The sequence below is a fragment of the Cibotium barometz genome, chromosome 48 (genome assembly GCF_041138505.1).
Source record: "Cibotium barometz isolate CiBa-2024 chromosome 48, ASM4113850v1, whole genome shotgun sequence".
Classification (NCBI taxonomy): domain Eukaryota; kingdom Viridiplantae; phylum Streptophyta; class Polypodiopsida; order Cyatheales; family Cibotiaceae; genus Cibotium; species Cibotium barometz.
The window spans coordinates 24821529-24893617 of NC_141093.1; the positions used below are offsets into that span (position 1 = coordinate 24821529).

A 72089-nucleotide genomic window follows, 5' to 3' on the forward strand; every position below is an offset into this window, starting at 1 on the left:
TAAAGTTAATTTCTTCTTTGTTTACAGCTTGAGATAGCAGATGAAGATGGATTCCTCAGTCGAGGTGGAGGTAAATGAATTTTTGTTGGCAAATACTCAGCCCTCAACCACTATATTTCAAGGATACCTCAAGGCGTGCTGATCATTTACCATGCAAAATGTTTAGATGATCCACGCATTCTATTGATGGCCTTAAAGGTTTTGTCAGCATACTTAGGATATGGCAGGATACAGCACAATGCAAAAAATATAATGCTGATAGAGAAGGAGGAAGCTATACATATTTTTGGATATGCACAAGGACTAGGGGCATCGCGAGGGCAGGGTATTTTTTGTGTTATGCAGCGTGTGTGAAGGCAGTTCTTGATTTGAATACCCATGCTCTTGGAGGCTATCAACACCAAAAGCTATTAAGGTATAGAGGCAAACTACTTGAAGAAGACGAGGCTAAGCAGTTATCCGAAGATGAGGGCAAACAGCTACCCAAAGAAAGCCTTGAAAAGGAGGGAAGTCTCTTTGAGAAAGACAAACAGTTGAAGCGAAAAAAAAAGACTTTTTTAAGAGTCTTTTTCCACTTGAATTGAGAATAATTTTTATTACAATTTGTGTCACTTTGACTTTTTCCCCTTCTCAATCACCATCCTGCATAAAGATACACTTTATTTAGCATGATGAGTATTTATAATATATTGATGTTAATAACAGTGATTTTTTTTTGTTGTATAAACTAACTTGATTTTTAAGAATTTCATTGTATCGTTGCACTTGCCTTCGGTAGAATGTGTTGAAAAGTTCTCGTAGTGCATTTGTTTTTGTTTTTCCACCATCATGTCGAGTTGTACGAAAATAGTTGATACATGCGACATAGTGTGATTTTTCCATGCCTTAGGTATTCCATGTAGCAAGAGGCCCTTGGTTCCTCACAAATATGGACCATTTGCAAAACAAAAATATGCTTCACATATTAAAAAACATATTAATAATAAATTTATATCATATTAATTAGTCAATGTACAAATTACATGAAGCAAAAACTCTTACTAGGTAGAAGGTTATGTCCTTGTTTCCCCAGGTAGCTACAATTGTTCCCACAAGTATCTTGATTGCTGTTTCAAACTGACTTGCGTAATTGTCTTCAGTTGTTTGCGTATGTAAGAGTTTTATTAAATTATCAAGCTCTATCCAGAACCTCATACAATCCTTTGTCATCTTTGGATCATTGGCTTGGTTAGTTGTGTGCTCGCATAGAGATTTCCAACATTCCCATACTATTGTAACTTGTTTGTTTTCATAGTTTGACAAGAACCTCCTAGCTTTGGCTCCTCCCATTGACACATCTGCCAGAACATCACCAGTGGTACTTGATTTCTTGTCATCCTTTTTAAGTTGCACATGTCCACCATGAAAGCCCATGTTAGAGAGTAAATCCCACATTTCTCTAAACATGCATCCAATAGCTTTGATGGCAAAATGGAATGAGCATAGTCAAGATGAATCTTTAATAGCTTATCTAGTATTCTAATTTATGCATGTAAACTACAAATGTGAACTCTCTCTAATTGTATAGGAAGTATGGGATCCCAGTTGGGATCCTCAGGTACAATACATGGTTCATCCTTGAATTCAACTATTTTTGTCGACTTTCCCTTACTCCTAGTCTTTGATTTCCCTTTAGCCTTGGTTTGGTCTTTATCACCAGTTACTTGCTTTGTCTTGTCTCTAGATGGAGGCTTTGTACAATCCATTGTAGGGTTGTACCAATCCGGACTGTTCATTCCTGCCATGTAATAGAGGCATGGGTTTGCACATCTAGGACCACCACACACCCCATACATGCACTTCAATGCTTTCAAGTTGGCACTCATGTGCCACTCAACTGTAAAGTTTCCTACCCCATCAACCACAAGCATCTCTCCTTTATTCTGAGCATCAATGACGCTTGGAATTTTTGTGTGCCAAAACAACCATTTGAGAGTATCATGACTCTCATCCGGGTACTGCACCAGCTGCCCCTAGGTACCATAGTTCCATCTCTGTGAGACTGTGCGCTATGTAATGGCTAGTCTTCCTTACATTGGGCATAATTTAAAGCTTTGTTCTCATCAGCCCTATAGTGATTCTTTCCATTTTTTGATATTTGAGAATTTGTGTCTCATCAAGCTTGATAACAAAAATAAGATTACCCTCACAGTCCTCTATTGTGTACTAATAGAACTTCACCATGGCTGATTGGACCCTTCTAACATCTGTAAATATGTTATTATATATGTCATAGTTGAATATTGAATTCTTCTTTTTTTTGCTTCTCTACAGTCATTAAACCGTTAATGTATTTGTATTCACCTATGAACCCTGGAATAGCCAAATTTTGTTGGTGTCGTGCCATTGCTATGGTATGTGGTCGGGGTAAGCCGAACACACAAAGACGATGAGGCTTCATACCTTGGATGAGTAGCTTTGATATGGCTCTGTATCCCTTTCTTCTTATTGAAACCATGTCACATGCCTCCACCACCTCATCAGGCTTGACCAAGTCACGAAAGTCATTGCAAACTTCCTTGACTACCTTCCTTCGAAACCCTACACATTGTGAGAGCTTGAACATTTCGATCATGTCATTGTTCTAGAGGATTATCCAAGTAGAAACCTCCCACACTTTTCATGTAGCTTCAAGCAAGCCTCCTCCATTTCTTCTTAGCACCCCCATGTGTAGTAGGCATGTAACACTTTTAAACTGTCTAGATCTCACTCTTAACCCAAAAGGAGTGCTTTTTAGTTGGGTTTTTTGGAGTGTATGTTCCTCCAATTTTTGGTTAGTTTGTGTAAGCTTTGTTACCTCTTCATGAGATGACTGAAGTAGCCTTTCCAATTCATTTACACGTTGAGCTTGTGAGATCATGATATCTTCTAGTCCTTTAACAGATTGCTTATACATGCCAAGCATAGTTTGCTTGAAAATAGTAGCTTCATTATTCAATCTTGAGCAATATCCAAATAAACCTTCACTAACATCCCCAATGAATCGAACAAGATCATGCTGCTGCAAGGTGCTAAATGATGGAGGCTTACCAGTTAATGGGTCAAGCAGGTATAGACCTCCTTGAACCCACAAATCTACATGCTTCTTTCCTTCTGCACGTAGCCTTTAAGCTTCAGCCTCATCATGTAGAGCTTTGTGATGAATACTTCTCCAGGTGCAATATTCTTTGTCGAATACGAAGTTGATATGGTGTCTTTTCTTGAAGTGTGGATCAACTCCTCTTGGAGTCACCATAGCAATAAAAATGATCCAAAGAGAAAGCAAGAGATGGCAGGGAGAGAAAAAAGATAGTAGAAAGAAAAGAGGGAAAAACTCCCGTCATGCCCTATAGAAGACAGAATGTTATATATTCAAATATTTGAAATTAGCTTATTTTAGAAAACGTGTACTAAAGTAGGTAAGGGGCCGCCAAAAAGATAGGTGAATTAAATACTATAGATACGTGATGGATGGCATATTAAAGACACTCTCCTCTAGATATAGGTAAAAGAGATACATTTAATATAGCTATTTGTCTCTACTATTTTAGTTAAATCACTTTGATTAAGAAAGTTAATCCAATCCTTACATGGCCCTTTTTTTAGCGTTTTTAGCCCTAATGATCCTCAAAGAGACTTTGCATCCCTTGCTCACCTTTGCTTGAGGGTTGTTAGCTTGCTTTGCTTGCAAGCTATGACCCTTTTTACCTGCATAAGCTTTAGTAGTAGCCAACCTTAACCTCTGACTCCGTTGTTTTAGAAATCGAGAACTAGCACTCGACAATTGCCATTAAGTGTTGAGTTAGTCTCTGACAATGTGTTGTCGTAGCCTTCCTTCACTAGCACATTCAAACCCGCCACTAAAAATACTATTAAGCCTGTCACAGCCTCACTACTTGAAAAGCTTCAATGCTACTGCTCTCAATGTAAGTTTCAATGCCATTGCTTCAATGCCCTTTGATGCTGCTTTGCAAGCTATTAAAGCAATATTACCAAGCTTTAAAGCAACTATACCAACCTCCTAAGCCTTCTGAAGTACTTTGTAATCTATTCCTTGATAAAGTAGCTCAAGGCAACATTTTCATGATAAATATTGTATTTGGATAAGTTGATGTACAAGGTTCCAATGCAATGAAGCTAAGATATGTTGTGATGATACCAATGCAATGAATGTGAGATAGCTCTGACACCAAAGCAATAAAGCTGAGATATGGCTCTGATACCAATGCAATGAAGGGATTTAGGGATAGAATAAGGAAAGTAGCACCTAGATATGGAAAGATTGACATGAATCAGCCCTAGAAGCATGACCTCCAAGAAAGGACATAACAGTCATAAAAGGTACCATAAGGTACAATAGTCCTAGGGCTGGTGCCTTTTATAGTCCCAAGGCCCACATGCCCTAACACCACATGTGAAGTAGAAGTGCATCTTTGTTGGGGCTCCAAAGGTGTAATCCATGTGCAATGGGTGTAGAGGTTGAGAAGATCTAACTGGCTAACCTGGGGTATTCTCATGAGAGAAGATCTAACCGAATAACCCAATTGGTATCCTTTACGAGAGAGTTAGAGGAGAGGAGTCCAAACTATTTTGAAGGGATGGGAACCGGCGGTCCTTTCGGAACCCATATACTGAGAACCAAGTGGAAACTAAGGCATGCCATACTCCAAGGTGGCCCTCAAGTGCTAGCTATCTCAAAGACTCTAGGGAAAGCCTTGGGTACCTATGGGGATCCATGCGACTGATGCGATGGAGGTATGTGACTGTCTGGAAGAGTGCATCCGCTACCATCAAGGCTGTAGCAAACTCTGCCTCGATAATCTAGTGTGGGACTAATGGTTTGCTGTGGATCACACGGGAGAACATCATGACTTGGGGTCGCAACTCGTTTGCGAATCCTCATCAATTAAATATGGCCTCCATAAGGCTACTCCCCATACATCAAGGTTGGTGTGACGAGGGTGTCAAAAAGCCAACCCTTCATCCTAGGCTCCTGGAAATGTGCCTGGAAGCACTCTCGCTCAAGTAAGCTCCAGGCTACTTATCCCTGTGTCACTTTGGCATGTGTTGCGGGAAGCATGGTGAAGCGTGGGAGACTGAAAGTGACACCAGGGTAGACACAGGATGAGACAATCTCTACAGGATCCCCTTTGTATGTGAAGCTTAATCTGGCTGTGAAGGGACATGAGGTATTGAAGATCATTACCTTGGTTTGACCAAGGTTAACAAAGAGGTCCCACTGAGTGCAGAAGTCCTATAAGGCATCCAACTGTCTCTAAAGCCCCTCGGCTAAATCCAAAAGGAGGACGATGTCATCTGCATAAAGTAGTAGGGGAATCAATATGCCTGTCAGTGTCGGACCATCCCTACCTAATCCATCAATGAAGCTCAAAATCTCATCAATGTAGAGGCTAAAAAGAGTGGGTGATAGAGGGTAGCCCTGTTTCACCCCAATAGTGCTGGAAATCTCTTGTACCTCATGTTTCTCTCACTCATCCAGTGTGACGGACTCATAGAGGGCGATGATGCTCCAAACCATGTCAGATGGGACTCCTATCTCTTGTAGACGATGTAGGAGGCGGGTTCAAGTTATAGTATCAAAAGCTTTGCAAAAATCCACAAAGCAACAGTAAATTCTCTAATGTCATGCTCTACCCTAAGGTTAATTAAAGGTAGAGTAGCTTCTCTAAAAGCCTTCCTATCCTCAACGCTCTTCATCCATGTCTCTCTGCTGCAAATGAATTGAGCTCTACCTCTGTAATGAAGTAGATTTGGTGCACATGCACATGGGGAATGGGGTTAGGCACATGGATCTTAGGGACATTCACATGTGTCTACTTTTTGGGCCTTGGGCTATGTTAGACATACAGCTCATGGTCATTGTATCACTTTACCATTTTATCATATGATACACCTTTCTTGGCCGAAACTTCCATGGCCTTCTTGGCAACCTGCACCCATGCCTACTCCATGCTCTAAGTAGCCCCTTTCTTACACTGGTATTAGAGCCTAGCTCTTGATCCATCTTCATCTTCATCTCAATTCACTTTTTGCGCACACAAAAAAAAGTGTGATTCTTAAGTTTCTTGACTTTCTTGAGTTTCTTGATTTTTGCCAATATTTTCTTAAGGAAATTGGTGCAAACATGGGAAATACAAAATAGTGATCTTGAGTGATGTCCATGGCATTGTGAGATGATTTGGTCTCAATGTTGAGCCATTTGGACCAAATTTTTACATGGGAACATGGCGTGGCCAAGTTTTCGTGCTGGGTAAGGTTTTCATGGTGTGGGTGTACAACTTTGTCTCCTTAATCCCTCTTCATGTTTTTAAAAGCTATGGTGATTTGGAGCAAGATTGATCACCAATGAGGCATGGGAAGGATCCATTTTGAAGCTTCTATGGGACGAAAACGGCATTGTTTCTTGCTACTTCTTCCACGGCATGCTTGTGAAGTGCATCACCTTCTTGCTAGTTCTTTTCTCAAGCCCTAATCACAACAGTCCTAAAGCTTGCTTTCTTATATTTTTCTTCGTGTTATAAGGCATGCAAGGGCTATTAGGGTTGCGATTAGCACGATGCCTTGCTCAAAATGGGGAAAACGGGATGTGCCTACTTCTTTAAGGTTTCATGGGAGATTGAATCCATAATGAAGTTTTTGCCTTGCATGGTAAAAAGCTCCTTGCCATATCATCCATCATGCTTTCACTTAATAATTTCATCAAGTTTGGCAGCATGAATCACCCTTTCTTGCATCAAGAATAGGGATTTCATGAAGATAGATCTTCTTCATTATCATCATCTTGGAATGGTGATGCTAATGATGTGCCTACTTCTTTAAGGTTTCATGGGAGATTGAATCCATAATGAAGTTTTGCCTTGCATGGTAAAGCTCTTCTTGCCATATCATCCATCATGCTTTCACTTAATAATTTCATCAAGTTTAGCAGCATGAATCACCCTTTCTTGCATCAAGAATAGGGATTTCATGAAGATAGATCTTCTTCATTATCATCATCTTGGAATGGTGATGCTAATGATTCATTAAACCAAGAGTTATGTGCATTATGATCATAGCCATTCCCTCTTACAAGTTTTGGAAATTTTCATGAAAATCAGGGTCTCTTGGCTTCTTCCATGCTTGAATGGAGTTCTTCCACATTTCTTTTTTTCAAATGCAAGCTTATTGAGCTTTACAGACCTCCATTCAACTTTATTACATGCATAAAGATCATTCTCACATCTTCAGCAGCATAAGATTGGGGCATTTTTCATGGAATTTGAGCTTCTTGGTTTTTCCTTTCTCGCATCTGCATGCCTTGTGGGTTCATTGCATAAGAGTTTGAACATTGGACACTAATACATGCTTATGGAATGAAGATTAATGTCATTAATCATGCTTAGAGATTGATTCAAATAACATAAGGCATGACATATGCTTATGTGAAGAGGCACATGCATTGAGAAATGTGCAAGGCAAGTGATTGAAGTTGTATTTTGGCATACAATTATAAGTGCCTATGTCATAAGTGAACTCTCATTGTAAGCTCATAGTTGTATACAAATTTCTATTCCAAAAAGGCTTGTAGAATCTAGTATGTTGAGTGGGTACCTTTGGCATATGTGAAGAGGCCAAAGGAGAGCATGGCTTGAATCCATGTATTCACATAAGTGCCTTGGAAAAGCGGATAGATGGAGGATTAGGTACACATCATGAAGACTTTGCCCTTACTCTTGCCTTGAGAACCGGACTTAATAAGAGGGTTGGAAGGCTTGGCCGGGAGATCGGTAAGCACAAAGTGCTTCATCAACAATAATCAGATTGAAGATACAAAGGCAAAGGGATTCAACTGTTGTGCAAAAGCAAGGATTGTTATGAATAGTGGTCACTTGTAGCATTGATTTGGATTGATATTTATCAATAAATGCATCAATTTGGTCAAAAATACTATGGGAAAGTGTATTCTTGATGCATCAAGAAGCTACGGGTTAGCCGGAATGTGCCTATGCAATGGGATACAAGTTTGATGCTTATCGGTAACACTTTGGTATAATCTGCAACTTTCAAAAAAGTGCAATTCAGTCTGGGGACTTTTTAGCATAACCTAATTGGGATATTGGGTCTTATTCTACATCATTTGGGCTTTCCATAGAACCCTTAACCACCCCATTTGGATATCTCATTAGGGAGCTACGCCAATTTCTTTATCGATGGGTCGTACGGATAGTTTGTGAATGGAGTACCAAATTGCAAATCCAACTTCATCATTGTGTTTCCGACTACCCACATATGATACTAACCAAACCTCTAAGTCATTTGGATCATTAGGGTGTGAGAGGTGGCTCAATCTAGCTCACCAACACAAAAGCCGAAACCCTAATTCAGTCAAAATGGGTTGGGGATATTTTATGAGTGTTTGCATATCCTTCTAGTGCTCCCTTAGAGCTTCGAGAAGAGCCATTGAACTTCCCGATCCATTACTATTTGGGTGGTCAAACAACCAGCATAGTTGACTTTTCTTAAAAAGTCAAAATAGAGAGTACTTTTTCTTTGACTAAAGTCAGACATCTCATAGGTTGTTTGTACTCCTCAAGAGCTTCCCATTGAGCTATAGATCATTCCATTTGGATCCCTTGTTGGGGATTTATGGTCACTTCTTTATTTTCAGTTGTAAATATTTGGCCTTTGACTGAAGCAAAATTGATCTTATGGTTGTGTAGTACACTCTTAGAGCATTCCATAGATCCGAAGATCATTTAATTCCAACATCGTTGAAGTGGTCAAATGGCTAAACTACATTTAGTTGAGTTCTTACAAAAAAGTCAAAACAGAGAGCATTTCAACTTTGACCGGGCACAAAGCAAGTTGACATTTGGCAACTGCATCTCAAGTGCTTTCCAACAAGCCTTAGTTCACTTGATTCTATTATGTCTATCATACGATGTCCCATTTGAGGAGTCGTGGGATTATGATGATGATTATGATTCTCATGATGATGAGAGCTATGACTATGAGGGTGCACCAACAATGGTAGTTGCACCAATGAGGAAGAAGATTGCATGGGTTCCAACACTACATATTACACTCCCAATGGGGATTGTGGCAATCTTGAAGACTCCACATGCATGGATAGTGACAATGAAGATGTAGGCTTTGATACTTATGCCTATGATGACCAAGGTGATATAGATTATGTTTATGACCCTCAAGGGTATATGGGAGGTATGGATTTTGATGACTATGCCTATGAGCATGCTAGTTATGATTCTTCTCACAGGTCACTTATGGCAATGAAAGTGAAGACAAATCCCAACTTAACACCTAGGAGGGTAACAATGGTAGTGATGTTGCGGACACATGTGATGAGGGTGACGATGAAGAGGACAATGAGGGTTTTGATGCAAAGCAAGCAAGAGCCACTGGTTTTAATGATTTGCAAGCAAGAGGCATTAGTAAGCAAGAGGCATTGGTTTGGATGCAATGCAAGTAAGTAGCAATAATGCCTTTGTTGAGAATCAAAACACTCAAGTTGAGCCTTCTAAAGTTGTCATTTATGCAAAGATTGGACTCAACCTTGGATAACATAATGAAGTTCCTTGAAAACATTAGACATAGTCAAGGTGACTTTTTCAAACAATGGGCGAATCAACTATATTCTTTACATTGGCCTATCAATGAGTCATATGGTCAAATGCCCTCTTCTTCACAAGATGTGGATGGAGGAAAGGAATGTGCAAAATTCTATGGTGGAGCCACTACTAGTGAAGGCAAGATAAGGATGATCAATGTATGTGAATTGTTGGTACCATCTCTTGGTTTACCTCTTGCTTTGAGCGGGGATGGAAGAGCTATTATGCACTCTGGTTGGCTCTACAAAGGACAAACGAGGATCTCCATTCACTCTTGCATTTGGTCAATGCATGGATTATGACTATGTGGGTCTCATTATGGGAGTTGAAGTGGACAAGACACCTACTGTAATTTTTGGATAGCAAGATAAGCCATATACACATCAATGCAAAGTTTTGGATTTCATCTTGAGTCTCAATGACATCTTTACAATGGTGGATTATTCATGTGTTGATGTCTTGGATTTTGATAATAGTATTAGCAATGAAAATGCATGAAAATGCATGCATTGATGTGGATGGTGGTAGCGCTTTGGATGCATATTTTAAGCACTTGTATGCTATGGATCAGGCCTATGTGTTTCTAGCTGATAGATACTATCCTTTGGGTGATTTGCAAGATGCCCATGATGTTGATGGTTTGGCCTTGCTTCTACCTTGGCATGATTCAGATTTGGAGGCATTCAATTTCGATGTCAATAGATGCTCTTATGAGGCATTTGTGTTTTTTCTTCACACTAGATGTTGTCTTGACACTATAGACTCAGTCTATGAGACATTCACACATGGATATACTTGGGATGCTACAAATGTCATGGTTATGCATACTCATGATGATGGTTATACATATGTGGATCTTGTCCAAAGAGACATTGATATAGTGGACCATCATAATGGTTATACACATGTTAATCTTGTCCAGGGAGACATTGATATACTAGACCATGCCTTGGATCATTCAGGGGATTATATATGTGATGAATGTGTCAATTCGCTTATGATTGTGTATGATTCCACCTATGATACGTGCTCATTTGGCCTTTGTGGATGCCATCATGATCCTATGGTCTATGGAGGTGAGGCATTCACTTTTGAATGCGTCACATGTCATTTGGGATGTGCATGGTTTTTGATCATGGGACAGACCACGTTTGCATTTATGGTTACTTGGTGGCCGTATAAGCTTTCCCTTGGATCCTAGCACAATTGGTGGCCACTTTATTGTTGATCATTGCAAATGCTATTGTGATTCCCATGACTATGAGATATCAACATTGGATGGTGACTTTCATGGAGTTCCTTCGATCGTTTGGATCATCATCTTGGTGGATCATGGGATGGAGCTTCCTTCAATACATGTGGTTATACACGTGCGCATATCGATCACTAGTTCTTGGAACTTCCATTTGACCAAGGAGATTGTGTAATGATTGAGGATGAGTGGCTACATCATCTTTTTGACCCAAGTGGCGTTATGTTTTATAGCTTGGGAGTTGGTCCATGAAGTTTTCCATTTGATTGAGGAGGGTACAAGGACCTTTTGATGTTGATGTTATTCGTGCATCGACATTTGTGGTTTTATCCTGGCAACGACTCCGTTTAATATATGGGATCATGGATTGTTGGACACTTACTATGGTCTATGAGTCCACAACTTGTGGGTCAATTTTGGTTTGCTTTAGGATGGCGGCCTACACCCATCCCTACTCCATGCCTTGAGTAGATCCGTTAGGATGGCGACCTACACCCATGCCTACTCCATGGCCTGAGTAGCCCCTTTCTTGCAGCCTGTAGCACCCATCCATAGAGTTTGGCCAATGTGTGGCCAATCATGATCGTCCTATATTTATTAGGATCAAGTGGGTATCATCGGCATGTGAGATGTACTCAGCATTGATCCTGATGGGCTCGCCCATTACATAGTCTACGAATGGCCTTGAGGACCATGCCCTTCGTGAAGGTGGAAATGGTGGGGTGAGGATATGGTGGTGGAGGTAGAGGTGGCTGATGGGGGATATGATAGAGGGAGCCGTGCATAGGAGTGCCATGTGTCTGGGCAGGTGGTAGGTGTGTGTTCTTGGAGTTTCCTCCATGCCTCTTTGTTCGACCCTAAGAAGAGTTGGTATAACTCATCCTCTTTCCGAGCATGGAACTCATGTTTCTTGCATTGGGTGAGGCATTGAGAAATCCCTTGCGCTTGGCGCTTCTTTATTTGCCCAATCCGTATCTCATGCTTAAGACAGGAGCGTGTGGCTTGGCATTTGTCATTATACCAACAATTTTGAGGCATGGAACCGCAAGGTGATTTGACGATAGACCGCCGTATCCAGACAAAAGAAGTGATGGCATATGTGTGGAGTATGGTGGTGAGTTGTGATGTGACGGCGGGTAGGGCGGAACTAGGTTCCACATCTTGGAGTTGGCGGTAGATGTGGTCGTAGTAAACAGGGTCAAGCTCTTGATCAAAATGGACCTAGGTGTAATGTGAGATGGGCGGTGGTGGCAAAGGGACCGGTGGTGTGCAGATAAGAGTGAGAGGTAGGCATGGTTAGCCGAGATGGAGAAGTGTCCATGGGGTTGCTACCTCCCGAGTAAGGGGAGGAGGTAAGGGCTTCATCCCGTTATCATCCTGGCTATTTCCCCCTAGTTGCTGCCTTGGGGGCCTGAACAGGGTGGGGAGATAAGAGAGGCGGAGGAAGTGTGCAGCACACAGCAACGGGCAGCGTAGCAACCAGCAAATGGTGCACAGTAGAGCAGTGCAGGGTGCCACCAGAGGAGAGGGGCGGCAACAAACAGTGCACAGTAGAGCAGCGCAGGTCACGTAGCACTCAGCAGACCCAAGTGCCACCAGAGGGGAGGGGCGCGAACAGAGTACGTGCAGCATGAGCAGAAGCGGCCACCAGCACGAAGAGAGAGAGAGAGAGAGAGAGAGAGAGAGAGAGAGAGAGAGAAGCAAAAAAATAGTACAAATGTCCAACAAGTCCTTCAGTGTGGGAAAAAACTCACTTTTATAAAAGGCAAGTTAAGAAACTAATGAAGTCTGAAAAACCAATCCAAATACAAGCGCACCCCTTGGAGGCTCGTTGCATTTCATACGGAAAGTTGATCCTAATAAAAATAGCCCCTTGACACCAAATCCTAATTCTCTGAATAATTAGCCCCTCAACTCCTAATCCTAATCCTGGCACATGGCTGTCATAGGAGCGTTGACAAAGTTTCTCGAAGATGTTCTTCACACAATTTGGGACCCAAATTCCCTATACCAACATTCTCACTCACAAATATAGTTAATATGGAAAAACCACCTACTGACATGTGGCAGCAATTACAAAGTTTCTCAAAGTTCTTCCCACAATTTTGAAATTTCAGAAAAATATGGGCCCGAATTCCCTACACGAACAATTTCTCTCACAAATATAGTAAATATGGAAAAACAACCTACTGACGTGTTAGCAATTACCCACCAAAGAAATGTTGGCATATGATATGATATGATAATCTGTCATCTCCAGCCCCTTCATTTGAGATTATGCAATGTAACAACATTATGTTTAAAATTCCATATGGATTCGTTGTGTTTTGATAGAGACAAGATAAGCATTCATGCACTTTTCATTCACAGGTATAGTCGCTGAAGAAGGCTTTCACAGGTCACTTCAAGGGACTAGAATTGTTGCCACTGTCAGAATCAAAGGCAAGAAACGAAGTACACAAATCATCAATTGGAAGCAGTGGCATTACAAAGATCCAAATAATCATAGCGACACATTCGAAACCCATGATAACATTAACACTCTTCTATTTGTGAGACACCTCGAGGTTTTCTGGATCTTTAAATGGGTAGAAACGGTACCTTTATGGAGGAGGATGCCAGATACAAACTGCCTCTCCATATTCACAATCTTCAAAGCCATTTTTGTGGGACAAACCAACAAGGCTATCAAGGTTTTCAACTCAAGCACTAGCACATAAATGCATCTAAAAACAGTTTGAACGCATGAAAACACCCAGACTACTTGCAAAAAAGAACTGCAAGCATTTGTTAGTCCTGGACCTGGATGGATGAAAACCGTGGAGCTAGGAGCCAAAGAACAAACAAGGTGACATAAGTTAGTCTTATTTCTGTTACCTTCAAAAAATTTCAATAAGATAGCTGCCTTACATATTCAATGTCACAGCAGGTAAGTGACAAGGATTTGGCTGCTGCTAGGTTCTAGCCTATGAAAAAATTTAAGAGTAAACAATTTGCATTTGGTACAGATAAGAGGCACAGGTAACCAAATCAGATCATACCCACTCTGGGAATAACGAAGATAGTATAAGTCTGTATCTGCCCAGGAATAAAAACTCCAACATCTGAAGATGCTTTCAATGAAGTTCTTGTGCCATACTACATCATGATACAACAATACCCAAAAAAAATGATAGCTTTACATGTTTTGCTGGCCTGGCAGGAGCTGCTCCATTGAAGACAAAGGAGGACCAGGAAGCCCTGTAGGTACCCTTTGGGATGGATGCATTTGCCCTCCATTTACATTGACCAATAGCTGAGCGAGCCACCGCCTGGTCGTCACATCCTCCTGTTACCACACTCGATTTTATCACAGTTTGCAAATTTCACAATACATAACAACCTTATCACTTGAAAAATTGCCTTCAAAATTGGAAAGTACCCTTAGACAATTGCTGAAAGTATTGTCCCGTAGTAGCTCTGGAAGACAATTTTTCAAGGCTTCGCAGGCCCTGCATAAATCAAAATCAGTGCTAAAACTTGAGGACACTCCTTGAGGAAATGAGCAGATCGTTGCATCTTACACAATATGTAAAAAGTGAGCACCACAAACCTTGGATTATCTGATAGACGAAGGTAGCAGCGAATGATGTGTTTCAAGAGCCGAACAGACGGCTGCTCTGCAAGCATGGAAACCATGCTGCCTAGAACCGCGCCCACTGCAAAGAATCTCTCCGCTGTTGCACAAATATAAGCAAGCCCGACATCATCCAGAAGGATCTTCTGTACAATAAAGGTTGCTACCTGCCAAAAGTTGGCCCCGTAACTCTTTTAGCCATCATCAAAATTTGTAAACATAGGAAGCTGAAGCAGAAGTTGGGTCAAAAAGCACTCACTGTCTTTGATAGCTCACTTCCCATTTCCATAGTGCGAAGACAAAGAGGAATGATCTCAGTGGATAGAAGAAAATTTATCACATCAGTGTCATCAACCTGCCAACATGTCACTTAATTCGGAATTTTAGGTATAGGCAACCCCATCAGAAAGATCTTACATAGGCAACATTTAAAAACTCTGTCCTGTCGTCTTGTAGAGGTATATATCAATAATATCCACTTTCACAAAAGCCCCATTTCCCATGCATGCATACATACATATATGCATGCATCATACATCTTACATACATATATATGAATATGGTAGGAAATGAAAACACAAATTACCTTCACAAGAGCCCCAATAACTCCGAGACTGGTGAGTCGAAGGTACTCAAAAGGCCTCGTTTTGCTGACCGTATTTAGGAAAGGATAGAGATATAATGGTATATGAGCTGTTACAATTGACAATCACCTAAATTTTCAGGATAGACAGACTGCAGCGAAAAGTAAGTCAACAAAACATAAGCTATTTCCTCCTTGAGTTTTCATGATCATTTTCACAACATGGATAGCCATTATTGGTTCCTCTCCCTGTACTCAGAGACATTTAAATAAAATATAAATCAAGTGAAGGGTTTCCAATAGTGTTTGCCTTGGTTTTTTAATTAGTGCAATCATATACAAGCAAGCGAGAGAGAGAGAGTACTTGATATGCTATTCTAGATATAATGAGAAAAAATGAAGCCTCCTTGATATGCTGTGATGAGGAAAAGTGGAGCCTTTACTTGCAGCGTACAAAAATGAACCTCAAACCCTCCCAACCAATGGTTCTTTGCAACCAATATTCAAGCTTTTTTTAAATAAATCAACCTCTTATTTTTTGCTTTGCTAAAAGTTTAGAATCCTGCAAAGGCCTTCCTTTTACAAAGGCAGGCCAAAAAACACACCGCATAAAGTATTACCAGAATCAAATTTGCTATTTCCAAAGCAGCAAGGTATTCTACACTTCGCTCAATAAAATTTAGAGATACAAAATCCTAAAATGCTCAACTCCTCTTGTGTTTTTTTCAGCTCAGAATGTTTAGTCACTGCGAGGTCATCCTTGCGATCTTCACTCGAACCTCTTTCCACTATAAGGTGGGATACAGAAAAATGCTATCCTCTTTTTTGTACACACACATAACATAGCATGTACGTACATACATACATATGTACATGCACAGCATAGCATAGCGTAGCATACATAATACATACATGCATGCATAACATAGCATACGTACATCTATATACATAGATGCTTATGCTATGTTATGCATGCATGCATGTACGCATGTACATACATACACACATTCACAGCATAGCATATGTACATCTACAGATATGTTATGCTATGCGTGCATGCATTATGTACGTACATAGTATGATATGCATGTGTATGTGTATGTACGTACACGTGTGTATGTATAGTCATCAATACGAGTTTGGCACCATGCAAAATGCATGTACCATATGGTATGCTTGATATCATTTGATACTACCTGAGCTTCATAAGGAAGGCCTGAGCTGGCAACTACATATACAGCTGCAGAAATATACCAAAATCAAAGTTCGTTGGATATAAAAAGAAATGCAAACTGATTTTTTTCGATCCCTTCTCACGGGCACCCCATTATCCCCACAGGTTATGGATGTGCGCGAAAGGGTCTTGCGGCACACAAGAGAGGTGGTTTCCCCTGCTCTCTGGACCTTCTTATTGACTCCCTTCATAGTAGAGGAGCCCTCCCTAGGGGAAAATGCCCGGGGGCGGACGGGCTTCTAGTTTCCTTCTTTCTTCACCACTGGGAGGGGCCTTCGAGCAGCCTTCAATGACATTATGATCACAAGTGCCATGCCAAAGAGGCTTTCAAAGGGTTTGATACACTTGATTCCTAAGGAGGGTGGTGATAGATTGGAGATCCGGCAGTGGAGACATGTCACCCTCCTTGGGACCGCCTACAAGATCTTGGCCAAGGCCATCAGCCGGAGACTTCAACCTTTCCTCCCTGACTTGATCCACAACACTCAGACAGGTTTTGTTTAGGATTGGAGCAATCTGGACAACATCTTCACTTTTTGGGAGGCGATAGCTTCGGCCAGGATGCGGCAGCAAGACCTCATTGTGCTCCTCCTAGACTCTGAGAAAGCTTATGATAAGAGTTGATTTGAGCTTCCTGTCACGTACATCCCGCACTTGGATACCATGTAGACATATCTGAACAAGAAGGTGCACGACCTGGAGTGGAAATTGGTCCCATGTGAGCCCAGTCCGGGACGAGTCAACGAGGGTTCCACTCTACGCATCCGAGGTCAGGTGTGCATTGTCATGTACATGAAGCAGTGCCAGTCCGTATTGTGAGTCCCCTCTAGAATGATGTCACACGATCTGTGTTTGGTTTGCAACCGAATGCCGCGCATATGTAGGAGTTGCATATGTACCATCAGGCTACCACAGAAGAGGGCATAGTTCTCTTGAATGGGCAAGGGGAAGGCTTTGAGCCACCCCAAGGGGCCAGGAGCGCCCCAGGCCTTGCCCACCAGCCCTAGAGTGGGCTGGGCAGGCTGTCAGCCAGCCTAAGAGAGCCCGGCCAGGCAGCCGACAGGGCCCTGGGCCCTGGCCAGCGAGTTGGCCAGGTGTGGAGGCAGCCCACACAGCCTACGCAGGACTGCCCAGCAGCCCAGCCTTTGCGCATGGTGGCCAGCCATTAAAACAGTGTGAAAAGGCTGCTTTATTAGCAGTTTATGGCATTAAGGACCTGGTCGTGAGGATTTTCAGCAGGCTGACCCCTATTGAGCTGGCCAACCAGAGCATGTAGGGGGTATAAATACCCAGCACTGAAAACAGTTTTAGTATCTCATTATTCACAAGCGGCGGGGTAGTGCATTCCAAGGACCAGGACAGTCGAGGGGAAGTGTGCATGTCAAGATTCAAACTTTATTTTCAGATTTACATCATTCAAATATACCATTCGTGGTGGGGGCCCTACAGAGGGTATTTGGGACCCAATACTATGTCCTCTCCTCTCTCTCTCTCTCTCTCTCTCTCTCTCTCTCTCTCTATCTATCTATCTATCTATATATTTATTTATTTTTTTTAATTTCTGCACATCTTCTTCAATATAGGGCGTTATATTCGTCGTGAATGATTGCTCAATTCTGAGCATTGAAGTTACCGATTCTTCCACCAAGCTACATTGGTATCAGAGCCTTCTTCGAGTGTGAAGACTCAACAAGAAAACCAGAAAAAAAGAAAGGAAATTTTTTCTCGCTTATTCGCAAGCGGCGGTGCGTTCCAAGGGCCAGGACAGCCAAGGGGAAGTGTGCATGTCAAGATTCAAACTTTATTTTCAGATTTACATCATTCAAATACACCATTCGTGGTGGGGGCCCTACAGAGGGTATTTGGGACCCAATATTGTGTCCCACGAGGATGCAGCTTGAGCATAGGAGAACTTGCATGCCACGAGTCTTACACGCGAGGAGAGAAGGCAAGAAGGCCTTCTATCGAGATGGTCGGGTCATCATTGATGGCCGGCCCATGGATTAGCGGTTTGGGGCCTATGGGACACAGACCAGGCCACTGACAGAGATACACATAGCAGTATGGAACTGTAATGGTTCACTATGGGTGCAGCCTGGACGACTGGAGCATGTTATGGTGGGGAGAGACATCATACTTCTGACAGAGACACATCAGAGCCCAGAGAGAGGGCTACCTCGAGTAGAGGGATTCCAGTGGGAGTCAGCATACAGGAGGACCACACGCCAGGGTACCTCGAGAGGGTCGGGGGGAGTAGCAGTCCTATTCAGACGAGAGCTACAGGGGAGACTGAGAGTGGTAGCACAGGATCCAGAGGCCAGATACATGTGGATCAGCTTACAGCTCTCACAGGACAGGGTTATATACATAGCTCTATGTTACTTTTCTCCATTAGGATCATCCTATGTCATTACAGAGGACATGCCACAGGAGGAGGAGATAGGAGCCTCGCCATACACTTGTCTGTCAGAGGAGATTATGCATTATTCTACACTAGGGGAAGTATTTCTTACGGGCGACTTCAATGCCCACACACAGAGCAGACAGTGTGAGGTGTATGACTATGATGACATGGAGATCCTCCACCCTGTGGATCCAGAGGAGATAGGGGCTAGTCGGGCATCAGAGGACACTGGACCAGACAGAGGACATTATGGGGACCACTTACTAGAGTTGGGAGCCAGGCATCGTCTCGTTATTTATAACGGGATGCTACAGTGGCCGGGATCAGGAGGGCTGACATGCTTCCCACATGGGGGTCATACACGGACCGGAGGCACGGTGGTAGACTACATTATGGGGTCTTTGGAGGCATCACAGCTTGTCACCTCATTCTCCATTCCACCTCGTCCTATTGGGGCAGATCATACATACTTGGCATTTTCACTAGCCGGATCACCAGTATCACCAGCCCCCCACATACCGACGCCACACACTACCATCTACTTCACACATGACATGGCAGACATATACACTGGCAGAGTAGAGGATGGGCTCCTACTCATGGATCCCCTGGCATCTATGGATACCATTACAGCCCAGCTCGCATCACTCCTACACACGGCTGCATTACAGAGCTTCCCACATCGTGTACACTCAGGAGAGCCTGCGAGACCTGGGACTATGCCCCAGAACAGATGGTATGATGACGAGTGCAGAGCCCTATACTCACGACTCCGCATACAGAGAGCCTTGGGAGCCATCACAGAGCAGGAGTCGAGGAGAGAGATGAGGAGACTTACTCGCCGCAAAAGGCGGGCCTTCGCAGAGATACAGGAGCTAGAGATCTTTCATTTCTTCATGAGTAGAGATAGCCCTGTCTCATGGCGGCACTTCAGAGAGCCCCGGACCCCGACACCTATTGCAGACCCACAGACATGGCACACATATGCAGAGGGTCTATACCATGCCCCACAGCAGCCACCTATACCTCAGCCACAGGAGCCTCGACCTACCACAGCTAGCTTCTTTACCCACTCGATGGTACAAGAAGCTATCCGCCGCCTACAGCATGGACGGGCTGCCGACCATATGGGCCTGCAGGGTGAGCATCTCATATATGCAGTAGATTCTTTAGCTCCTTTTCTTGCACACCTGTTTAACAGGGCACTAGCAGAGGGTTTGCCTGCGGAGTGGACGATGCACACCATCGTGCCGATTCACAAAACAGGGGATATGCTCGATCCGAGCAACTACAGGACGGTTATGGTTGGCCATGTGCTGGCCAAACTCTATGGCGCAGTGCTGGAGCAGGAGCTTAGCTTATATGCTGAGCGAGCAGGTTTACGCTCATCAGGGCAGGCAGGCTTCAGGAGAGCCTTCTCTACCACTGACCATGTATTCACTTTGAGATGTATGATTGATCAGGCCAGAGTGAGGAAGAGAAAGCTCTATTGCTGCTTTGTGGATTTCCGCAAGGCATTTGACACAGTACCACGAGAGAGGCTCTTTCAGCGCCTGCAGTCTCTTGGCATACCAGCAGATATGACATGGGGCATCTATGCATTATATGAGCAGGTTTTTGGGCGAGTCAGATGTCCAGGAGGTATGTCCGAGACTATTGCTAGCACCATTGGTGTGAAGCAAGGATGCCCACTTTCCCCCACGCTATTTGGGTTATACATTGATGAGGTGGCTGACTTCATTACACGGGGAGGCGGAGATGGAGTTGATTTAGCAGGTACCTCAGTACATATTATGCTCTATGCTGATGATATTGTATTAGTGTCTGAGTCCCCCGGTGGTCTACAGCAGCATCTACATGCACTCCATGATTTCTGCACACAGAGGGGTCTTACTGTGAACCTTGGGAAAACCAAGGTTATGGTCTTTCATACATCGAGACAGGGCAGGAGTCAGCTGACATTCACTCTCGCAGGATGCCAGGTGGAGGTGGTGACATCATACGTGTACCTAGGGGTTACCTTCTCTGCAGCAGCCACACGCTTTACCATGGGTTCAGCAGCCAGAGCTAGATTGACACGGGGATATGCAGCATTGGCTATGCTAGAGAGACAGTGCCACCAGGCGCATTTTCAGGAGCCCCGGACGAAGGGGTGGCTATTTGACACATTAGTCACACCGGCATTGATGTATGGAGCAGCAGTATGGGCGCCAGGCCTTGCTACACATTGGTGGACACAGATAGAGAGACCACAGGCCCTCATGATGGCACGCATGATACGCAGCAAACCGTCAGTACCTCATGACATTATCCGAGCAGAGTTTGCTGCGCCTCCTATGATGGTAGAGGCCATATTTCAGACTATATGCCTGCTAGACAGATTCAGAGAGATGCCACAGGACAGATTATCATACAGAGCTTTTCAGGCATCTAGACAGTTGGCTGAGGCAGGAGACAGAGGATCATGGTATGCACAGGTCACACATTGGTTCTCACAGCATGGCCTAGACATGGATCATCTACCACCATTCCAGTATGACAGGGATGCACCACATATCCGTCTCTCTCATAGTGAGAGGAACAGAGTATTGAGACAGGATCTATGGCAGCTCTATACACGAGAGACATGGATATCGCCTACACAGCCTCTTCCACCGAAGATGCTATACTACAGAGATCACTTCATGAGTATCACTGATGATGGATTTATAGAGAGGCCTAGATACATGGAGGGCTTTTTACCACACGGCTCCCGAGTGGCTATTGGTCAGCTCAGAGTTTCATCACACCGATTGGAGATTGAGACTGGCAGAGCAGCACGGATCCCCCGAGAGGAGAGGGTATGCAGATTGTGCAAAGAGGAGGTGGAGAGTGAGGAGCATTATATATGCAGATGCAGAGCATATACAGCCATCAGAGAGAGATATCCCATTTTATTCAGAGAGCCACATTCCCTACGCCAGATCTTTGAGGCAGCAGACCAGCGCATACTGGGGAGATACATTCTAGACATACAGCGCCACAGAGAGACATTATTACAGGCTCAGACAGCCCGAGAGGGGGGGCGACAGACACAGATTACTACATTTTTTCAGAGATCCATACCCCTCCCAGCCCCTACACGGCAGGGAATTACTCTCCAGAGAGCAGAGACACTTAGAGCCCGCAGGAGACAGAGGACACCTGGCTTTCGGACACCACGCCTATACCAGAGAGAGATGACAGAGATCAGAGCTCAGTTTCATAGAGAGGGTGAGGAGCGACTGGCTCGCTTCAGAGCACACCCAGGCATGTTCTTCAGAGAGCTGTGGACACCCCCTTCACTGATGTATACCATTTTATACCCCCAGTATGGTACAGGATGGAGCTAGCTAGGTTGCATATCATGATTGTATACTCCATGCATATAGCTTTGCATTCTCCTAGTAATAGAGCTCCATCCCCTACACACCCAGATTCAGCTTTTTTATTCAGTACTTTTTCATTTTGTTGGGATGACAGAGGATACCCCATACATGTACTCCGATTTGTCTCATAGGCCGAGTTCGGTCTTTTGGAAGACGTTAATAAAATCTTTCTTTCTTTCTTTCTTTCTCTCTCTCTCTCTCTCTCTCTCTCTCTCTCTCTCTTTTGTGCACATCTTCTTCAATATTGGGCATTATATTCGTCGTGAATGATTGTTGAATTCTGAGCATGGAAGTTACCGATTCTTCCACCAAGCCACATTGGTATCAGAGCCTTCTTCGAGTGTGAAGCCTCAACAAGAAAACCAGAAAAAAAAAGAAAGGAAATTTTTTCTCGCTTGTGTGGTTGGTTTCTAGACTCCGGCAGACCACTCCTTTCGATGTGCCTCCTGTCCCTAGAAGGACGGTTGGTTTTCAGCCTCCGGATGTCTCCCACATGCATAGTGGATGGTCAGATTGCGCTCCAGAAAGGAAGTGCATTTTCCTGCTATGGCGAGCTTCGACGACGAGAGAGAACGACGAACTTCGGAACAAAGTGCACCAGACAGTCCTTCGAGGGCGGCAGACTTGAGTGTGCATGATATGTTCCAGCAAATGATGCGAGCAATCGCAGAACAGAGCACCAACTTGGAAGAGCACAAGGCGCAAATCTTGGCCTTGGAAGAGCATACCCGTTTTCGAGCTCCTTTTTTCTCCATCTCCTCCCCCCTCTCCTTCTGTTTCCCAAGTCCCGCCAACAAATCCTCTACCAAATGACCCTTTTGAAGGGTTACGACCACAGCCTGCTTCGATGCTCGAGTTGCAAATGCGAGCAATGGAGATTCAAATGCTAGAAGACCGTGCGGTAGCATCCCGTGCTGCTGCACAAGAAGACGCCAGGCGACGCACGGGGCACGAAAGATAGAAAGATACCTTGTGGCTTTGGATGCAAGAACGACACCAATGGCTTCCTCCAGTCATTTTTCCGAGAAAATGAACTTCAGTAAGTATAATGGTAAACTCAACCCCACAACTCTTTATTCCTCGTTACACATTAGTTTGAAGCTTATTTTGCTACAGTTAGAAAAAATGATACTGACAGAGTGATCTTTGGCTAGTTGATACTTGGAAGGTGAGGCCATTCCTTGGTGGACCCAGTGGGCTCATGCCCACACCAGATTAGGTATGGCAACTTATGTTTGGGATGAGTTTATCCTCGACCTTAAACGGTGGTTTCTACCGCCCCATTACCTTGAGCAACTCAAAGACGAGTTTAAGGGGGCGTGTCAAAACGCACAACTAGTCCTACAGTTTGCCAATAAGATTTTGAACTTATGTTTGCAATTAGGCTTATTTGACAAGAACAAGAAAGGGCAGTTCCTTTACGGCCTTGACACCCAAATCCAATGGAGGGCACAATGTACCGGATGGGGTTCCCAATGAAGTGGATCCGTGGTGTTTCAGGACTTTACTCAGCCTCTCACAGTCAAGTTCTCATCCAAGGAGCCCGAGGTGACAAATTTCTCCTTTCTCGCTCAGTCCGACAGGGCTGTCCATTGGCACCTTATCTTTTCCTATTCGTTGCCGAGGCCATGAGCAGTTTTCTCTCAGCTCAAGAGACAGGGCTCCACGGATTGCATCTCCCCCTCCGTACACAGGAGCTGCTGGACTTAAAGTTTGTAGATGACACAGCAGCACACTTATCCGGAGATGTGGGGAATCTCCAAAGATTCGCAGAGGTGATTGAGACCTTCCGCCGCGCATCAAGAGCGCAGATCAACTAGCACAAGTCATGTCGTTTTTGGGTAGGCTCTACACCCGCCTCGACTTGGTGCTGAGTTGAGGCTTTCCAATTGATCCCGAGGGGCACCCTAGTCCGCTATCTGGGATACCAAGTGGGCATCAATATTTCCCTAGAGCAATAGCTCGCCCCTTTTCTTCTGAGCATTTGGAAGAAGCTTTTGTACTGGAGTTCTACGATGCTCTCCTTAGCTAGTCGAGAGGTGGTAGCGAACCAGGTCCTTCTTGCCACCATGCGGTACATTACTTCTTGTTGGGCCTTCTCCCGAGCATGCATTGGTCGGGTACAACGATTGATCCCGAACTTCTTGTGGGCCGGCACTGATGGGAAGCCTGCCCGGGCCAAGGTGGCCTGGAGAGTGAACTTTCAGCCACGACACAAAGAAGACCTAGGCATCATTGACACTGCCATTCAGAGCCGTGTAAACTAGTTGATAAAGCTGTGAAGTGTATCTTCTTGGGCTATAGGAGTTAGAGTAAGGGATACAGGTTATGTGACCTCCCTACTCACAAGGTGCTTTACTAGTAAGAAGTTATCTTTGCTGAAAATTCAGGTCAACCACTCTCTACTACACATGAACAAAGTGTTGGAAGCCCCGTGTAACATGCAACTAGCTAGCTCGTGTAACGTGCATCAAGACCATGTATGGCACTGTACACTGATGCTTAATCCTCTTTGTATACAAGAAGTCCTTAAATACATTTGACATGTATTCAGTGTTCACCTCCTCTATCAGTGCGAAGAGTATGAATTTTTCACCCTATCTGATTCTCAACCAAAGCTACATAACGCTGAAAATGCATGAATCCCTCAGATTTTTCTTTCATGGGAAACACCCATGTGAACCTAGTATGGTCGTTGATGAATGTGACAAAACATAGATGTCTCCCCAAAGATGGTGTCCTCATAGGACCACAAACATCAGTATAAATGAGCTGTAATTTGCCATTAGCTCTCATTGATCATCTCTTGGGCATGGTTTCCTATGCATTTTGCCAAGAATGCATCCTTCACAAACTTGATCATCTGGGATCTCTATATGAGGCATGCATTCTGTTGGAATTAGAGTTAGGGTTGCAACAATGCACACACACAAGATAGAGAAGCTTGAGAGCACACAAACTCACTAGATTAGAATGAACAAATGTGTGCCAGATACAAAAGATAAGTACACATCCCAAAATAAGTAGATAAGAGGGTGTACATACGCACGAGGAAAAACCCTCCTAGTGAGGGAAAAAGTGCCCCGGCGGTCCTAAGTGTGTTCACACACTTAGGACCGCCGGGTAGTGATGTGTTCACACATCACTACCATATAATGCTACAAATCCCCCCTGGAGTGATGATGTGAACATGCACGGGGTATGGCCGATCAATCTTGAAAAGGCAATAAGCCCAAAGTTTTACAAAAAGCTTCGAACTTTTCACGAGGAAGAGCCTTCGTGAATAAATCTACCATGTTGTCATGTGTAGACACATAGACCAAGTTGATCTCTGCTGCAGAGAGTCTTTCCCTAACATAATGGTAATGCACCTCAATGTGCTTAGTGCGAGCATGAAACACTGGGTTCCTCGGAACTTCTAATGCGCTCTGGCTGTCAGTGAAAATTGTAGTGCTAGACAACTTTCCAACACCCAAATCAACCATAAGACGTCTGAGCCACACACTCAACTGTAGTTGTAAAAGCTACCTTGTACTCAACTTCACAACTGGAAGTGGCCACTGTAGGATGCTTCTTGCTAAGCCATGATATACATGAATCACCAAGGCCAAAGCAAAACCCACTAGTGGACACTCATGTGTCATAACATCCTGCCCAATCTAAATCACTGAAAGCATGCAGCTGTGACTCACCCCCCTTTGGATAAAATAATCCAAAATATTGAGTGCCCTGAAAATAGCGGAAAACCACGTACCAACCTACCAATGCTTCATACCTGGACTATGCATAAATGTGCTCAACTGTGAGACCGCATACTGTATATCTGGCCTCAAGTTGCACACATAAAAAAGGGATCCAATAGCCTACTGATACAAACTAGCATCAAAAGAGTCTCCTGCATCTTGAAGACTAAGTCGAGTCTTGTCTCCATAAGTGTAGCCACACATTTACAGTCTTCAAGATTAAACCTCTTCAATAGCTTCTGTATATATTTAGACTGCAGCATAACAATGCCATCATTGCGCTGCATAAACTGAATCCCCAAATAGTTATGCAAGGCCCCAAATCCGACATCTCAAACGATGACTGCAAATCAGCCTTAAAGGCTGAAATCTGATCTATATCGAGTCCCATGAGCTGCATGTCATCAACGTATACAACGATGACTAAAAATGTGTCCTTACTCCTCTCCACATAGAGGGTACTCTCTATTGGACTATTGCAAAAATGTGTCCTTACTCCTCTTCACATAGAGGGTACTCTCTGTTGGACTGTTGCAAAAATCATTTGTAACCAAGTATGCATGAATCTTCTCATAACATGCTCTAGGAGCCTGCTTAAGGCCATAAAGAGCCTTTTTCAACCTGCATACTTTAGACTCTCCTCGCAAGAGGCTGTGATACATACACCTTGTCATGACCCTGTGTTTTTCTCTGGACAAGATGCAGATGTGCACGGGGACATGGTGGACAGTGTGAATGGCATCAGGTGGGAGTGAAGATGGAAGCCCATGTGTGGATAACCCCATGTGTGAAAGGGGGCAAAGGAATTTTAACTTAAAAGGTTTTAAAAACCTTTAAAGTAATTTTTAATGCCATTTATGAAGAAAACGTGGCCCATAAGCTATTTTGGGGCCACGTGTGAGCTTTTTGGTAAAAGAGGGGCTGTTGGGCAGAAAAAGCAGGAGGCGCCTAACTCTTGTTGGGTGGTGTGCTTTTTCGCTGAGAAGGGCTGGTCGCCTGAAGACCCATGGGCTGGCTTTTTCGTTGGAAAGCGGGCTGCTTGGCTGGGCACACAGAGCTGCACGCTGAACATCCTCTCTTACGCTCGTGTTGAGGGCGGGGCAGGAGATACAGAGGCTACAGGCGGCTGCAGGACAGCAGGCGCACAGAGCTGGGCGTGCTCTCTCTCTCTTTTCCTTGCCACCAGGTGGGCTGGATTTCAGGCGCAGCATACAGGAGGCTGGACTGTGTGTTGCTTGGGCAGTTTTCAGGGCACCTATTGATAGGAGAAAAAGCGCATGGCTGCAGGCGCTTTTCTATCTTTTTCTTGGTGCAAAAGCGGAGGACTGGGCTGAAGCTGTGGCCCATGCTCTTTTCTCTCTCTCTCTCTCTCTCTCGCTTGGTGCTCAGGAGGGCTAGACTGCAGGCGCTCAGGGTTGCGTGCTCTTCTCCTGAGTGGAAAGGGGCTGGTTTCTCTTGACACAAAGGTGGACAAGGGCTGTTTTTCCATGAACATAGACATCATGTCGATGGCGTTCAACTGATGGAACTTTCAGCTTCTCTATGCTTTGGTTCGGGACTGTTTTGGGACAGATTATGGGCTGTTTTTGTTTGGCTGCAAATTCAGCTATGTGCTTGGGTTTTTGGCTACAAGCACAGGTCATTTGGTTATGTTTCTTGGCATGGGAGTGATGCAAGCTCGCATGGCTGCATGCTCATGGAGCAGATTGTTTTCTTCCTGCTAGAAAGGAACAGTGGGACCTACAGTATGGGAATCTCTATGTTGCCAAATGTTTCATGAGGGAACAGGTAACTAGATGTATGGGAAACATGACAGAAGTTTCTAAGGGAAACAAGCCTAAGGGTTTCATGTGGAAACAGGTCGTAGGTTCTCTCGACGAGGAAACATGTTTTTGGGTTTCTTGAGGAGATAGGTCACATGCAGGCAGAAGGTACAAGAGTGGACACATGTTTGGTACAGCCTTGCTACTGATAGGACAGGGGACAGGAAATCCATGACAGAGATGGATAGTACCCTTGGAAGGTAGAGAGGGTTTGTACAGGTGTGTCGACTGTATGGTATGCTGTGCTGTGACACGAGTTCTCTTTTGAGAGATAGTTTGGGAGTCTGTGTTGTGATGCAGGAGCACTGGATGTGTCAGGGTGTGATGCTGTTCATAGTGTGAGAGGCTATGGATGGTTGTGGCAGCCTTGATCATGGGAGAAAGCTTCTGTATGCAGGCTCAATGTGAGAGAGTCTTTCGATGTGAACAATGGCTGGACTTGTTTGTGGATGCCGTGTGGACAAGAAGCCAGATGCAGGTTCTTTGCAGGCTTCAGGAGTTCTACTGGGACGGCTGAATTACCAGCCTTATATTGTAATCAAAGCTCTTATAATCAATTAAAGAAATACCGCAAGGGGCACCACGCGATTTGGAGCCAATCGGTGTCCGTGTACTATTTGCAGGAGCACTCTAGCTCCCCCTGTTTGTTTCCCTTTTCTAGGTCCTCAATGGCGTTGAAGTGTTTTATGTGCGAGTGTTTGTTCCACTGCCCTTTGGTTTCTGAAGGCCGGTTTTCAAGGTTCCGTTGCCGGGACACATCGTCGACTTTCTCAAGGAGGCGAGCCCGTGGTTGTCACATTAAAAGCTTCAACATGAGGAAAGTAAAAAGGAACTGCAGGACTCCGTACAGGATTTTGTGTCTTTGCCTATATGAGGTGAAGAGCAAGAGCTGAAGATGAAGTTCAGGAGAAAAGACACCAAGAACAAGAAGTAGTCGGCCAGGAACAAGAAGCAGTTGAAGTGTTATGGTGCAGGAGATGCGTTGAAGGCTATGGCTTTCGACAGTTTGTTACCGGTGGTATCTTCATAGAGGCTTCATGGGTTCGGAAGACAGTTTCTTTGTGGTGATCTACTATGCTTCATCGGGGACTTGTGCTTACCACTTGGGTGGAGTGCAAGCAGGTTCTGGGTGCCTAAGGATGTATCAGATGAGGCTCAGATGGAAGTGGAGGAACTTGACGAGGTTCTTATTCCTGAGCGTATACTGGCACATAAGGAAAGAAAGGTACAGGGTATGGTTTCCCGTCGCTATCCTGTGAAGTTCAAGAGCTGTTCACTGATGGATACGAAGTGGATGGAGGAGGTTCACTGATGGATGCGCAGTGGATGGAGGAGGGTGACTTAGAAGATTCACCTCATGAGTTGCAGCTTTATCTTGATGCCTATGAGTTGGGAGTCGACTCTTGTTACGACTCATTCAGGTTCAGCAGAGCATAGGTCTGGAGCATTACCTGATGCTCAAGAGGGGGGTAGCACCTCCGCTCCCTTGTTGTTACAGACAGGCTCATTTGTTATCTAGGAGTCGCTTGGTGACATCTTTGTATTCACCCGAAGGTACTGAGGCTGACAGTACATCTGCTTATGGGACTTCTATGATATTGTGTACTAGTCACAGGAGATGGTGGTTGAGTAAGGTTCACAGTCGCACGCACCTGGAACTCTAACTGCAACTATGGATAACTCTATGGAGGACATAAGTCTTGCGAACAGTCCTAGAGTTGGTTTGGTTCATGGAAATATGGATCGAACTCTGTTTGTGCATGTATGCATACACTTTTTGAGGTAGAGGTATTTTTGTATTCTGGTGCCATTGGATCCTGGTACCACTGAGAATACATTGGGAAATACTCTGCATTGTGTCATGTGCTGCATGTATGTTGGTATGATGCATGAAGTGCTTTATTATGTTCATGGATGCACCATTGGGTGTAACTCCTGCGGGATGGCCATGAGACATATGTGGGAAAGTACTTGGTAGATGTAGTGTTTGGATGCATTGAGTGCTTTCATATGCTCATGTTTTACCTTCAGTCGTGGGTCCTGCGGGATGCCCATGGGCGTAAGGCTTGCGAGCAGCCCTTAGACTGTTACTTTGGAGTAGGTAGAGCATTTTGAGGAGCATATTGTTTGCAAATGCATATGTGTGTCATATGTAGAATGATGCATGGTTTTGTTTTTGGCTAACACAGTTAACGTGTTTCCATTTGGTTTTAGACTTTTGCTGTAGGTTCTGAAGGAACAAGCAAGAGGACAGTGTGGCTTATTGTGCAGGATGATTGTTTTATCACCCAGATGCATTGGAAGGCCATTGTCTTTGCCATATGGGGTGTCTTTGCTCATGAGATGTTTTACTGTGCCATTGAGTGCAATGGAGGACGCTTGCCATTTTTCAAGAGGGGGGTATGTCATGACCCTGTGTTTTTCTCTGGACAAGATGCAGATGTGCACGGGGACATGGTGGACAGTGTGAATGGCATCAGGTGGGAGTGAAGATGGAAGCCCATGTGTGGATAACCCCATGTGTGAAAGGGGGCAAAGGAATTTTAACTTAAAAGGTTTTAAAAACCTTTAAAGTAATTTTTAATGCCATTTATGAAGAAAACGTGGCCCATAAGCTATTTTGGGGCCACGTGTGAGCTTTTTGGTAAAAGAGGGGCTGTTGGGCAGAAAAAGCAGGAGGCGCCTAACTCTTGTTGGGTGGTGTGCTTTTTCGCTGAGAAGGGCTGGTCGCCTGAAGACCCATGGGCTGGCTTTTTCGTTGGAAAGCGGGCTGCTTGGCTGGGCACACAGAGCTGCACGCTGAACATCCTCTCTTATGCTCGTGTTGAGGGCGGGGCAGGAGATACAGAGGCTACAGGCGGCTGCAGGACAGCAGGCGCACAGAGCTGGGCGTGCTCTCTCTCTCTTTTCCTTGCCACCAGGTGGGCTGGATTTCAGGCGCAGCATACAGGAGGCTGGACTGTGTGTTGCTTGGGCAGTTTTCAGGGCACCTATTGATAGGAGAAAAAGCGCATGGCTGCAGGCGCTTTTCTATCTTTTTCTTGGTGCAAAAGCGGAGGACTGGGCTGAAGCTATGGCCCATGCTCTTTTCTCTCTCTCTCTCTCTCTCTCGCTTGGTGCTCAGGAGGGCTAGACTGCAGGCGCTCAGGGTTGCGTGCTCTTCTCCTGAGTGGAAAGGGGCTGGTTTCTCTTGACACAAAGGTGGACAAGGGCTGTTTTTCCATGAACATAGACATCATGTCGATGGCGTTCAACTGATGGAACTTTCAGCTTCTCTATGCTTTGGTTCGGGACTGTTTTGGGACAGATTATGGGCTGTTTTTGTTTGGCTGCAAATTCAGCTATGTGCTTGGGTTTTTGGCTACAAGCACAGGTCATTTGGTTATGTTTCTTGGCATGGGAGTGATGCAAGCTCGCATGGCTGCATGCTCATGGAGCAGATTGTTTTCTTCCTGCTAGAAAGGAACAGTGGGACCTACAGTATGGGAATCTCTATGTTGCCAAATGTTTCATGAGGGAACAGGTAACTAGATGTATGGGAAACATGACAGAAGTTTCTAAGGGAAACAAGCCTAAGGGTTTCATGTGGAAACAGGTCGTAGGTTCTCTCGACGAGGAAACATGTTTTTGGGTTTCTTGAGGAGATAGGTCACATGCAGGCAGAAGGTACAGGAGTGGACACATGTTTGGTACAGCCTTGCTACTGATAGGACAGGGGACAGGAAATCCATGACAGAGATGGATAGTACCCTTGGAAGGTAGAGAGGGTTTGTACAGGTGTGTCGACTGTATGGTATGCTGTGCTGTGACACGAGTTCTCTTTTGAGAGACAGTTTGGGAGTCTGTGTTGTGATGCAGGAGCACTGGATGTGTCAGGGTGTGATGCTGTTCATAGTGTGAGAGGCTATGGATGGTTGTGGCAGCCTTGATCATGGGAGAAAGCTTCTGTATGCAGGCTCAATGTGAGAGAGTCTTTCGATGTGAACAATGGCTAGACTTGTTTGTGGATGCCGTGTGGACAAGAAGCCAGATGCAGGTTCTTTGCAGGCTTCAGGAGTTCTACTGGGACGGCTGAATTACCAGCCTTATATTGTAATCAAAGCTCTTATAATCAATTAAAGAAATACCGCAAGGGGCGCCACTGCGATTTGGGGCCAATCGGTGTCCGTGTACTATTTGCAGAAGCACTCTAGCTCCCCCTGTTTGTTTCCCTTTTCTAGGTCCTCAATGGCGTTGAAGTGTTTTATGTGCGAGTGTTTGTTCCACTGCCCTTTGGTTTCTGAAGGCCGGTTTTCACACCTCCTCATGTAAATCACCATTCAAGAATACAGTTTTAATGTCCAATTGATGTAATTTTCACCCATGATGTATTGCCAAAGCAATGAGACACCTAATGGTAGTCATATGAGATGTAGGTGCAAAGATCTCATCATAATCAATGCCCTTTTTGGCTTGGCATACTCCTTTGCAACAAGTCTGGCCTTGTAGCGATCAATGCTACGATCTGCTTTGCGTTTTAACTTATAAACCCACTTAGTACCAATGGCCTTCTTGCCATGAGGTAGCTCTGTCAAATGCCAGGTGTCATTCTTGAGTATAGAGTTATACTCATCCTGCATAGCATGCATCCAATGATTATCATCCTATGTTTCCTCAAAGGAAACAGGTTCCTCCTCATTACATAAAGTAGAAATGAGAACATGATCCACACGAGAATAATCTGCATGATGAGAACCTGCACGAGTTCTGCTAGATAAAGGAGCTGCCAACTTGCTATCCCTCAATGTCTGCATATGACTGCCCTCCATTAAACAAAGGTAGGAGCGAATCAAACATGTCCTGTCAGCATACATTCTGCTGTTTTTTACATGAAAGCATGGGCTGAACTAAGTTTTCGACAAAAACAACATGTCTACTTACCAAAATCCACTTTGAGGCCGGATGGTAGAGTCTATATCCCTTGCTTTCTGAACTGTATCCCACAAATATGTATTTAACTGGCTTATCATCAAGCTTACTGCGTTGTTGGTCAAGCACAAAAGCATAAGCAAGACAGCCAAAAACACGCAAATGAGCCATAGAAGGCTTCCTACCATGCCAAGAAGCTTCATAAGCAGTTTTAGATTGCAAGGCCTTGGTAAGGCATTTGTTCAACACAGTTTGCGCACATAATTGCCTCTAACCAAAAACCATGAGGTAAATCTTGGACTTTCACCATACATCCTGCCATCTCCATGAGAGACATATTCTTTCTCTCAGCCACACCATTTTGCTGAGATGTGTATGGCACTGTACATTGATGCCTTATGCCTTTTTCAGCCATATATGCATGAAATTCCTTGGACATATACTCCCCCCCTCGATCTAAACGAAGGGTGCCAACTTTACATTCACATGCATTTTCAGCCATGAATACAAAGTGTCTAAAGCACATAAAAACCTCTTGACTTCTGCTTTAATGGATACACCCAGCTATATATGGAGTAATCATCAATCAAAGTGACGAAGCACAGATATCCCCCAATAGATGGTGTCCTCATAGGACCACATACGTCACTATATATAAGCTATAATTTCTTAACAGCTCTCACAGATCAATCCTTTGGAAATAATACCCGATGCATTTTACCAAGAATACACCCCACATACATGTCTAGCAGGGGTCTCAAGAGTTGGCAACTCAGACACCATATAGCGGCCATAATTCAAATGGCCAAATCGTGCATGCCATAATTCTGCATCACTCATAGTACAAGTCGTAGAGACTGAGCAAGCATCATGCTACAACTTCTCAAATACATTCATCTTGTATAGGCCATGAAACAAGGTACCTGAGACAATGATCGAATAACCATCATTTCTATCCTGAAGTGTACATCTGTCATCCACAAATTTCACCATCAAGCCTGACAAGGCTAAGGCTGAAATTGACAGCAAGTTCTTCTTAATGCCTAGCACATATAAACCTTTAGAGAGTAAATGCGTCCCCATTTACAACAGTGAGCACAACTCTACCAACTTCTTTGACAGGATATGAGGAACCATTTGCACATATGACAATTCCTACATGTGGGCCAGATTCCAGAGATGAGAACAATTTTTTTTATGAAGTAATGTGCTTACTAGCACCACTGTCAAAGTACCAAGCATCCGATTCTACCACTAATATGCATACATCATGAACATAAGAGTTATAACTGCAATGTGCAGTCCATGTCCAATCATCTTGAGCAAAACTTGCAGATTCCTTCTTCTCTACGCTTGGTGCAAATGCATCAACCAGTCATGCCCGATTCTTTCTTTTTCTCCTTCTCTAGCCTTTTCTTGCACTCATTTATGTAGTACCCTGATTTCCTGCAATCGTGACACTCGCCCTTCTTTTTAGGTTTATCACCTTCTTTCTCTGCATCCTTACCTAAGGATTCTAATTTTGGCGTATAGCCACCATGCGAAGAAGCTTTACCTTTGCCTTTCTGACTGGCAACAAAAGCTTGGTCACCAACTCGCATAACAGATCTGTTTTGCCTAGACTGCTCTTCTTGCAAGAGTACTGAAACCAACTCCTAGTGTGAGGGAAAAAGTGCCACCGCATCACTATCATATAATGCTACACATTCCACCATATTATGCTTTTGCAAAAGCATCAAACTCCTGAAATTTACATACATGTCATAATTCAGCTACCTTCATTTCAAAGTGAACCTGTGGATACAATTTGAAACTCTTTCTTAGGATCCTTGATAAGACACTTCTCACCCACAAACTCCATATGCATACCCGCTTGGCAATAGAAGACACTAACACTAAGTTCTTCTTTATGTGTGGCACATGTAACACATCATTCATGCAACTCTGCTTCCCATTGGCCAATACCAAAGACACCTTGCCTATACCTTTAACAAGGTATCTTGAGTGATCTGCACAAGGGACACTCCGATGACCTAAAACAAATTGCATAGAGCTGAAAACATTGTTGGAATGAAATCTCGCCCTCCCGCGTTCTCAAGTTGCCACATGTAAGAGATGACGACCAACAAGATAATCAACACAAGAGCAAAGGGATTGAGGGAGTACAAGAGTAGTGGAAAGCATAAATTCACTATAGACATAGGTTCTTTTTATAGGAGAGACCCCTTTACATATTCTAAAGCATATGCTAAATATGATGCCACCACATATGCTAAATATGATGCTACCACATATGCCAAATATGATGCGTTGTTCCCACACAGAAGGCTTATATATTCTAGTGGTTGTTCACACACATTGGAACCACTTTATTTATAGCCTACATACAGTGCTAGTTTGCTCAACCACCTAGCACTTGTTTATTCCCACATTAATCGCTATTAATATTTAACAGTGTACCTAGTTTATCCCACAGTGGGAACAGGTCTAAATGACCCTTGTATATAGGGCTTAATACCTTGGCCTCCCCTCATCCCCCAGTTGCCTCACGGGATGTTCACGTAGGGGGGCACGGCCGGTTGTTGGCCTCCCTCTACTTGCGTGCTTCTGTTTGCGTCCACATGCTAGTACGCTTTCATGGTATCAGAGCCTTGTTAGGCTCCTACCCTGCCTTCTTCATGGCGTCGGCCTTCGCTTCCAAGGGGGGTGTTCTCACGTTGCCACGTGTACTTGGTTTATCCAACACTATTGCTTGCATCCACATGTCGATACGCTTTCAAACATCACTCCTAGATGTTATGTGCGCGTAGCACCACTATCTATGTACCAAATAGGAGAACTCTTCTCAGAAGCACTGAGATACATCACTAGATACAGAAGCATCACTATTGACCTCTTGCCTGGTCAAAAACACCCAATCATCATCCACAAGGTTGGCTAGCGGATGAGGGCTGGCCACCGGTAGCAATGCTTGGCTATGCACTAGTGCCACCCCTGTGGCCGGCAACGGCAAACTCTGAAGCAGCAACGGGCTCTGACTCGTGGTGCTCCACAAACTATAGCTTGGCAAGGAGAACTAACAACTCTGATACCAAATGTTGACTAGATGCCTAGAGTACAAACACACAACTAGTGGGGAGAGAGAGATGATGACCGACAAGATAATCAACACAAGGGCAAAGGGATTGAGGGAGAACAAAAGTAGTGGAAAGCATAAATTCATTACAAACATAGGTCCTTTTTATAGGCGAGACCCCTTTACATATTCTAAAGCATATGCTAAATATGCTTTGGAATGATTCTTTTATATAGGGCTTAATAGCCCTTGGCCTCCCCTCATCCCCCACCTTTACCGTGGCCTCACGGGATGTTCGGGTAGGGAGGGGAGGCCGGTTGTTGACCTCCGCATGCTATGCCTCTGCTTGCACGTGCGTGCTACTGCTTGCATCCACATGCTGGTACGCTTTCAAACATCACTCCTAGATGTTACCACATTCCTTACCAATATCCTTCTTCTTGTGCATTGTTGGAGTATGCACAGGCGGAAGCGTGAACAATGAAAGAGAGAGAAAGAGACAAGGAGAGAGAGCGATTGCAGACAAGATCACCTTGATTGATTAGCAAAAAAGCTTACAATGGTAATAGCCACCAGATGGGCGCTACAATATGTGCTTGAGGATGATTACAAGAGTGATGAGAGGAGACCTTTATAAAGGAGGCCATGAAGCTGGCCAATTGGCATCATGAACCTAGCCAACTAGCATAAATCAACCACGACTAGTAAAACATGAGAAAAATACATGTGTGCCAATAAAAGGGCAAGTTCCCACACAAAGAGATGCACAAAATTCTAACACCCCCTCTACAGCTTATAGTGTGCAAAAAATCTAAAGAAGATAAGCTGAAGAAGATGCAACCATGGACACTCTTGTAGGCATATGCTCACTTATGGTAGTGCTATGTGTGAACAGGGCTTAACCAAGGGCACTTTTTCCCATGTGGTTTTTCCCCTTGGACATCAAGTGTGAAAGGACACTATAATATTTTGTACTTCTATATTATATGGATGTGGCACACATGCAAGGGTTGACTTGCATTTTGTGGATACCACACTTTTGGCTCTCTCTCTCTCTCTCTCTCTCTCTCTCTCTCTCTCTCTCTCTCTCTCTCTCTCTCTCTCTCATTTCTGTGTGTGAGCTTCTCTACCTTGCACCTAACCCTAATGTGCAGGTTTGTGTGTGTGAGTGTGTGAGTCCAACACCCAACATTTGGTATCAGAGCTGGGAGCTGGGAGCTGGCCCTGATATTCTGCTGCTGGAAAAATTCCTGCGAAATTCCGTCACCACTATGGTTTTCCGTCGCCGTTGTGTTTCCGTCCGTCGCCGCTGTGTTTCCGTCCGTCGGAGCTCAGCCGTCCGGCCGCCAGAGACGGGCGGCACTAGTGGGGAGCCCACCACCTCCGCCCAGCCTCCCGAGCAGCACCTCCTCTGCAACACAACCCTCGCCGTCAGCGGTCAATCCGGTCGCCAAGACGCACGTCGGCGTGCTGCTCCCGTCAGGCCTTCGAAGCGGCCGCCCACCGCCGACATGCCCTCTCCTGTTCCATCCCGGCCTGCACCTCGCCTACCACTTGCCATCGACGTGTTCCTTTCTCGCCTGAACGTACCCGCTCCTCCGTCCGTCTCCTCCGCACGCAGCTCGCGCCGTCTGCTCCGTCCTGTGCCTCTGTCCGCGCCCAGCACTCCCTACGCCCTCCGTGCTCGCCTTGCTCTGAGCGCCCGACTCCGCCTGCCTTGTCGCCTCTGCTGTTCGCACCAGGCGCCTAGCTCGCCACCTGCCCAGCTACAATTTCTACCCGTCGGCTGCCCACAGCCATCGTAACGGCTCCCGCCTGCTCGACAAGCCGACTCCAACGCTGTTTCTGCTTCCGACTTCAGCGCCCGTTACCTGCAGCTCCTCCACACTCTGCACAAATCTTGCTGCCCCGTTCAAACACCCGCCTGCAGCTCGTTGAGGCTCCACCTGCAACGACTCCACCTACTGTGCTTCCGTACTTCCCAACTGTGCTTCCGTACTTCATAAGGTGGTGGATTCAGGCAAATTGGGGGATTTCTCAATTTCAGGACAAATTGATAAAATTGGGCATGTTGCTTTGCCTACAATTTGGGGGTTTTTGAAATTGAGGTCAAAATCAGCAAATTGAACCTCTCATTTGCAAAAATTTGGGGCTTTTGTGAAAATTGGCCAATTAGATGCACATTGAAGCAATTGGAGTGCATAAAAATTGGGGATTTTCTGATTGGAGCATGTAATTGGGCATTACAGCTGCGATTTGTCGCGTATGTATACACATTGGGTGTAATTGGACAATTTGGTGCAGGTTTACACTTGCTTTGGTTTGCAGGCATACATTTGCACAGGACATTTGGTTGCCTGGCAGTGCACATTGGTGCTTGGTTTGCTTGCAGATATATTTTGTTGACATGGCACAGAATGCTACAGATGTATTTGGTGTGCTCACCCAGGAGGACAAGCTGGATGGATCTAACTACTCCCTCTGGAGTTTCATGATCCGTAATTTGCTGGTAGCCAAAGGGCTTTGGGGCATCGTGTGTGGTGATGACACACGCCCACTTACCATACAGCCAGCCATGCCTCAAAGGGGAGGTGCTCAAAGAGCTCCTGATGTAGATCCTGCTCCCACACAAGAGCAGAAGAGATGGGACTCTAGAGATGCACAGGCCATGTCATTGATAGCCCTTTCAGTGAAAAGGACTATTATTCCGCACATTCGTTCATGCAAGACATCGAAGCTTGCATGGGACACATTGGAAGCAATGTATCAGGCACGCAACGAGGCAAGAGTTGCCTACTTGAAGAGGCAATTGGATCTTCTTTCTATGGATGAGGGTGACTCCATGGCAGATCATCTCACCAAAGTGAAAGATTTGCAGGAACAATTGCTCTCAACATTGATGAGGTTATCCAAACAGATGGTCACCAACACTCTTCATTCTTTACCGCCTTCCTACTTGGGCTTTCACACCTCTCAACCTCTCAATGAGAGGAGGTGGTGATCCCGTCACTTTTGAAGAGCTCGTGGGTTTACTCTTGCAGGAAGAGCAAACAAGAGCAAACTTATCGAGCAACCGTGGTGGAGAAAAGGCATTTACAGCCAAGGATAAGGGTAAAGCAAAGAGCTTTAGGCATGGGGGACAACAATCTAGCAAGGCTGGTCATGGACAGCCCTCTTCTAGTGGTGAAAAGTCTGACAAAGGGGATGCAAACAAGCCCAAAAAGAAGGGCAAATGTCACTACTGCCATAAGCCTGGACACTACATCAGTGAATGTAGGAAGCGGATTGCAAAAGAGAAAAAGAGAGAAGCAGGCAATGCAGTAGCAGACTCTTCGAATGACAAAGCACAGCAATCAGCTAATGTAATCCAGGAAGAGTACACTTTTTTGGTCACATGCACTAGTGACACACCAAGTGCTTCAGACACTGATATGTCTTGCATTGCATCTGACAGACAGAATGCATCATGGTATTTTGATAGTGGTGCTTCGAGCCACATCACTTCATGCAAAGATGTATTTCAGCACTTGGTTTATGCTTCAAATGGCCGCACTGTATCATGTGCAGATCATACCACATATCCATTAAAGGGAATTGGTAATGTCATACTTATTGCAGCCAATGGTGCCAATATATGTATGAAAAATGTATTGTATGTTCCAAGAATAAAGAAAAATCTGCTCTCCGTCTCAGCCATAAACGACCAAGGTTTAAAGGTTGAATTTGAAGATGGGAAGTGTTTGGTAAAAGACCCATCAAAGGGTTATGAAATAGTCACTTCTGGAACACGATACAAAGGCTTGTATAGGCTGGACAGCTATGACAAGCGCACTTATGATGTAAATACAGTGGCTGCCCACGCTCCTGCTATGCATGATGCAGAGCTATGGCATGCTCGTTATGGGCATGTAAATTTTCAGAGTTTGATGCTTTTGCAGAAGCATCATATGGTTGATAATATGCCGCCTCTTGAGTCTCCACCAAGACATGTATGTGAGGGGTGTATTTTGGGAAAGATGCAACGAAAACCATTCCCCAAAGATGGAGCTGTTAGAGCTGAAAGTAAATTACAGCTCATACATAGTGATGTATGTGGTCCAATGCGGACACCATCCATAGGGGGGCATCTTTACTTCGTCACATTCATTGATGACTACTCTAGGTTTGCTTGGGCTTACCCTTTGAAAGCAAAAGCAGATGTGTTTACATGCTTTCGACACTTTGTAGCAATGGCTGAAAATATGTGTGCATGTAAAGTCCAAACACTCCGCTCAGATAGAGGTGGAGAATACATGTCAAATGCATTCAAGGATTATATGCTTCAAAAGGGCATCAAACACCAATGTACTGTGCCTTATACACCGCAGCAGAATGGTGTAGCTGAAAGGAAAAATAGATCTCTCATGGAGATGGCAAGATGCATGGTGAAAGCACAAAAGTTGCCTCACAAATTTTGGATGGAAGCTATAATGTGTACAACTCATGTGTTGAACAGGTGTCCAACAAAAGCTTTGAAAACCATAACACCATTTGAGGCTTGGTATAGCCGAAAGCCAACAGTGGATTATATGCGTACATTTGGGTGTTAGGCATATGCACATGTGCCAGAACAACTCCGAACAAAGCTTGATGACAAAGCAATTAAATGCATTTTTGTGGGCTACAGCAATGAAAGCAAAGGATACCGTCTTTATAATCCAACTACACGAAGGATTTTTGTGAGTAGAGATGTGGTATTTGCTGAAAATTCAGAACAGCCCATGGTCAGCTTGTATAAAAGCAATGATACAGGCTTACAGGACATGTTTGATGGACTTTTACCCATTGCAATTAGGGGGGATTCAGATCAGCCAGCCCCTACACAAGAAAATCCACATGTAGAACATGTGGACCAGCCAGCCATTCAGCCCCCTTCTATGGAAGCAGTGGAAGATCTTGTCAGGGAAGAGCAAACAGCCGTAGACACAGCCAAGTCAGTGCCAAGATGGTTGCTGAAAACTTTGCAAGAAAGCAAACTTGCAGCTCCACTCACAGGTAGAACAAGGGCTAGTTCCAGCCATGCTTTGAATGTACATCGTGGGGAGTCTGCATTCGCAATGGGTGGTCTCTTTGATTCAGAAGAGCCTTCTTCTTATGAAGAAGCACATGAGAATGAGCATTGGTTGCAAGCTATGCAAGCTGAAATTTCTTCTATCATGAAGAACAATACATGGGATCTTGTGGAATTGCCTAAAGGCAAGCATGTAATTGGAACAAAGTGGGTGTACAAAGTCAAAAGAAAGTCTGATGGTACTATTGACAGGTACAAAGCAAGACTTGTGGCTAAAGGCTACTCCCAGAAAAAGGGAATAGATTATGAAGAGACTTTTGCTCCTACTTCGAGAATGACCACAATAAGATCAGTGATTGCATTGGCTGCCCATAAAGGATGGAAAGTGCATCAATTGGACATCAAAACGGCATTCTTAAATGGGGATTTATAGGAGGAAGTATATGTAAATCAGCCCATTGGTTTTGTAGTTCCTGGTGAGGAACATAAAGTATGCAGGTTGCACAAAGCATTGTATGGATTAAAGCAAGCTCCAAGAGCTTGGTATGATTAGATACATGCTCATCTAACCAGCCAAGGTTATGAGAATAGTCCAGCTGAAAGCACATTGTATGTGAAGAAAACCGATGCCGATATTCTCATAGTCATCTTGTATGTAGATGACATGCTCATTACAGGTACAAGCAAAGCACAAATTTCAGATTTCAAAGCTGATTTGAAAGCTGAATTTGATATGTCAGATTTGGGGCCTTTATACTACTATCTCGGCATACAGTTTATGCATACAGATGATGGCATTGTTATGCAGCAAACTAAGTACATAAAAAGTTTGCTAAAAAGGTTTCACATGGATGAATGTAAGCCCATTTCTACTCCGGTAGAACCAGGTGTACGGCTTACTATGCATGATATTGGAGAGCCTTTTGAGGCCAGCATTTACAACCAGGCAGTGGGATGCCTCATGCACGAGGCCAGACATATCTTTTGGGGTGTCTTTGTTGAGCAAATTCATGCACAGCCCAGGCACAAAGCATTGGCAAGCAGTCAAACGCATCTTTCGTTATCTTAAGGGTACCCTGGATCTTGGTTTGTTCTATCCCAGGGGGGACAGCTTGCAGCTTTATGCATACAGTGATTCAGATTGGGCTGGTGATTATGACACCAGGCAATCCACCAGTGGGAATTGTTTTTTTCTTGGCAGTTCATGCATATCTTGGTTGAGTAAAAAGCAACCCACTGTTGCTACATCTACTTGTGAGGCTAAGTACAGGGCAGTCTTTACAGCTACAGTAGATTGTGTATGATTGAGGAGACTATTGGCTGATCTTCGTGAGTGTCAGCAGACACCCACCACCATTCTCACTGATAGCCAGAGTGCTATGGCCATGGCACGAAATCCAGTATTTCATGCACGTACCAAGCACATAGAGATTCATTATCACTATGTCAGAGAGAGGCTACATGCAGGGGAGATCAGTTTATCTTATTGCCCTACACAGGATAATGTTGCAGATCTATTCACAAAGGCTTTACCTCGAGAAAAGTTTGAAGCTTTCCGCAAAGCTTTGGGCTTACTCTCATACAGAGAGTGATCTGCTACCTTGTACAGGTTCAAACTTCCACTACAGGGGGGATTTGTAGGCATATGCTCACTTATGGTAGTGCTATGTGTGCTCACTTATGGTAGTGCTATGTGTGAACAGGACTTATGTAAACCGGCCTTCAGAAACCAAAGGGCGGTGGAACAAACACTCGCACATAAAACACTTCAACACCATTGAGGACCTAGAAAAAGGAAAACAAACAGGGGGAGCTAGAGTGCTCCTGCAAATAGTACACGGACACCGATTGGCCCCAAATCGTAGTGGCGCCCCTTGCGGTATTTCTTGAATTGATTATAAGAGCTTTGATTACAATATAAGGCTGGGAACTCAGCCGTCACAGTAGAACCCTTGAAGCCTGCAAAGAACCTGCATCTAGCTTCTTGTCCACTCGGCATCCACAAACAAGTCCAGCAATTGTTCGCATCGAAAGACTCTCTCATATTGAGTCTGCATACAGAAGCTTTCTCCCATGATCAAGGCTGCCACAACCATCCATAGCCTCTCACACTATGAACAGCATCACACCCTGACACATCCAGTGTTTCTGCATCACAACACAGACTCCCAAACTGTCTCTCAAAAGAGAACTCGTATCACAGCACAGCATACCATACAGTTGACACACCTCTACAAACCCTCTCTACCTTCCAAGGGTACTATCCATCTCTGTCATGGATTCCCTGTCCCCTGTCTAATCAGTAGCAAGGCTGTACCAAGCATGTGTCCATTCCTGTACCCTCTGCCTGCATGTGACCTATCTCTTGGAGAAACCCAAATACATGTCTCTTCGAGAAAACCTACGACCTGTTTCCACATGAAACCCTTAGGCCTGTTTCCCTTTGAAGCTTCTGTCCTGTTTCCATACATCTAGTTACCTGTTCCCTCATGAAACATCTGGCAACATAGAGATGCCCATAGCTGTAGGTCCCTCTGTTCCTTTCTAGCAGGAAGAAAGCAATCTGCTCCATGAGCATGCAGCCATGCGAGCTTGCATCACTCCCATGCCAAGAAACATATTCAAGTGAATTGTACTTGCAGCCAAAAACCCAAGCACATAGCTGAATTTGCAACCAAACAAAAACAGCCCATAAACTGTCCCAAAACAGTCCCAAATCCAAAGTAAAGAGAAACTGAAAGTTCCATCAGATGAACGCCATCAACATGATGTCTATGTTCATGGAAATCCAGTCTCTGTCCACCTTTGTGTCAAGAGAAACCAGCCCTTGTCTACTCTTCAGCAGAGAGGGAGAGAGAGAGAGAGAGAAAGAGAGAGAAAGCAATACTGGCTGTCCCCACATGTACGCCCTTGTTTCTCCTGCAGTCCCCTCTTTCCAAGAGAACCTCTCATGCCCTGTACAGTCCAGCACCTCTGCAGTCCATCCACGTGGAGTCTATGCAGACAGTCTCTTTGCGCCAGCTTTTCACCAGGAAGGGGAACAGATCTACGCTCTGTTCAGCCCCTGCCCGACTGTCTTCTCCTCCACGCAGCCGACCTGTACCTGCAGTCCAGCCCTCCGCTTTTTGCACCAAGAAAAAGATAGAAAAGCGCCTGCAGCCATGCGCTTTTTCTCCTATCAAAAGGTGCCCTGAAAACTGCCCAAGCAACACACAGTCCAGCCTCCTGTGTGCTGCGCCTGAAATACAGCCCACCTGTTGGCAAGGAAAAGAGAGAGAGAGCACGCCCAACTCTGTGCGCCTGCAGTCCTGCAGCCGCCCGCAAGAAACGCAGCCCTGCAGCCCCTGCCTGTATGCGCCTCTTTTTCAGGAAACTCTCCACGCACAGCAACCTGTATGCGCCTGTCTTCTGTCCTGTCCGTACAGCTGTCCGTACAGTCGTACAGACCTGCAAGCAATCCCCTGTGCGCAGCCAGCATGCAGTCCAGTTCTACGCAGCCACCCCAAAAAGCACATGCACCTCATCTAGGGGTAGGCGCCTCTTTTACCTGATAGCCCTCCTTTTCCCCAAAAAGCACACGTGGCCCCCAAATAGCATAAGGGCCACGTCGTTCTTTAATGAAGGGCTTTAAAAATGATTTTAAAGGTTTTTAAACCTTTTAAGCTAAAATTTCTTTGCCCCCCTTTCACACATGGGGTTGTCCACACATGGGCTCCCTTTTTGACTCCAACCTGATGCCATTCACACTGTCCACCATGTCCCCGTGCACACCTGCATATTGTCCAGAGAAAAACTCAGGGTCGTAACATACCCCCCTCTTGAAAAATGGCAAGCGTCCTCGATTGCACTCAATGGCACAGTAAAGCATCTCATGAGCAAAGACACCCCATATGGCAAAAACAATGGCCTTCCAATGCATCTGGGTGATAAAACAGTCATCCTGCACAATGAGCCACACTGTCCTCTTGCTTGTTCCTTCAGAACCTACAGCAAAACTCTAAAACCAAATGGAAACACATTAACTGTGTTAGCCAAAAACAAAACCATGCATCATTCTACATATGACAAACATATGCATGACACACATATGCATTCGCAAACAATATGCTCCTCAAAATGCTCTACCTACTCCAAAGTAACAGTCTAAGGGCTGCTCGCAAGCCTTACGCCCATGGGCATCCCGCAGGACCCACGACTGAAGGTAAAACATGAGCATATGCAAGCACTCAATGCATCCAAACACTACATCTACCAAGTACTTTCCCACATATGTCTCATGGCCATCCCGCAGGAGTTACACCCAATGGTGCATCCATGAACATAATAAAGCACTTGATGTATCATACCAACATACATGCAGCACATGACACAATGCAGAGTATTTCCCAATGTATTCTCAGTGGTACCAGGATCCAATGGCACCAGAATACAAAAATACCTCTATCTCAAAAAGTGTATGCATACATGCACAAACAAAGTTCGATCCATATTTCCATGAACCAAACCAACTCTAGGACTGCTCGCAAGACTTATGCCCTCCATAGAGTTATCCATAGTTGCAGTTAGAGTTCCAGGTGCGCGCGACTGTGAACCATACCCAACTTTTCCATCATCTGTGACTAGTACACAATATCATAGAAGACCCATAAGCAGCTGTACTGTCATCCTCAGTACCTTCGGGTGAATACAAAGATGTCACCAAGCGACTCCTAGATAACTGTCTGTAACAACAAGGGAGCGGAGGTGCTACCCCCCTCTTGAGCATCAGGCAATGCTCCAGACCTATGCTCTGTTGAACCTGAATGAGCCGTAACAACAGTCGACTCCAACTCATAGGCATCAAGATAAAGCTGCAACTCCTGAGGTGAATCTGCTAAGTCACCCTCCTCCATCCACTTCGCATCCATCAGTGAACCTCCTCCATCCACTTCGTATCCATCAGTGAACAGCTCTTGAACTTCACAGGATAGCGACGAGAAACTTTACCTGTACCTTTCTTTCCTTATGTGCCAGTATATGCTCAGGAATAAGAACCTCGTCAAATTCCTCCACTTCCATCTGAGCCTCATCTGATACATCCTCAGGCACCCAAAACCTGCTTGCACTCCAACCAAGTGGTAAGCACAAGTCCTCGATGAAGCATAGTAGATCACCACTAACATAGAAAGAAACTGTCTTCCGAACCCGAGAAGCCTCTATGAAGATACCACCGGTGACAAACTGTCGAAAGCCATAGCCTTCAACGCATCTCCTGCACCATAACACTTCAACTGCTTCTTGTTCCTGGCCGACTACTTCTTGTCCTTGGTGTCTTTTCTCCTGAGCTTCATCTTCAGCTCTTGCTCTTCACCTCATATAGGCAAAGACACAAAATCCTGCACTGTGTCCTGCACTTCCTTTTCACTTTCCTCATGTTGAAGCTTTTGATGTGACTCTCATGAGACAACCACGAGCTTGCCCCCTTAGGAAAGTTGGCGATTGTCCCAACCAAAGCAACCACGGACTCGCCCACTTGAGAAAGTCGACGATGCGTCCCGGCAAACAGAACCTTGTAAACCGGCCTTCAGAAACCAAAGGGCGGTGGAACAAACACTCGCACATAAAACACTTCAACACCATTGAGGACCTAGAAAAAGGAAAACAAACAGGGGGAGCTAGAGTGCTCCTGCAAATAGTACACGGACACCGATTGGCCCCAAATCGCAGTGGCGCCCCTTGCGGTATTTCTTTAATTGATTATAAGAGCTTTGATTACAATATAAGGCTGGGAACTCAGCCGTCACAGTAGAACCCTTGAAGCCTGCAAAGAACCTGCATCTGGCTTCTTGTCCACTCGGCATCCACAAACAAGTCCAGCCATTGTTCGCATCGAAAGACTCTCTCATATTGAGTCTGCATACAGAAGCTTTCTCCCATGATCAAGGCTGCCACAACCATCCATAGCCTCTCACACTATGAACAGCATCACACCCTGACACATCCAGTGTTTCTGCATCACAACACAGACTCCCAAACTGTCTCTCAAAAGAGAACTCGTATCACAGCACAGCATACCATACAGTTGACACACCTCTACAAACCCTCTCTACCTTCCAAGGGTACTATCCATCTCTGTCATGGATTCCCTGTCCCCTGTCTAATCAGTAGCAAGGCTGTACCAAGCATGTGTCCATTCCTGTACCCTCTGCCTGCATGTGACCTATCTCTTGGAGAAACCCAAATACATGTCTCTTCGAGAAAACCTACGACCTGTTTCCACATGAAACCCTTAGGCCTGTTTCCCTTTGAAGCTTCTGTCCTGTTTCCATACATCTAGTTACCTGTTCCCTCATGAAACATCTGGCAACATAGAGATGCCCATAGCTGTAGGTCCCTCTGTTCCTTTCTAGCAGGAAGAAAGCAATCTGCTCCATGAGCATGCAGCCATGCGAGCTTGCATCACTCCCATGCCAAGAAACATATTCAAGTGAATTGTACTTGCAGCCAAAAACCCAAGCACATAGCTGAATTTGCAACCAAACAAAAACAGCCCATAAACTGTCCCAAAACAGTCCCAAATCCAAAGTAAAGAGAAACTGAAAGTTCCATCAGATGAACGCCATCAACATGATGTCTATGTTCATGGAAATCCAGTCTCTGTCCACCTTTGTGTCAAGAGAAACCAGCCCTTGTCTACTCTTCAGCAGAGAGGGAGAGAGAGAGAGAGAGAAAGAGAGAGAAAGCAATACTGGCTGTCCCCACATGTACGCCCTTGTTTCTCCTGCAGTCCCCTCTTTCCAAGAGAACCTCTCATGCCCTGTACAGTCCAGCACCTCTGCAGTCCATCCACGTGGAGTCTATGCAGACAGTCTCTTTGCGCCAGCTTTTCACCAGGAAGGGGAACAGATCTACGCTCTGTTCAGCCCCTGCCCGACTGTCTTCTCCTCCACGCAGCCGACCTGTACCTGCAGTCCAGCCCTCCGCTTTTTGCACCAAGAAAAAGATAGAAAAGCGCCTGCAGCCATGCGCTTTTTCTCCTATCAAAAGGTGCCCTGAAAACTGCCCAAGCAACACACAGTCCAGCCTCCTGTGTGCTGCGCCTGAAATACAGCCCACCTGTTGGCAAGGAAAAGAGAGAGAGAGCACGCCCAACTCTGTGCGCCTGCAGTCCTGCAGCCGCCCGCAAGAAACGCAGCCCTGCAGCCCCTGCCTGTATGCGCCTCTTTTTCAGGAAACTCTCCACGCACAGCAACCTGTATGCGCCTGTCTTCTGTCCTGTCCGTACAGCTGTCCGTACAGTCGTACAGACCTGCAAGCAATCCCCTGTGCGCAGCCAGCATGCAGTCCAGTTCTACGCAGCCACCCCAAAAAGCACATGCACCTCATCTAGGGGTAGGCGCCTCTTTTACCTGATAGCCCTCCTTTTCCCCAAAAAGCACACGTGGCCCCCAAATAGCATAAGGGCCACGTCTTTCTTTAATGAAGGGCTTTAAAAATGATTTTAAAGGTTTTTAAACCTTTTAAGCTAAAATTTCTTTGCCCCCCTTTCACACATGGGGTTGTCCACACATGGGCTCCCTTTTTGACTCCAACCTGATGCCATTCACACTGTCCACCATGTCCCCGTGCACACCTGCATATTGTCCAGAGAAAAACTCAGGGTCGTAACAGCTTAACCAAGGGCACTTTTTCCCATGTGGTTTTTTCCCTTGGACATCAAGTGTGAAAGGACACTCTAACATATAATATTTTGTACTTCTATATTTTATGGATGTGGCACACATGCAAGGTTGACTTGCATTTTGTGGATACCACACTTTTGGCTCTCTCTCTCTCTCTCTCTCTCATTTCTGTGTGTGAGCTTCTCTACCTTCCGAATTCCCACACCAATGTACAGTGAACTCAAAGTATACAAAATGATGAGCTGTTGGACAAACCACGCACATAATCTTCCACGCATACAACATTGGTATCAAAGCATTCAAGCTTTGCCACTAAGCATAGGTCCCAAGGAGGTGCATAGATTCATCAGAAGAATGCAATAGGGTAGTACATGTAGTGGTCTGCAACAACAAGCGAAGCTCGAAGAAAGAACTCTCTGACAATAGGTAGTCAGAACCAACACATCATTAAGCTCTCAGATCAGTTCCAAAGGCCTAGCAACAGACATGATTAGTTCCAACAGGTGACCCACCGTTGTGTTAAGGGAAAGGGATAGCATGCATGGGGACAACAGTGGAACAGATGCTCAGTTCTTCAGCAAGACTTGGAAGCGAAGATCAGAAGTGGAAGTTGTTCACACAAAAATATCAAAGTCAAAGTAGAAGGTTAAGGTCAATAGTCCAGGAAGGAAGGATGACAATGTGTATACCCTGTCATCAAGTTTAGCACGAGGGGATGTCACGTGCATGCCCGTGCCATGGCTAATCTCCAGCATTAACATCATAATCCCTGATTAATATAGCAATTAGGACAGCATTTAGAGCATCATCACGAGCATCATTACCATCATCAGTAGCATCATCACCATCAGCACCATCATCATCACCGGATTTTAACTTCAACATTACCATCATGGAAGGGCATGGAACCCTATCGGCAGCCAGTAACCATAAATCAGCAGCCAGCATGGAGCACAGCTAGGCAAGCGGCCAAGCGCCAGAATGAAGGGCATCAGGTGTGGGCAAAACCTTGAGTAAAGAGCAGCATTTATGAGGACCTTTTAGGGTTATTTGTCCAAGCAACAGGCCAACAGCATTCAAGACTGGCCAACCAGCTCCCTTCCACATATATATAAGCAAAGGCATCATTTGCAGCAGACACAGTCAATCATTCATCATTCTAAGAAGTAGTATTCAGTAACTAGCATGTAGAAGGGGCCAAAGGGCTCCCCTTTGGAGCTGACCAAGGACCTAAGTTATGTACAAGAATTACAATCACCTTTTGTACCATATTAAATACAGAAAACCTGACACCAACTCTCTCTCTCTTCTTCTCTCTCCTCTATCTTAATCATAAACAGAGAACTTATCATAACTAAAAATCGAGCCTAAGTGTTTTTAAAGTGTATACTCTCTTCTTACCATTTAAAAAGAAAGCCCTTGTTTCAGAATGTGAAGCTACGCACTGCAATTTTCCCAAAAAAAAAAAACAAAGACCTTAAACAATGTTTATTCTGAAAAATGGCTCATATACAATTATGAAAAGTATATATCCCCACCCCCAAAAGGTGAACCACCTACTTGCAAAAGGGCTAAGGCATTACAGACACGATTTGATGCTCCTGCAGTTAGTGTTGGTGGTGACAACATGGGATAGATAGATACTATTTCCTGCATCAAAAAAGTAACAAGACACCCTTGATGAAACAAATAACAAACAGTCTTCAAAACTACACTAACCTAGCTGATCCAAAAACACAATTATAATCTTCCACTTAGCTATTCAGTACAAAATAATAAGTCACATATTCAAGATTTGGGACTGAATATGGGACATTTACTTAAGGCTTAGTAAATGCCATCTGCAATTCGAGTGAGAGTATCCCTATATAGATATTACATACATTGTATGTATGTATGTCCTTTATGTTTGACGGACTTTACTAGAAAGATATTTTAACCATACTCCACCCAAAGGTTCAAAACTCAAGCACATTCTTTATGACTCCTTGTAATAGAAAGGGGGGTGAGTCACTCTCAAACATCTCATTCCCAGCACTTTTCCTTCAACCCTTCACAATTCTGACCACCGACCCACATAGGAGCCTACAGCCAGTGGTGCCTGACCGCATTACACAAAGCTTTCAACAATTCAAGGTTTGTTGTTCCTCTACTCTTGTACATTTTCACAATGATTAAATTGGTGCATTACACATAGGAGCCTACAGCCAGCGGTGCCTGACCGCATTACACAAAGCTTTCAACAATTCAAGGTTTGTTGTTATCACAATAATTCTGACCACATTACACATAGGAGCCTACAGCCAGTGGTGCCTGACCGCATTACACAAAGCTTTCAACAATTCAAGGTTTGTTGTTCCTCTACTCTTGTACATTTTCACAATAATTAAATTGGTGCTTTGATGTTGATAGGGCTTCTGCACATTAGCCCATGTGCTAGGCCCCATGTTAAGTTTTTCATCTCATACCCACCCAAACATGTGCAGTGTATTCATTATCTTCTCTTAAAAAATGCTACCCATTTAATAAATGAGTAGAGATTGAATTAAAAAATGTTCCCAAGAAATACTAAGCGTATTAAAGTTTCACCTGCAAAAAATCTGCAAGAATTGCAAGACTAAAAGGTTGTCGCAACACTATGTTTTAGATATGCCTCAGAAAGCAGCAGTAGATCAAGCAACTCCTTCGAGAGTATTACACACATCTGTCACATCTGAATTTTCCATACCAGAATCATTAAGGTTTTGATGGTTGTTCTCACCTGCAGTAATGCTGAGATTGTTCCACAAGAGTGCCATAACATTGGAGCAAGGTCCTGAAACAGTTCACGTTTCTGCACACAGCAGTATTGTTCAATGTTAAAAGTTGAAGGGATCATAGTTTCTGTCACAAATATGTGATATAGAGAAACCATAAACGACCATTTTTGACAAGAGAGTTGTCATTGAACAAACATGAGTTCTCTCTCTCTCTCTCTCTCTCTCTCTCTCTCTCTCTCTCTCTCTCCCCATTGTTCAGCATACTATGAGATTCGAGAGCACTATCATTGTTAGCTCAAGAAAGGGTTTGGTCCTTTCCGGAGTCATTGAGCATGACTCATGAGAACCAGAAATGTGTGGCCCTCTTATGTGCATGAAGTTCGTAGGCATAGGGAGCATAGTTACCACGGAACGGGAACGTTCCGGGGACGTCGTATGCTAGAACGGGAGCGGGAACGGGAACGGGAACGGGAGCGGATCGGGAACGTCGCGGAACGCCATGTCATATGACATGTCAGCATATGACACAAAAAAATGTAACTTTTTGTATACGGATAGCCAAATATGCTTCCTAATATTTGCTCCCCCAAGACATGAACATACATTTCTGCAAGCAAAACACACCCCCCCCCCAAAAAAAAAAAAAAAATGGCGGAACGTTCCGGCGTTCCGGGAACGTGCCTTCGCCCGGAACGGCGTTCCAGCAGCGTTCCAGGAAGGCGGAACGACGTTCCGTGGTAACTATGATAGGGAGCCACTCTTGAAAAAGCACAATTGAATGAGAAAGGGCAGCAACCAAGCATTCCTTACTTCTTTCTCTCCAAGATTGGTCAAAGTAGATTGAGGGAGCCCCATGACACGCACCCACACAACCCTCACTCGGAGCTCAAATCAGGCTCCCAACCATAGGGGACTTCTCTCAAGACATCTTGGAGACTTGTGGTATCTGGCAGACCCAGGATACCGAAGATCACAAACCACGTAGTCATCCAGCGCAGATCACGATTGTCAATATGTTCTATGGACACATGGAATGTTTACCCTCTAGGCCCTCAAAAGATAAGATCCTTTGCCGACTTTGTAACCCTGTTGTAACATGCTAACGAACAACAGAAAACTTAATGATGAGATTAACGCAATTAATTACAGACTATCGCAAAGCTGATTGTCAAACACAGTAGAGAAGAGAGCGATATGCCCTAATCTACTTTATATTCCATTCCATTATGCATGAATATGTACAATGAATTGCAATATGGTAAATGCTAACCCTGATGATGATTATGATGGCACTTGCTGACGTAAGCTTGTGGTATGTCGTGGAACAACATGCTACCCTCCATCTCCAACCTCGCTTTTCAGTGAATGCCTGACTTGACCATGACTCTAAGCCCTATCACTCTGTTTATAATCTCCTATCCGCTGGCTGGTTGGCTACCAACTCTCCTTTATTGATACAAATAAATAATAATAAGATTGGGTCCACATTTGGCTGTTCATTGAGCGCTTGGACCAAATACAATGAAAGGCTGAAAAGAACCAAAATTGGCCAAGACCCAGCCATGAACACGCCCTCTAAATTGAGTCAATGGTATGGACATGTCCACGTCACGCTGCCGGAAGGGTGAGCACACGACACCTCCTCCGCTACACTTGGAGCAAGGGTGCACATGATGCTCCTTTTCTCCAACATTGTGTCGGTCCGACTGTGAGTTCAACCTCCAACATGATGTCTTCGCCACTGCCTCCTCAAGAACTGTGGGCATCGAAACTGGTCCCTTTGCCTCTGGATGCTCCGCTGGCATGGTAGACTCCATAGAAACCTTGGAAACTGCTGAAGCAGTCAGCTCATGTTGAAACTACACCAGCTAGGTGCGTCCATCTCATAGACCCTTCAGGTCTTTTGTAGATGTTAGAAACGTCTCTCTCTCTCTCTCTCTCTCTCTCTCTCTCTCTCTCTCTCTCTCTACAGCCATAGCCAAACAAACAGCAAAAACATCCCTGCACCTACAAACAGTAGTGTGATAGAAGGACCGATCTCTATATTTAGTGGCACTATAAAGCAATAGGCCTCCAGTGCATGCCACGCGCACACGATCACACACACACAGACAGCCACACGTACCGAATGCCGACTGTACGGCAATTATATTTATATTCACAGACAAAACACATGTGCATGTTGCATCCCTGATAAACGGACAGAGCTCATGTACGGAGGAAACGGAGTGGGGAGCTAACCTTGGAGAGATCAAGGAGGGCGTTCTCTCGCTGTTCAGGAATAATAAGCTCCAACACCAACTGCTCCGCGCTAGCCATTCTACGCTCCTTGCTGCTGTTCCCGCTCTGTAGCAGAGTTTTTGACATGCGGTCGATGGAAGACGAGTGCATCACAACATCAGTCCATGATACCAAACTCTGTGCCCGTCTTACACTGCAGCTGTTTCAGACCCGACGCAGCAAAAATAGCAACAGCAACAGGTGCAGCAACGAAAATAGAATTCAAAAAATTATGTCTATAAAAAAAGGGCCAGAATTAAGTAAACCTGGCTGAGATTTTAAGGAGAATTAAGTAAAACTGGCTGAGGGCTGAGATTTTAAGTAGCCCTTATTTTGAGGAATGATTTTTCATATATTTTCGTTATAAAACTGGCATACAGTAGAGATTTGGGAACCAAAAAACCAGACAGATTTATGAGTTGTCCTTATTTTGATTGGTTGAAAAATGTGTACCAAGTAGGATGGTTCAAAGCTTCTCATTCCCACACCACAAGATGTAGCAAAGTTTAAGAAACCCAACTAATTTTGGCATAGTTGAGTTATAACTTGGCCAATTTCCAGGGAGGCCCACAAAACTGCTTTGTGCGAACACACCCCCCCCAAAAAAAAAAACTCCTTTGAGAGAGACCTCTCCTCATAGCATACTCCTTCACATAGGGTCACCCTTGGCCCATCTACACTAGCCCCTCTCATGAGTGCACGAGAGAGAGAGAGAGAGAGAGAGAGTATTGTGAGTGAAGAGGAAGAAAGAGCAAATCTTGGACAATCGAAGAGAGGTGAAGAGAATCGCAAGAGATGGGATCATGCATGCCAAACCTACCATTCATGGTAGATTTGAGCATATTTTATTCCTAAAATAATGCAATTCTCTAACCTTTAAAAAGTAAACAAATGTTTTTTTTTAACAAGTACTGTAACCTACCATATTTTATTCCTAAAATAATGCAGCCATGTAACCTTTAAAAAGTAAAATATTTTTTTATGATGGGATATTCCACTATAACTAATCAATTTCAACATTTGGGGTGCTTATTTGGAAGACCTTGTCAATTTGATGATCATCCATGTGAAGGGAAACTCGTGAGTGAAAGAAGCAAATAAAAGGCACCTTTGTTGTGAAAAATAGACCTGCCATGTTAGAGGGGTGGGTTCCTTTATAAGAGGGGAAGCTTCAATAAGGTATACCTATTTGCCTGACAAAGAATAATGTTTGCAACCTTTTTAAGCAAGCACAAGATGCAATTTGAAGTCTTCAAAAGAAAGACTCTAAGTGAAAAAGGCTCAACACAAAAATCATAAAGGTCATTAACTAGTCATAGGACATATAAGTTATAAATTTCAACGTCCTCTAAAATATTCTCAAAATTCTTTGCACTGCAATAAAGCATGAAGGCATACTTTTTTTATTATTACATAATATTATAAAAGAACACTGCAAACATGTACTTCTCTACATGTAAAAAATAAAAAAGAGTTCTATATGGAAGTAAAGGGGTCAAAGGTGGACTTAATAATGCTTAAGATGCAATCAAGTATGTGCAACATCACTAGGTCCTAAGCATGGCCAATAATAGGCATTGTAGAGTGCCTCGTAAATGTGGGTTCACATGGACACACTCAAGATGTCCCTTGTACCAACCATTTTTCCTATGTTGGAGCAAAATTTTTACAACTATGGTTTTTGTAAACAAGGTTTTTTACAAATTTTGTTGATTGATTGGTTAATGATTGTGCCCTAGTATATACTCTATGGTCTTGTTAATGAATGGTTGTCAACCATTTGCGCACTGATGCATGCACGAATAGTAATAATTCGACAAGCATTTAGGAAAATTTTGAATAACTATGAGATGTGTATGATTATCTGTATAGAACTATGAAAGATCATATCTTGTGTCCCTCTCCTAATCTTACATTTGCCTCATTGTCCCTTAACCTTGTGTAACATACATTTTCAAGCAGATTTAGAAGGATTTAAATCCCATTTAAACCCTGAACATTTTTTCAATTGGAGGTTATAATTTAACAACAATGGCCTCTCTAATTTGCTTACATTTCTGTATTGATGATCAAGTTCTTTTTAGAAGTAGAAAAATGATCATCAAAATGTTATATATGCTCACCACAGTGAAATAACTTTGAGAGATGTCAGAAGCTTTGTGCGAGAGCCTATGGATTGATGGGAGGCTATATCCAAAAGACCCTTTTACAAACTCCACAGTCTCGAATATGGCATCTCTACTTAACTATGTTGGAGATAGCTATATTGGGCTCTAAGGATATACACATCAATTGGGAGCAACAAGCAATGTTCTTAAATTATAAAGAGATTTGTTTGAGAAGGAGAACTTCTATTTGAAGCAAACCATGGAGTAGTGTGTACAGAAGCTATTAAACAACAAGGAAACCATTCTAAGGCTTGAAAAACAAAGGGATAAATTAAGACTTAAGACCTCATTAGGTCTACGTAGATGACCAAAAAAAAACTTAGGGATATTGAGCAAATGAAGCTAGGGTGTGGTGGCATCAAGAAGAGAATACATGAAATCAAGTAATAATGATTGATTGTTGTTATCGAAATATTTTTATAAACTTCAATCATTATTGCATAGATTAATTTGTTCATTTTAATTTGACATTAGATCATTGTTGCACCCTGATAAAGAATCAACAATAGAACCTTCTGGTGCACATTTTAGTCTTCTTTTAGATCGCCAATATGCAGAAGTAATGATGAAGGAAAAGAAATATAAGAAGGTTGCAGAAAAGCATATTAAAAGCTTTATTAAAAGAATGAACTCAATCCACAAGACATCCAGTCAATACTTGATGAGGTGAGTATATCACACAAAGAGTACTTAGCCATTTATAAGACTTTGTAGGACAAAATGAAGGGTTTTAGTATGAAAGGGTTATTATTGCCAAATCCTTCTTTAGTAAAAAAAAATGTGCGGACAAGTAAATGAAGAGGTATTACAAGCATTGGGAATCCCATTTCACATTGAAGACACGTATGCTGCGCCAAGAGGAGATGTGGTATACAATAGATACAAAAAAAAAAGACTTGGAGGCCTTGCAATTGTATGCTATTCAATTTTTTGAAGTTACTCCTAAAGAATGTGATGGTGTCCTCAAATTTGTCCTAAAGCTTGATGAGTGTCAATTTGTGAAGGAAATAAAGTTAGAAAGGGTTACCATCACATTGATGAATAGAGCACTTGATCTATCTGTTAAAAACAATATATTCTCCTTGATCCTAGATGGTTTAGTGTTCAGTCCAAAAACAATATATTATCCTTGATCCTTTGATGTAAATTTTATTAGAGATCAGTTTGTGAAAAGCTATAACAAGAAATGAATGATGCATTCTTCTGGTTTTCATGTGTTGCATGTAGACTTAGAGAATTTTGATATTCTGCATTGGGTTTTTCATAAGACATCTATACCCGAGATCATCAACGAGTAGAGAAATGGCAAAATTTTGGATGTGCATATGGCAGGTGATCTTCAAACTTTGTACAATGTGTCAAAGACGACCAATTCAAAAAAGTCCCTACATATATTGGATGTGTAGTGCAAAGGTGTTTGATAAGAGGTATTGGAAGAAGACACTGGATAGACACTTGAAAGACCCAGAATTCCAAGCCAGTTCTCGATATTCCATTGTCAAGAGTCCACATTTGTATAATGCATGCTCTTTGTAGAATCATTGAAAAACTCTTGTTTTTTATATATATATTTCTCATTGACTTTACAACCCAATACAACAAAGGTCAAATCCATCAAGGCACTAGAGAAAGTTCTATTAGACATCAGCTTGCATGGTGGACATGTAAAGATTGAACAAGATGAAAAAAGGTCTAAGGATGGGAAGGATGTACCTAAGAAACCTTCCATTGGGGGTGTTAAAACAAGAAGGTTTCTGTCTCCACTAACACCACAAGATAATCCTTGTCATAGAAGAAGACTGTTGGATATGCTCCCTCACATGCACACATGAACATCCTCTTGGTAGAGTTCAATCTCAAAGGTTATTGAGGCATTAGTCTTGGCCCTTTTTACTCTTGTAATAAGCTATGGTAGACACACCTACATCCGCTTGCATTGGAGATATTCTCGGATCACTAATCAAGCAAGAGGTGGAGATAATCAAGGAGATAATGAAGGAGAGGATTATGGCAATTATTAGTACCTAATCATCATTAGCTCTAAGCTAATCCATGTACCTCATCCTATTTAAAGAGGCATCGAATCAATGCAATATACACTCTATTTTGCTCATATGCAGTGTTATTATGCTGTCATAATATTATGAGCCCCTTGATTAAAAATTGGTATTAGAGCCTCTTCGAGTGAGCTTGCGCATTCTCTCATCAAAGTTACTTCGACTAAGCTGTGTATTTTCTTCTTCCTCCACTTGGCTCTCATGGAGATGGCGAGACCCACAATTGTTCCTTTTTGTTGCTTCCGACACATGGCTGGTCAGTCGATTCCTAAGCTAAGCCAGTTCATTTGCCCGTTACTGCTAGTTCTTTGTTTTTCTTTGGCTTCCTTACTATGCCTTAAGCCTTTAATTAAGGCTTTGTGTAAAGCCTTTCCATAAGGCTTATAAGTCTTAGTAATAAGGCTTATTAAAAATCAAAAAATTCTTCGTCAGCTCTGCCCATTTCAGCTCAGCCCTACTCAACCAGGTCTACAACAACAAAATTCCAGGTTTGAAGTTGAATTCCATTGAATACTCTTTGAATTACTGTTGATATGACCAGCTCATGTCAGAATTTAGAAGATTCTAAAGACATCGTACAAATTTCATTTGACTCTCAGAAGCTTCTGTAAATTAGCCAGCTAAGTCACAACAAATCAGAATTTCATCTGACTCAGAAGCTTTTGTAAATCAACCAGCTAAGTCACAGTTAATCAACGATAGTTTAAGCCTAGGAAAAGAGTGGTTTCCCAAGAAACACAACTTTGGATTAAAAAATCAAAATCAAGGCTTGATGGAAAACCATGGTATTTTGACTATGCCAAATATATTGGTTTAAGTGATTTCCTTGCAAATAAATATGCATTTCTATGGAACTGGAGTGGATAACTAATCTTTTTTTAAACTCAATTTCCTTGTACAAGGCATTAGACACTGCTTGAAGAGAGTCTCTCAAGTAAGACCTTGCCATCATGTCTAAAACCTTACAGTTAGAGAGATTTAGTGGGGAAAATTTCCTACTTGGCAGACTAGGCACAAGTTTACCCTTCAAAACAAAGATTTGTGGAAAGTAATTACTACATTTGAAAATGGTAAACCTACCACACAAGGGAAGGAAAAGCATAATGGGAAATCTATGACACTAAGGCACTTGCTATTTTAGCACTTGGGCTTGGTGATCAATATTTGCATTATATTTCAAACATAGAGTCAGTTAAAGCAGCATGGGAAACTCTCAATAGACTCTTTGGTGCTAGTGGAAAGAATTCAAAGATAAATCTGAAGTTACAAATCTTTAGGCTCACTATGAAGACTGGAGACTCATTTCCCAATCATCTTAATAAGATGAAAAGTCTCCTTGCACAACTAGTAGATATCAAGGGACCTGCCAATGATGAAGATACAATAACTTTATTACTAAAATATGCTTGAAGAATATGATAATATTGTTACTACACTTTTGAATGTTTCGGATCTAAAATTCAAGGCGTGGAGTCCTCTCTTATGGGAGAATATAAAAAGAAACAACTACGACATGAAGCTTATGAAGAGAAGTTGGTGGATCAAGCATATCTCACTCAAAAGAAGAATGTCAAACCTCCTGAATGCACTCATTGTGGTAGGATTGGCCATCTCATGAAGAATTGTTATCACAAGGATAAACCAAAGCTCCAATGCACAACATGTGGAAAGCTAGGACATCTTGCATAAAAATGATACAACAACAAGGGTGAAGCAAACATTGCTAGCACCTCTACACATGAAGCAAACAGTGCACTATGCAACCATGTAAACACCTCTTATGATGATGATGAAGTATCATGGGCTTTTCAAAGACATGTAATGCTCTCCATTGCCCACACGTAAATCACCTCTAACCACCTATGATGTAGGTTATGTGATAGGTCTATGCCCACATTGTCTCTCACTTGGCCATGTAGCCCTCAAAGGGGATATTGATGGAGTGTTGGGTCTCCACTATGTTTCATGGAGTTCTGATAGGGCTTTGGAGGGATGCACTATGCTTAGAAGTACCTACTCATGCATTTTTTTCATGTAGAGCTATGCTATTGCATTATGTGTTTATTTTCATGTTCCATGTGTATGGATCAAGGAGGGTGTTGGATATACTCCATCACATGCACACATGCACATCCTCTTAGTAGAGTTCAATCTCAAAGGTTATTGAGAAATCAGTCTTGGCCCTTTTTACTCTTGTAATAAGTTGTGGTAGACATGCCTACATCCACTTGCATTGGAGATATTCTTGTATCACTAATCAAGAAAGAGGTGGAGATAATGAAGGAGAGGATTATGGAAGATATTAGTACCTATCTGCAACCTCTTTGCATAGTCGATCCTGCAACCTTGCCATAGCAGCGTTAACCTCCTCAGGTTCAACAGCAATATGTTGCTTTAGAGCATGCGATGCTTCTTTCCTTGCTATTCCAGCCAAATTGCACACGACGGTAGATGATATGCTTATTGAAATTTGCATAAATGCCTTCATGCCATGATGTGCTTCCCTTGCTTGGCTTCGTTCACGCCAGCCTTCTTCTGCACGTTGCCATCCCAGCGCTGCAGCACACATTCCTACCACAACTCCGCCAGCCAGGAGATAGGATGTCCCACCATGATCGCCAAGTGTTAAGGCCGTAGCCCTCAACAAGATTACACACACTCACATGACTCTCATGGAAACATTACACACACACACACACACACACACACACACACACACACACACACACACACACAGAGAGAGAGAGAGAGAGAGAGAGAGAGAGAGAGAGAGAGAGAGAGAGAGACTCGTAACTGATTTTGTGTTAGTTATTTCCCACACACACGATTACAAGAAGGCTATGCCTTTTAAAAGACTCCTAATAAGTGACCTTTCCTATGACAACTAAGTGACTCTTCATATCCGACTAAGGTAACGACCGTAAATTGACACTGTAAATGACACTTCTGTGCACCACTTTACACTGGCACACCCGAGGGAACAATTGCAAAGCAATTGAGAACCCATTTATACCTTTGAGAGAGATCAAATGCCTTATCCCAAGATTTACATTTACCATGAATCAACAGATGAAAATCTCTCTTCGGCATTGATTCACCAAAAGACTCCTCCATAAGCTTATCCAAGATTGCGCTTCTTGTACGCTCCGTGTCTCTAGGTAGTACATCCGGTCTTCTCTTTGCTGATATGCCTCCTTTGGAACACTTCGTCCTTGCCAAGAGTCATCCTCTCGAAACCGCTTCCAGAAAATCCCCTTGATGTCGACTCCTTGAGAAACTCCCTCTTCATAAGCTTCCCTCGTTAAATGCTTATGCGTGACTCCGCTTGATGAACAGCCTTTTGCACATAAATGCCTTCTTACTTCATTGGAATAACAACAACAATGATTAATTATGCAAATAATCATGTTTACCTCCATTGGCGTTTCTGCAGGCAGCCATTTTCGATAACCGCTTGCACCAGCGCTTCCCTCACTAGTCTCCTGCAACCTCTTTGCATAGTCGGTCCTGCAACCTTGCCATAGCAACGTTAACCTCCTTAGGTTCAACAGCAATATGTTGCTTAAGAGCATGCGATGCTTCTTTCCTTGCTATTCCAACCAAACTACGCACGGCGGCAGATGATTGCTTATTGAAATTTGCATAAATGCCTTCATGCCATGATGTGCTTCCCTTGCTTGGCTTTGTTCACGCGAGCCTTCTTCTGCACGTTGCCATCCCAGCGCTGCAGCACACATTCCTCCCACAACTCCGCTAGCCAGGAGATAGGATGTCCCACCGTGATCGCCAAGTGTTAAGGCCGTAGCCCTCAACAAGATTACACACACTCACACGACTCTCATGGAAACATTACACACAGAGATTGAGAGAGAGAGAGAGAGAGAGAGAGAGAGAGAGAGAGAGAGAGACTCGTAACTGATTTTGTGTTAGTTATTTCCCACACACACGATTACAAGAAGGCTGTGCCTTTTAAAAGACTCCTAATAAGTGACCTTTCCTATGACAACTAAGTGACTCTTCATATCCGACTCCTAATAAGTGACCTTTCCTATGACAACTAAGTGACTCTTCATATCCGACTAAGGTAACGACCGTAAATTGACACTGTAAATGACACTTCTGTGCACCACTATACAATGGTTATTACAAGAGATAATAGTCTACTACTAAATCTCATCCTCGGGTGCATGAAGCCTTGCACTTTTTGAAGATGGCTCAACAACATCTTGTAATTGTAAACCTAGAGGACCAGCGTAGGTTTTTTGAATCTTAGAAGCTCCCTTTTCCCATAATCACTTAGCATCTTGGGATCCTTGATCCCGAATGTCAAACAGTATGCATTATATGTTAAGAAATATGTTCTCTTGAGTGAATATATCATGGGGCCCTGCTTAAAGGTTCACAGTGCTAACTGCTTCTCCAAAAACATGACTTTGTTTACATTCCACGTGATAGGATGTCCTCCAAGGTATTTAGATAATGTCCTGATTACAAACAAAGGCAATTTTGCATTTTCCTTTGAGAATATTCGCTTCTTTGTGAGAGCACTGCAACCAACTCATAATTCAATGGGAATTGCAATGCATGTGGTAAGTATGGCCATCAATCTAAGGATTGCCTAGTACTTAAGCGTATGTTGGCAAATCAGGCACCACTAGCCTGGTCAAACACAAGTACCCGTGTTGATGCTTGCACCACCTGTCGAGCAACCGTCGTAGCACATAGTTCCAAGGAACCCGAATGTAGTCCAGTCTGTGTTGTTACCACCGCCAGTGCTAGGACCACAACCTCCACTTCCAGTTTTACCCCTATAAACTAGTTGGGTTGTGAGTCACATAGTGCGTGTGGGGATTATGAAGAGGAGATAGACCCCACTGTTTCATATGGGATTGATATGTTTGAAATGACTCCCCAGTACTACATGGAGGATCATTTCGGGCAAGTCAAGCCTGTATATCAAGTGGCTGCTCTCGCCACAAGAGGGCAAAACCTTAATACCTTGGCAAGGAGACCACCTCTTCAATGCTACGATTGTGGTGGACCGCATCGTGTAGCGGAGTGCCCTAATAGGCTACAGAAGATCGCTACTCAGATGCAACCAAATCAAGGGAGCACATCAGGAATGCCGGTACTTACATGTAATCGTTGTGGCATAGATCATTTGATTGCTTAATGTCCACATAATCCTAGTGCACCCAAGATTACGCCATTGAATTTGGTTGAGGTCACCAACCAGGCACGAGGAACCACACTTGTTGTACCCGCGAATGTAGTTACACGGTCAATGCTTCAAAATCAAAACTACATTCTTGGAGGAGAGGGATACTGCATCAATTGCTCGGGCAAAGAAAAAGAAAATGCGACGGAAGAGATCGCTTAATGCCACGAGCTCCAAGCCTAGTTCAAAGACTAACATAGGAACATGAGACGACCCCGTGTATATGAATGATCCTGAAGATGATTCTGATTCAATAGAAACCATGGGGACCAAAGCCACTACCTTAAGGGAGGACCCACTCGGGGGCTCAACGAAGGAGAATCAAGCGAATACATAAATCAGGGGAAACAAAAGAAAACTCCCTCGGCCCCACAACCAAGTCAGCTAATGCCCTCTCGGCCACCCAAACTGACTGAGACTTCCCAAGACAAGCCACGTGGGGCAAAGACCCTCAAGAAAAAGATTGGAACTTACCCAAACCCAGTTGAGGAGATTGCACAAGTGCAACACTTAAGGGGTTTGATGGAAGAAACACAAAGAGAACTGGAGCCAGCAGACCCTAGAAGAATCAAAATTCCAGACACAGTGTTTCCTACACAAGTTCAGCCTCACAGGAGCCATAAACCGTTAGCTATACTTAGTATCATTCGGGAAGAAAGTGAGGATAGGACATCAGGAAGTGGGCAACCACCCTTCTTGCTGGAAAAAATGTTTAGTGAGGGAATGCCTGACCCCATCGAAGAGGAAGTGATTCCATCTTCACCAGTCCCTAGTCAAGGGGCGATATCTCGAAAAGTACCGTTGAATGTGTCCAAGCTAATGGATTTCATGTCCTCTGAAATCAGAACCACGATCATATCCAAGTTATACGGAGATCCTGAGCTATTCTTCGCTCTTCGGGTATTTCTCAATGGAGAAATGAAGGCGGGGTTACCACAATTTGCAAATATGGATAGACCCAACATGCTTCAAGATGAGGAGGAACATTGGGATCTACAACCCAACCTAGATAAAAACTCGGTCGTGGAAATACCTGTTAACAAGTTGGGACAATACTTTGAAGGTGACGAATCTAATGCAACCCTCCCCATTACTACCAAGGGATTAACTCTAAAGGGAATCCTTGATGGTGGTGCTGGAGTGAGCATTGTGACTAAAAACTGTTGGGAATCTATAGTATAAGCATAGTGTGTAAATGACCTCAATTTCCAAAAAAGTAGCGCAGGGCTCCTAAATCCTTCATCTCAAACTTCATTTTGAGAAGACTTTTCACATGCTCAATCTCTTCCAAGTCACCCCCAACAATAAGATCATCTACATAAATGGTGATGATCACAATACCCTTATCACTCTTGCGCACATACAAAGAGTGATCTACATCTACCATATGAAAACCAATAGTGACAAGATACTCAGTAATCTTGTTATGCCATGCTTGTGGAGCTTGCTTCAGCCCATACAAGGCCTTCCGAAGCTTACATACATACTTTGGGTGACCTGTATCCTCAAAACCTAGTGGCTAATCCATATACATCTCTTCTTGCAAGTCATCATGCAAGAACAAATTTTTTACATCCATCTGATGTAAAAACTAGCCTTTAGCTATAGCCACCACAATCACAACACTCATAGTTGTCATCTTTGCAACTGGGGTAAATGTCTCCTCATAATCAATCCCATGTGTCTGTGCATATCCTTTGGCTACCAATCTAGCCTTGTACCTACTTATGCTACCATCACTGTATGTTTCACCTTATACACCCACATATAACCAATAGCTTTCCTGCCTTCAAGAAATGGTACCAAATCCTAAGTCTCATTTCTATACAATGCATCCATCTCCTCATCCATAGCTTTCTCCCAACACACATTTCCAATAGCCTCATCAAAACATGTGGGTTCTACATTCTGCACACAACTTTTTCCATATAAGCATAGTGTGCAAATGACCTCAATTTCCAAAAAAGTAGCGCAGGTCTCCCAAATCCTTCATCTTAAACTTCCTTTTGAGAAGACTTTTCACATGCTCAATCTCTTCCAAGTTGTCGCCCCCAACAATAAGATCATCTACATAAATGGTGATGATCACAATACCCTTATCACTCTTGCGTGCATACAAAGAGTAATCTGCATCTGCCATATGAAAACAAATAATGACAAGATACTCTCAGCAATCTTGTTATGCCATGCTTATGGAGCTTGCTTTAGCCCATAGAAGGCCTTACAAAGCTTACATACATACTTTTGTATCCTCAAAACCTGGTTTGATCCATATACATCTCTTCTTGTAAGTCATCATGCAAGAACGGATTTTTTACATCCATCTGATGTAAAACTAGCCTTTAGCTACAGCCACTGCAATCACAACTCTCATATTTGTCATCTTTGCAACTCGGGGCAAATGTCTCCTCATAATCAATCCCATGTGTTTGTGCATATCCTTTGGCTACCAATCTAGCCTTGTACCTACTTATGCTACCATCACTATTATGTTTCACCTTATATACACCCACATACAGCCATCACTATTATGTTTCACCTTATACACCCACATACAGCCAATAGCTTTCCTGCCTTCAAGAAATGGCACCAAATACCAAGTCCCATTTCTATACAATGCATCCATCTCCACATCCACAGATTTCTCCCAACACAAATTTCAAATAGCGTCATCAAAACATGTGGGTTCTACAATCTACACAACTTTTGCCATATAAGCATAGTGATGTGCCACATAACTATCATAAGTCAGCCTCTGCACACACATGGTTTTTTACTCTTCTAGATCTTCATAACTTTGCACTCATGGCTTCCATAGCCTTCTTCACACCAGGTGTCCTCATTGCTGGAATCCCAAGCTCCTCATCTCAAGGCTCATCTCTGAGCCACTAGAATCTCCATCAAGAAGAGAATGCCCTGCAGAAATATCAGGCATACCAAGGGGCTCGACCACTTTCTGTTTGCCTTTATGTGATGTACCAACTACATTTTCAACACTGGTATTATGACGCAGCCTACCACTCCATGGTCTATCAACAGAACCGCTGGATGAGGACTCTCTTGGTCCAGTTAATGACTGTGATTGCTGACTTGCATTTTGTGCAACCACATTTCCACTCAGCCCCAACATCATCTTTTTTAGTAGCATACCAGCTACTCATCTCATCAAATACAACATCCTTGCTTACCTTCAATTCACATGTAGCAGGATCATAACATCTATATCCCTTTTGCTCAAGGGAATACCCAATAAACACACATTTTTTTGCTTTTGGATTCATCTTGGTACGTAACTCATCTGGCACATGCACATATGCAATACATCCAAAAACTTTCAAGTGAGACGAATTAGGTTTCTTGTTGCTAGTAAACTTCTCCTCTGGCGTTACATCATGTATGGCTGTAGTTGGAGTCTTGTTCATGATATAAACTGTTGTAGACACAGCCTCAGCCCAATATCTATGCGACATATTCTTCTCTACCATCAATGCTTGTGTTATCTCTGCAATGTGCCTATTTTTTCACTTAACAACTCCATTTTGCTGTAGAGTGTATCTACTTGTAAATTGTCTCTAAATGCCATTCTTTTGCAAGACTTCATAGAACTCATTTGAGAAGTATTCTCCCCCTCCATTTGACCTTAGGTACTTCACATGCTTTCCTATCTATTTTTCAACCATAACTTTGAAATTATAAAACTGAGTAAACACTTCACTCTTCTCCTTCATGAAATACACCCACACTTTCCTCGTGTGGTCATTAATGAATGTTACATAGTACCTACAGCCACCCATAGACATAGTCTATGCAGGACCCCGTACATCTGAATGCACAACATCTAGTACATTCATGCTCACATTTCTGTCATGTGGAAATACATGTTTTGTTTGCTTTTCAAATTGACATGCTTCATAAACTTTCTGCATACCTTCAACTTTAAACTTAGGTAGCCCTCTCACAATTTCTTTAGTCTGCATAGACTTCATTCCTTGTACATTTACATGTCCAATTCTCTTATGCCAAATGTTTGTATCTGCAACAACTCTGGAACCATTTGCAAACATTGCAACACTCATTTTAGGCATATTTACATTGAATGTAAACATTCTTCCCACTCTGTTGTCTTTTGCAACCAACCTGCACTTATCTTTAAAGTCTTCTACATAGCAGTCATCTCATTAGGGTTAAATTGGACCTGCAAACCCTACTCAATCATCTGGCTAACAGAAACCAGATTCTTTATAATGTTTGGAATATGAAGTACATATGCAAGGTACTTCACCTTACCATCTTGCATAAACAATGGCACATCTCCAACATGGGCAATTGGATGAGTAGCGTCATTCCTTGTTTCGACAAAACCTAGTCTTTCAAGACTCTTCATTTCCTTGAACCACTCACCATAACTTGTCATGTGGCTCAAAGCACCTACATCAACATACCATACATCATCCTTACATGTTGCTACATCATTTTCAGACATAACATTAACCACATGTTGTATAACAACCAACCTCTCATTATCCTCATTATTTCTGCTAGAGGATGCATAGTTGTTTTGCTGCACTTTTCCGTTTTGCATCACTCTGCTTCTTATAGCAATCTGCTTGCATATGCCTAGGCTTACCATGGTAAAAATAGCCTCGTGTATCATTATGCTTCCTTTGCTAATTACCATGACCTCTTTGGCTCCCCCTATCTCTAAACTAGCCTCTTCCACCAGTGTGTTGTTGTTTTGCAAATCTTGGGATTGTTGCTGTTGCTGACCATATTTTTGATTACTTGTTCGGCCACCACCTTAGCCATGTCCACGACCTCTACCTTGTCCTCTATGTGAACTTGTGTAGAAGGCCTACTGTTCTAAACAGTTTTTGTTTTGTGAAGGCCGTTGATCTTCACCCAAGTTCCTCTCTTCAATGATCAGCATTGACACTAAATCTGTGAAGTTGGGAATGTTCTCTCGAGTTTGAATAGACATCTTGAATGACTTGTATTTTGGCCCGAGACCACGCAGACACACTTCCACCTTATCATCATCATCAACAGAAACACCAAAATTGATGCAAGGGATTCCACAATACCCTTGATCTTTATAGTATAATCATTCACAGACATATTCTTCTTCTCCCCACTGTGAAGTTCATTCTTTAACTGAATCTTTGGTGCCTTGGTGTTGGTTTCATACAGCTTCACCAAGGTGTTCCATTCCTCCTTAGGTGACTTGGCATCCTGTATTAGCCCAATCATAGTGTCATGTATGCTGTAGAAAGCCAATACATGACTTTCCTTGCTCCTCAATTCTAATCCTTGAACTCTTTTATATCTGCAACAGTTGGATTAATCTCTGGTATCTTCGGTGCCTCCTCATGTTTGCCTTCAATGTAGTCCCAGCAGCAGTAACCTTTTCCCATCAGGAAATTTGTCAATATAAACCTCCAAGCATGGAAGTTGTTCTTGTCAAGCTTCTTTTCAACAATCTAGTTTATTCCATCATTCAACATCTTTTCTGTAACACAAATCTATAAATAACTACACTCTTGCTTGACCTGCACAAACTGTTGTATTCTCTACAACGGTACTATACTGCACACAAACTATCACAACCAGTGACCTTACTTTGCATACATACACCCAATGTCAACTTTGAGACCTCTTTTCAGTACACATAGTGTTTGCACAACAAATCGCCCTTCTTGCAGTTCAAAAATAGAGTTCTGCAGAGAATCAAAACTTACTTGCAGTGCTGGGTGAATGCCTGCGAACCAAAAAACAGAGGTCTAGACACGCCCGAAACGCATTTTTACCCGAAAAAATCCGTCCAATGAGTAGTATAATTGCCCTATAGTTCTCCTCCTATAAATAAAGCTCTTGAATCAGAGTTTGTTTTCTGGTGCCTCCCGAAGAGCTCCCGACAAGGGTGTAGTAGCCAACACAAAGAGGGAAGAGTAGATGAAGCTCTTACCCTTGTACGGCTTCCCGTGCTTCTCTTACTTACCATTTAGTCCTTAGCATGAACCAGGCTCTAGTACCATGAAAAGATGCAGGGGAGAAGAGAGCTTGAGCTCTTGCAAGCACACACACACACTCACAGAAAACCTAGAAGAGAACACACAAGGTGAGAGGCTGAAAATTCATCTTCTTCTTCACACAACAAAAGAGGCTTACAAGGAAGATAAAATGACTAACACACATAATAGAGTATATACAAGTGGTCCATAATGTGAACACGCTAAGAGGAGTGGGTAGATGTGGACTAGTCTCGGTGTAGTCCAGCTGTAGAATCTTTAGTGAAGATATGTCGGTGCTACTAAACCTGCCAGTGATATAAATGTCGAATAGTCATGCATGCGCCTCGTGAGTGTCGGCTCATGTTGAGCTTGATATCTCAACAAATGCGTCATGGTTATGTGGGTGAAGAAAGATTTCTTCTTACCTAAATGGAGGCAAGAAGGATACAACCTTCGCACTCTCACAAAAGGTGGATGGAGAAGAAGCTAATGAGAGGAAGAAGCTTACAATCCGACCTATTCAACCAAGAAACCATCTAGCATGCAAGAATCCAACATAATGCAAGCAAGTAAAAGAGTAGGGAAGAGGAAGATCTTACAAGTATTCTATTACAAGGGAATGAATGTTTATTGCTTATGTCAATAGATTTCACACTAGGCCAGATAAAACATTAAACAAGTCTAACTGCATTAGTTCTAGTCCTAAGTAACTATGTATATGAAGTTGGGCACTTTCCCATTTGGCATTAAGCTCATGGCAAGCCAACACCATCTTACATGAATTGGGCAATACTAACAAGAATTGGGCTTAGTTTACATGTGGGTAAGATTCCGAAGCACCTTACACAACAGATCAAGAGGGTGAAAATATGTTAATCTGTAAACATGGGTGACAAAGCTTTCATTTAAGCCCTAGGGTACTCATGGCGTATATGACCCACCACCTAATCCTGGAGGATGTGGATCAAGGGATGCGTGTGTTATGTGCACATTATATGTGCATGTACTAAGACTCTAACCCACATTAGGCTTGAGAGCATGGGAGCATTGGAACAAGCTCTAGTGGAGCATAGGTTAGGGACTAACCTTAAGGGTTGAGGTTAGGGTCAGGCATCCAAGGGTAACACATGGGATATGGAGAGTCAAGAGTCACTTGAGGGCCCTCCTATATAATAGGGACATGGGGCACACTCAAGGGATGTTATCTTGAGGCTAGGTTATGATATGATGTTCTCTTGTGTAGAGGATTATATCTACTCACCTACCATTTCACACTACAGTTACATGCTGCTGGATTGGAGTCATACCTCTTGGTGGTATGGGACATCAAGGTAAAGGTATGAGGTACTTCATTATAATTCATGTGTGCATCCCTTGGGCTCGGGGGTGGTTGGGTGGATGAGTTTATTCCTGATTTATGCATTGACCTCGTGTATCATTATGCTACCTTTGCCAATTACCACCACGACGTCTTTGACTCCCCCTACCTCTAAACTAGCCTCTTCCACACCTGTGTTGTTGTTGTTGAGAATCTTGGGACTCTTGTTGCTACTCTACTGACCATAATTCTGATTACCTATTCAGCCATCACCTTGGCCACGTCCACGACCTCTACCTTATCCTTTACCTGCACTTATGTAGAAGGCCTCTTGCTCTGAGCTGTTTTTGTTTTATATGAAGACTGTTGATCTTCACCCAAATTCTTCTCTTCAATGATTAGCATTGACACCAAATCTATGAAGTTGGGAATATTCTCCCAGGTTTGAACAGACGTCTTGAACGCCTTGTATTATGGCCCGAGACCACGTAGACAAACTTCCACCTTATCATCATCTCATCAATAGAAATACCAATTGATGCAAGGGATTCCACAATGCCCTTGATCTTCAAGGCATAATCATTCACTGACATATTTTTTTTCTCTACAATATGAAGCTCATTCTTCAACTGAATCTTTCATGCCTTGGTGTTGGTTTCATATAGCTTTACCAAGGTGTCCCATGCCTCCTTATGTGACTTGGCATCCTGTATATACCCAATCATCGTTCTCATATACTGATAGAAAGACAATACATGACTTTCCTTGCTCCTTGATTCTAATCCTTGAATTCTTCTACATCTGCAGTAGTTGGATTAATCTCTGGTATCTCTAGTGCCTCCTCATGTTCACCTTCAATATAGTCCTATTAACCTTTTCCCATCAGGAAATTTGTCAATCTAAACCTCCAAGCATGGAAGTTATTCTTGTCAAGCTTCTTTGCAACAATCTGGTTTATTCCGCCATTTGACATCTTGTCTGCAACACAAATTTACCAAAAACAACACTCTTGTTTAACCTGCATAGACTGTTGTATTCTCTGCAGACCGGTACTATACTACACCCAAACTGTTACAACCAGTGACCTTAATTTGCATACATACACCCAATGGCAACTTTGAGACCTCTTTGCAGTACACACAATGTCTGCACAACTAATCACCCTTCTTGCTGTTCCAAAAACAAAGTTCTGCAGAGAATCAAAACTTACCCACAGTGCCTGAATGCCTGCGAACTGAAAAACGGAGGACTGGACGCTCCCAAAACACATTTTTGGCCTAAAAATTATTGTATAATTAACTTAACAGTTGCCTTGTAGCTCTGCTTCCACCAAAAAGCTCCTCAATCGGAGTTCATTTGCCGGTGCCTCCCGAAGAGCTCCCGACAAGGGTGTAGTAGTAGCCAACACAAAGAGGGAAGAGTAGATGAAGCTCTTACCCTCATATGGCATCCTGTGCTTCTCTTGCTTGCCGCTTAGCCCTTAGTATGAACCAGGCTCTGATACCATGAAAAGATGCAGGGGAGAAGAGAGCTTGAGCTCTTGAAAGCGCGCACACACACACTCACACAAACCCTAGAAGAGAACACACAAGGTGAGAGGCTGAAAATTCTTTTTCTTCTTCACACAACAAAAGAGGTCTAAAGTTACTCACACACATAATAGAGCATATACAAGTAGTCCATAATGTGAACACTCTAAGTGGAGTGGGTAGGTGTGGACTAGTCATTGTAGTCTAGCTGTAGAATCTCTGGTGAAGATATGTCGATGCCAGCTACCAAACCCGCCAGTGATGTAAATGTCGAATGGTCATGCAGGCGCCTCGTGAGTGTCGACTCATGTTGAGCTTGACATCTCAACAACTTTATGCCATAGTGCC

At 43.5% G+C, this 72089-nt stretch overlaps 1 protein-coding gene across 1 annotated transcript; it reads right to left on the reverse strand.

Moving 5' to 3' along the window:
* Window positions 1-13748: 13748 nt before the first annotated feature.
* Window positions 13749-53752, reverse strand: LOC147610990 (uncharacterized). The gene is made up of 9 exons (XM_086785633.1): window positions 53405-53752; window positions 51166-51237; window positions 49965-50054; window positions 49806-49848; window positions 15102-15208; window positions 14775-14870; window positions 14492-14682; window positions 14321-14390; window positions 13749-14227 (listed from the first exon to the last, which is right to left on the reverse strand). The coding sequence occupies exons 1-9, from the start codon at window positions 53552-53554 to the stop codon at window positions 14078-14080; spliced, it is 969 nt and encodes a 322-aa protein (XP_086641759.1). The 5' UTR covers window positions 53555-53752; the 3' UTR covers window positions 13749-14077.
* Between the last annotated feature and the right edge of the window lie 18337 nt (window positions 53753-72089).

What these genes read in the sequence shown, in the direction of transcription:
- LOC147610990 (XM_086785633.1), bottom strand. Translation starts at nt 53,554, where the DNA reads ATGCACTCGTCTTCCATCGACCGCATGTCAAAAACTCTGCTACAGAGC. An exon ending in ATGCCTTAGCCCTTTTGCAA is followed by an intron (nt 49,849 to 49,964) that starts GTAGGTGGTTCA and finishes GGAAAATTGCAG; the next exon opens with TGCGTAGCTTCACATTCTGA. An exon ending in TTATTGGGGCTCTTGTGAAG is followed by an intron (nt 14,871 to 15,101) that starts GTAATTTGTGTT and finishes ACATGTTGGCAG; the next exon opens with GTTGATGACACTGATGTGAT.